At 50.3% G+C, this 69,969-nt stretch overlaps 3 protein-coding genes across 3 annotated transcripts; all 3 read right to left on the reverse strand.

The window, feature by feature from the left end:
- Window positions 1-11,690: 11,690 nt before the first annotated feature.
- On the reverse strand, window positions 11,691-13,052 carry LOC116270955 (nitric oxide synthase, inducible-like). Its single transcript, XM_031656954.1, has 3 exons — window positions 13,010-13,052; window positions 12,540-12,571; window positions 11,691-12,296 (listed from the first exon to the last, which is right to left on the reverse strand). Exons 1-3 carry the CDS (start codon window positions 13,050-13,052, stop codon window positions 11,853-11,855), a joined length of 519 nt encoding a protein of 172 aa, XP_031512814.1. The 3' UTR covers window positions 11,691-11,852.
- An 897-nt stretch (window positions 13,053-13,949) lies between these two features.
- Window positions 13,950-34,587, reverse strand: LOC101019718 (nitric oxide synthase, inducible). Its single transcript, XM_031657426.1, has 14 exons — window positions 34,372-34,587; window positions 29,331-29,493; window positions 28,457-28,548; window positions 27,478-27,619; window positions 27,210-27,349; window positions 25,332-25,506; window positions 25,140-25,241; window positions 20,726-20,920; window positions 19,670-19,752; window positions 18,823-18,967; window positions 17,433-17,537; window positions 16,069-16,118; window positions 15,503-15,677; window positions 13,950-14,337 (listed from the first exon to the last, which is right to left on the reverse strand). The coding sequence occupies exons 1-14, from the start codon at window positions 34,554-34,556 to the stop codon at window positions 14,158-14,160; spliced, it is 1,932 nt and encodes a 643-aa protein (XP_031513286.1). The 5' UTR covers window positions 34,557-34,587; the 3' UTR covers window positions 13,950-14,157.
- Window positions 34,588-35,326: 739 nt separating this feature from the next.
- Window positions 35,327-40,343, reverse strand: LOC116270956. The gene is made up of 4 exons (XM_031656955.1): window positions 40,237-40,343; window positions 37,539-37,597; window positions 36,277-36,536; window positions 35,327-35,631 (listed from the first exon to the last, which is right to left on the reverse strand). Exons 1-4 carry the CDS (start codon window positions 40,341-40,343, stop codon window positions 35,353-35,355), a joined length of 705 nt encoding a protein of 234 aa, XP_031512815.1. The 3' UTR covers window positions 35,327-35,352.
- Between the last annotated feature and the right edge of the window lie 29,626 nt (window positions 40,344-69,969).

Below are 69,969 nucleotides of genomic sequence, written 5' to 3' on the forward strand. Positions count from 1 at the left end.
CTTTCTTTTTGGATCCTCTTCATTTTGGCTCTTCTGGAGGCTCATGGAGGGCCGGGGGCCAGAGCATTGAGCCTCTCCCATTGGGAGTGGGAGGCAGAGGCCGGAGCCCCTTGACGTCTGCCGAGCCTGGCGAGGTGGGGAGGTTGGATGTGGTTGGCCAGGCGTGATGAAACAACCTGAGTTGCCAGCCTGTGGGCAGCCACGGAAGACCGTGTCCCATTCCTTCTCCCACCTGCAAAGGGAGGCTGGGCTGAGAGGCGTTTCCCTGAGGAGGAAAGATGGGCGGGCACAAGCGTCCCCATCTCTGTCTTCTACTCCAGGGTTCTAACCTTTGCCCTCCCTCATCCCCTTCCAGAGAAGAAACAGCTGGGACCCCACCCTCTGGCCAAGTCTGTGGGAGCCGTGGGCTGATTACGCCCCCTGGAGGTGCCTGTAGCGCCCTCTGGTGGGAGCTGGTGGTCTTCACATGGGAGAGCCTGGGTGAGACCTGGTTTCTTTCCTCCAGACCCCAGACAGTCATCACACGGTGCAGGCGCCCCTGGACAGATGTTCTCTGTAAGTCTACAAGTTCTGGCCAGTTCCACAGCTGCTGGTGTCCTCATACACCAGAACTAAACTCCTAGAGCCTAGAGTCAGGAAGAAAGCGGTTTAGCAAGGAGGATGGGGACATCTGGGGCTGAGTCCTTAGCTCAGGTGACATGTGGCTAAGCTGTTCTTGGGACAGCAGAGATTCTGGAAGAAGCAGGATTTATCCAGTGGTGGAAGAGGCAGGTTCCCTAGAGACCGGGAGGGAAACTGGTCCACCTGTCACCAAGTGGGGAGTGCAGTGGCCCCAGCACCCAGATGTGAGGTTCCTGGCCCTGCATCCTGCGTCCCCGGGATGTCACTCCTGATCACAGGCTTAAGCTGTTCTCCTGATGATGCAAATCAGGCCGGAGGCTTAGAATTAGTGGGGCTGCCTGTGGAGGGGTTGAGGGGCAGGTGACCGTGGTGGGGTCCGGGAACACGGCAGGAAGTTCCAGGAAGGCTAACGTGAAAAGGGAGGTGGACGGGAGAGTCCAAGGGCCAAAGCCTCACGAGATCAGCCTCACAGTGGAGGCCCCTCTGGAATGCGTGGGTGCGCGTGGGTGAGTGCTCGTGCACACATGTGCTCTCCCATTGAATTTCCTGGTTTCTTTTCAACAGACTCCCGCCCTCCCACCTGTGATGTACCCCCACCCCGCCTATGTAAGTGGTTTCTCAGGGAGGGTGGAGGTTCTGTTTGTGGTGGGCAGGCTGGGGGTGAAGAGCCACTGTGGGGGTATCCACTGGCCTTGAAAAATGAAAAGCAGTCCTTTGGTAAGCTGAAGGGCTTCAAAGCATCCCAGTGAATTAGAAGACTCTAGAGAGGAGCTTTCAACCTTAAAACTGCCATGTCAATGTGAGCACATTGCATAGCCCTCCCTTTTCACCCCACGAGTCTTGTTGTGTTTGGCCAAAGTTCCTTTCTTTTTTTTTTTTTTTTTTTTTTGAGACGGAGTCTCGCTCTGTCGCCCAGGCTGGTATGCAGAGGTGCGATCTCGGCTCACTGCAAGCTCCGCCTCCCGGGTTCACGCCATTCTCCTGCCTCAGCCTCCCAAGCAGCTGGGACTACAGGCGCCCGCCACCACGCCCAGCTAATTCTTTGTATTTTTCAGTAGAGACGGGGTTTCACTGTGTTAGCCAGGATGGTCTCAATCTCCTGACTTCGTGATCTGCCCACCTCGGCCTCCCAGAGTGCTGGGATTACAGGCATGAGCCACCGCGCCTGGCCCAAAGTTCCTTTCGTGACACTAATCTAAGCCCATTAATTTGAGGAGCACTGGAAAGTTTTCCTTTGACTTTTGTGGAACGAAGTAAAGCTATCGCGGGCTTCCTCTCAGCTGACAGCCCAGATTCATGGGAACTGGTACAGTCTTCCCCTTTTGCATGGTGGGCTGCCCTGGCTGCCACTGGCTGACCCATGCCTCTCCTTCTGAAAGCTGATGCCTTTTGTCACCACCATTCTGGGAGGGCTGTACCCATCCAAGTCCGTCATCCTGTCGGGCACTGTCCTGCCCAGTGCTCAGAGGTAAGCCAAGGGCTCCAGTGACCTCTGGGAAGAGAGAGCCCTTCAAGGTCATTCCAGTCATTCCCTTGGCTTCAGGCAGGCTGTGGATGACAGGGAGGAAATGGGGCCCAGAACTCAGTGGACAAAGGTCCAGATGGGCCGCCCACCCCAGGTTTCACATCAACCTGTGCTCTGGGAGCCACAGCGCCTTCCACCTGAATCCCTGTTTTGATGAGAACGCTGTGGTCTGCAACACCCAGATCAACAGCTCTTGGGGGTCTAACAAGAGGGGCACAGCTGGGGAGAGAGGAGGAGTGGGCAGTGAAGACGAAGCCCCACGCTCATTCCCCTCCCATCCCCCACGCAGCTCCACCCCAGTCCCAAGCCACCAGCTGTCCACTCCTGGTGGGAGGTGACCGCCTCAGCCCCTCCCCTCTGACCTTTAACCTCACTGTCACCTTGCACTCTGTACCAACCCTTCACCCCCTCCAGGAAAGCTAGTCTGATGGCATCCCACTGGCCTCCACCAACTGACCAGAGTGCTGTCTTCAGGGGACTGGCTCCTTTCCCAGTGTCTTTGAAATAGAGAAATGAAAATGCTTGTTTGCACATTCATGTGGGTTGACTGTGGCTTCCTTAACTCATTTGGAGACATTTTGGAGTCTGTGGAATTGGGCGGGGTTGCTGCTGGGAGGAGTGGGACGGGAGAGCATGGATTCCCTTTGGGCAGGGGGTCCTGACCTCACACCTCCTCCCAGAGGGTCCCTCCCAAATCCCAAGAGGGTGTTGGAGAAAGCAGGCTGGGGCTGTAGCCTTTTGGGCAGGAGTCTTGGACACAGGAAGGTTGCAATGGGCGACCCCAGGAAACAGCCCCATGCTTCCGAGATGGGAGAGGGGCTGGGGCAGACCTGGTGTCCCAGTGGGAGGAGGTGGCTTGGGGAAGGGGTGTCAGGAGAAGCCAACCCGAAGCACCGTCTGGGTGTGTGTTCCATTGTGGGTCTCCCTGGCATTAGGGGTTAGGGCTTGCATGGGACAAGTGGCTCTGTGCCCATGTGTGGGGTTCGGCCAGCCACTGGAAGCCCAGCTCCGCATCCAGCTGATGCCAACACATCCTGCTTGGCCCAGCAAGAATCCATTTCCTCAGGCCCCATAGATCAGCACAAGCTCCATCTGCTGCTGTCACACCTGGCAGCCATTTCAGAGGAGCCATGGCCTGCCTGGGGTGTTCCTCTGTGGAGGATCTGTCCAGGCTGTGACACCCACCAGCTCCCCACTCTGAGGGGAGCTTTCCCTACAAAACACGCACACACACATAGAGTGTGATTAAAATAAAATGCAATTCATATAAACATCTCCATCAAGGAATCATACAGGGAAGGCCCAAGTGGCCATAGGGAGCAGACTGGGGTGTTAGTTTTTTAAATACCGAGGCATAAATAACTGTACACAAGGCAGTTAAATACACAGTGGCGCAACAGCACCTCCTGGTGGTCACATGAAGTGGTGCACTCAGCAACGGGTTCCATCTTTCACCCACTTGCCAGGTCTGGCATTGAAGCGTTCGTCTCCAAGGGACCAGGGAGGCCCCAGCTTGAGAGAGGAGGCTCCGATCAATCCAGGGTGCTACTTGGTAGGAGGTCAAGTAAAGGGCTTGATGGGGAACGAAGTGAGGAAATAAGACTTGAGGCTGGGGGATATCACTTTTCTCCATCTCCCCAGGCCCTGTGACCTCAGAGCTGCCTCCACGGTTAAGTTCTGTGTCAGCAGCTTTAACCCCTCCCGTGGGCCGTCAGAGGGCTGACATCGCCAGGCTCCTGGGCTGCACTGCCGCCCGTCGCTAATAGCCTGCGTGGAAATACAGTAAAGATGTCTTCATGATGGCGCTTCTGGCTCTTTGGGGTGGAAACCAGGGCCGTGTGAAGTCAGGCTGGGATGAGCTGGGGCTGCCGGCCCCTGTCGTGGACCTTCATGAGCCATCTGTCTTCCCAACTGTCATACTTAGATTGTGCTGGAATCTGGTTTAGAGCTAACATGCGCACCGCCGGGGCAGGCCTCTAGCTTTCATCTCAAAGCTTGCCAGCATTCCCATGTCCTGCCCAGTGCTCACCACCCTCCACCCAAGACGCTCCAGGAAGTGGGCGGGCTAAATACGTTTGGGAAACGCTATGTCCTTCACTTTGCTCCCAGCCTTGAAGGGTCCCGGCAGCACAGCAACACGTTGAAACCCCAAGAAGCCTTGTAGTAAAACTAGCGTGCTTGCCTTGGCTTAACTAAGCCTGTCCCAGGCTATTCCAACCTTGGAACCTTTTGATGCAAATATCTACTGACTATTCAACCCACATTTTAGGGGAAAATGCTGTATCACCTCACTGTCCTTCCAACACGCCAACAACTCACCCCCAGGCCTTTGTACCTGCTGCCCCCTCAGAACAGCCCAGTGTTTCCTTCCGGTATCCGCGGGGCTCCTCCCCACTATCTCAGGTTTTATTCTCGAACCGCCGCCTTCCAGCTCTGCCTTCCCTGGCCACCCTACTTACAATTACACTCCCCAGCGTTTCCTGGGCTGTTTCCTGCTGTTTTTCTCCAAAGCACTACACCTCTTTCTTTTGGGTTTGTCAGCCCTAGTAGGGTATGAGGAATTTTTTGCCTGGATTCATTTACTGGTCTATCCCACAGCACATAGTAGATGTAAATAAATGTTCAGTTGAACATATATGAATGTCTTAGGGAGAGTATGGAAGTGACAGTCACAGGGTTTGGAACCACAGAGAGGCAGACTGAACTCTAGGCTTTCATATTCACTGCTGTGGACCCTATAGGCCCCCTTCCCTCTGTAAAACAGGGTGCCTCCCTTGTAAAAAATCCTTGGCAGGACTGAATGAAATGTCACATGAGAATCCTTGGCAAGCACTTGGCCCCGTGGAAACCCTTGATAAATCACTATTATCTTCATCAGTGAAATGCAAGCCCTTGCTGCGAGGATGAGGGGTGAGCAGGCAGCCGACACAGGTGTGAATAAAGTGTAGAGGTTCACCGCGAGGCTGACGGGGAGCAGCCTTGCTCTCCCCTGTGTTCCTGGCGCTTTGGCCACACAGATACTTTCTGAAAGGGGTTTGGGGAGGCCAAGGGAGACTCTCCTGCCCCCATTCCACAGACGGCAAAATGGAACCCATTCACCCGACTTCCCAAAGCTTCACGACCAGTCGGGATATTGCAGCGGGGCCTTCCTGACAGCCCACCCAGCTCAGATCAGCCCTGCTAAGATTCTCTTGGGGGTCCAGAACTTTTCTGGGCCTGGCTTTACCTGGTGCCAGCCACCCCTAGTGCGGCTCCAATGGCCTGGGCATGGCTGGCATCCCTCAGCCCACACACCCATTACTATACCTTGAGCTGAAAGAAATAGTCCTCGACCTGCCACTCCTCATTCAAGTTCAGCTTGGCAGCCACCAGCACAAGCACAGGGTGTGGGCCACATCCCAGGCCATGCATACATCCCCCACAAACATAGGGTGGCCGGCTCCTGCATTAGACACCTGGAGCACCTAAGCTGGCCAGCTGCTGCCATGAGGATGTCCTGAACATAGACCTGAAACCAGGAAGTGGTGATTCCCAGTCCCCAGCTGCTGGGGACAAGGCTTTACTGAACAGGCCTGCTGGCCTCAGGGAGGCAGGGAGGGAGCACTAAGGGCTGTGGGTAGGTCCCCTCCAGCCAGGACCTTGCGGGGCCAGGCTCAGGATGAAGGAGCACAGATGCCCCGGGGGCTGGGCTGGGAGTAGAAAGAGATAAATGCTGGACACAGTCCTGCCCTCGAGGGGCTGACCATCCAGTGGGGCTCCCCAGACTGTCTCTGGATTTGCCATGCTTCAAAGAGGCATCAGCCAAAGGCAGTCCCCACTTGGGGCTCTGCCTACACCCCAGAAAAAGGAGCCTCTCAATGCAGACTGTCCATCAGGTCCTGCAGGATAGGGATCCTGGGCTCCCAGCTAGAGGTCCAGGAGTCAGTGGGACACTCTCTGCTCCAGCTCCGCACAGGATGCACTGGCTGGCACTGGGCACAGAGCACTGGACCCAAAAGGTGCCCTGGTGGGACAAGTGTGTGAGGCCGAGAGTCTATTCTGACATCCCAGGCTCGGGGGAGCAGCAGCGGCCTGGGGGCAGCAGGAGACCCCTCTGAGGGCTGTGATGGAAGCGTTGGCCGCCCTCCAGCCTTTGCTGGGCTTGGCGTGTGGCAGCCTGCACCACCTCTCCCTGGGCAGTGCAGCGTGTCCCAGGGGACCTGCTGAGGGACCTTCAGCAGGCTGAGCTGTGGGCAACAGCGTGCCCTGGGTTAGTCTGAACCTCTCCAGGACTGTCACTTCTTCTGTATGAGGCATTAACACTCTTCACAGCGCCAGCCCTGATGATTTGGCCAGACTACCCACTTCAGAGCTCAGGAGCTGAAGGCTCAGGGGAGGAGCGAGGGGCCTGTGAGGGACAGGGCTCACCGCAGGGCCTGTGTGTGTAATGCTTCACCCTTAGCCCGAGGCTGCATTACCTTGGGCTTGCCAGGTGAGGCGAGAATAGGCCGTGTGCATGCAGCACCCCTTCTGGGCCATCTCAGCATGCCTCCTGGTAGATGTGGTCCTCCATCTGGGCAGCGGCACCCAAACACCAAAGGTCATGCGGCCTCCCGCGCCTGCAGGAGTCCCGAACTGTTGTTATATCGGCCACCAGGGCGCCACGGCGCCAAGTCCAACTGGAATTCTCATTTCACTCCCACTGGCTATTCAGCATTATCCCACTTTACAGATGAGAGCTGAGGGCCCAAGGCATTCAGATCACTCATCCATAATCCTGAACTGAAAGTGCGGATGCAAAATTCCCTCAGCCCATCGGAGGGTCAAAAGCAGGGACTTTCCGTTACCTCCACTCCCAGGAGGAGCCCCGGCTACGATGTGGGAGACGGAAGAGCAGCCATTCAACCCACAGGGAGTCCCACACACGGGGAAGGCAGAATTTGGGAGGCCTTCCACTCCAGAAAGGTCCAGGAGCCGTTTGGCCAGGGCTGCAGTTCTGCTTCTAGGCGAGGCTGCCCCCCTCGTGCCCCTCCACCTGGGAAGCCTCCAGCCTTACCCTTGTGCTGGGAGTCATGGAGCCATGCTGCCAGAAACTGCGGAAGGGGCGATGCCTGTGCCAGGTCGACGAGGGATGCAAGGATGGGAGGGTCTCGAGGAGGTGGAAGCAGCTGGCGCTGAAAGGGACAGGAGGCGGGGCCAGCCCTCCCAGACACCCCAGGCCCACACACACACTGGGTGCCTGGGGAGCTGGGCTGCAATGAGAAGCTGATCGTGAGGGGTGGAAGGACAAGCAGCTGCTATTTGATTTCCCACGTCCTGCAGGCTGCTTCACCTCTGTAGCCACCAGCACCTCCCAGGTCGCCTGAGGCCAAGCTCACTGGACTCTGGGCCCCTCCCAGCACTGCTGTCATACGTTGTCCTGCTTGCTAGAGACAGCCACCAGTCTTGACCCCAGTGGGGAGGGCTCGAGGCAGCACCTAAACCCCAGATCCCTCCTTTCCTCCACGGAACCCCCAGGGGGTCAGCGGTCCCACGGGAACAGAGGCGGAAGTGGTGCTTACTTTAAGTATAAAAGCAGGGCACTGGGTCTTGGGGCTCAGGCTGTTGAGCCATGTGCTGCAGAGCGCCGTGGTGCAGGGACCCTGGCCATCTGCAACAATAACACAAAGTGACCAACGTCCCCCACTGCCCCCATGCATAAGCCGTGCCAGCTGCTCCCGCACACCCACGGCCTCCTTGGGCCAGCCCCTCAGGCTCTCGGGACTCCAATGAGCAGCTGTTTGGCCCTCCTGGTTCAGCCACCCTCTGAGGCGCCAGAGCTGAGGAAGGTTGAGGACTTAGAGGGGCTGTAAAGCTGCTCGCTTCGCGCCCGAGTCCCGAGGAGAGAAAAGTGACTTGGACAAGGTCACTCAGGTCGTGGCGGAATCAGGTGGACGGCTCCAGGTTCCCTGACTCCTACTCCAGTGCCTTCAAAGACTTTCTCCAGAGACACCCGCGCGGCTCACCTCTGAGCTCCACTGACTTGGCTGCTTGCTGGAAGTGACCCCTGCAGGGGTGGCCACTGCTGATAAATGAGCATGGCCCTTGCTGGCAGCAACCCTGGGTGAGGGTGGATGAGCTCTAGCATTTCCACTGCTCTGGGCCTCAGCGTTCCTCCTCAGTGGCCCTCCTGGGCTTGTAAAACAGGAGGTCTCTCTGGAGTTCTGTTCCCCCTTACAGTGGCACAGCACTTGAAGGAGGCCTCCCACCAACTACAGAGGTCCCCCTGGTTTTCCTCGGGATTGAATCTTGCTCTCTGGGACATGTCGGCCTCTCCTCTCCTGGTCTGGGTGGGTGTTCTCTAGCAGGGCAGAGTCTCTGCCAAGGTTTTATAAACTGTGTTTTTGCTTCCTAAGAGACAGAGGGCTCCAGAGGTGTGGAGGCGGCTCCCAGCTTTGCCAACCCAGGCAACTCTCAGTTACAGAGGGCAGGTGGTGGAGCTGAGACCACCTGGATGAGATGCTGGCCTCCCCGTCAATGGCAGCATCACCAACCCTTCGCTGCCCTCAGTGACCCTGACCTTTCCTTCTTGGCTTCTGCAGAATGAAAATCATGTAATTATTTCTATGCCTATCTCACTGCTGCCTCTAAGATGCTCCTGAGGCAGGGCTGATGTCTCTTTATTTCCCCACCCACCCCAGTGCCAGGCATGGGGAGGTGTGAAATAAACCATCACTAAATGAGCTCAGTGAGCGAATGAACAATCAATGCAGACTCTCCCCTGCGTTCAGGATATACAATCAGGAAGACTAAGAACCACTGGATTCTCACCAAGGGTTGGGTGCTCTCCACGTCTGATCTCATTAAATTGTCTCCAGAGTAGTGGGACAGTGGAGTGGTGGAGGACTTGGACTCAGCAGTTGGACTACCCAGGTCCGAATCTCAGCTCTCCACTTACTAACAGTGTGACTTTCTGTGCCACCTGTAAAATGCACACAGTACCTACTCCACATAGTAACTGATCATATACACAGAAGGCTTGGTTTTGTGCCTGGTTCCTAGAGATGGCTCCCACCTCCCTAGCCACATTGCTCAACTCTGGGCTGTGGGTGTTCCCTCCCTCCTTGAACTGATGAGGAGCTGAATCCGAGTTGATGAACAGATGCCCAATAAGAAATGGAAAGGGCCTGCTCCAGAGCCCTGGGCTCACCTTGGGTGTGGTACGTGACCACGGCCACAGTCAGGTGGATCTCCGTGGGCGTGTGATCCCGGGAGGAGCTGATGGAGTGAACCTGGGCTTCAGGTACAGGGCTGGGAGAGCAGAAGCCAGCAGACACCACTTGAGGGATGGGAACTCCTCCAGCACCTCCAGGAACGTGGGGCTATTGGTGAACTTCCACTTGCTGTACTCCTGAGGGCTGAACGCCAAGGGTGATGTGAGTGACTCGGGGCGCCCGCCCCATTTTGGGGGAAAGGCTGTCACAACCCAGTATTCATTCATTCACTCAACAAACAAGTCCATGTGCCAGGCTGTCCAGGTGCTGAGACTGCAAGCTTGAGAAAGAAATAGTTCCTGTCCTGGAGGAACTCAGTCCAGTACATTTATCTAACTTGTGTTACCTCTACTCTCAGCAACTCATGGGCAGGGGTCAAATCTTTATTGTAATTTATTTGGGGCAAGGCTTTGGAACCAATCAGACCTGGGTTCAAATCTTGACTGGGTGTCCTCACTATGGAATCTCATCCCAATTACTTACCTTTTGTGAAACAAGGATAGCATTGCCTACCTGGTGGGGATGTTATGGGAATTAAACCAGAAAACATGTACCAAGCTAGTTCATTGCAGCCACAAAATAATGGTGGTGGGGGTAGTTGGAATCAAGATAATTAGCTATAATGATGATGATAATAATGACAACCGTTGCCTTTGCGAGACTTGGAACCGAACAGTTGCAGGTGATTAATACATTCTCTCGTGGCTATTATTCAAGCTCTCCGTCTGTCACTCTGCCCATAATGCCCATTTATCCATTCATCCACCATCCTGCAATACATCTTAAGTGACAACTTTATTCCAGTTTTGGGGAAAGCAAAGACAGATGACGATGGCTCCCTTTCTAGCTAATATTCAAGGCAGTGCACTCTGGTTGTATCCTGCAGACACTTGGAAAAACTCAGTTCACTCAACACAACTGTGTCCCAGACATGGGCCAGCGGATGATGCCTGGCTTCCCACCAGCCTTTGACAGGTCTCACTTTGGGAACCTGGGTGGATCCCTCTTGGAAGTTAAGGACCAGCTCTGGGCTTTGGCTCCCCACATGCTGGGACCCCCCCACATACCCCCACTGCCCACCAGCCCTGATCTTCACCTGGCACAGGGCCTCCAGCCTCTGTCTCTCAGTCGCTTCTGTGGCCACCTGGGCCAGCTTTTGGAGCAGCAGCTGGGTTGGGGGGGTGGTGATATCCAGGAAGTAGGTGAGGGCCTGGCTGAGCGAGCAGGGGGGCAGCCTCTTGTCACTGACCCAGTAGCTGCCTGGACGGGGAAGGAAGGTGTCAGGATGGAAAAGAGGCCCCATTCGGGATTCTCAGTAGGTAGCAAGGCCCCCAGGCAGACACCCCCTGTCTCCAGCTGCAGGGGAAAGGAGGCTCTGAAATCTTGGTTCCAAGAGCAAAAGGCAGGAAGGAGGTGGCACATGGAGAAAGGATTCCAGGAAAGGCTGAACACCAGCCCCCCAAGGGGCACTAAGTTGGCGTGGTCCTGATGAACTAACCATGTCCTTCTCTGGCCCAGACCTGAAGTTTAGCAAGACACCCATTGGCGATCTACAGACTCACAGTGACTAAATCCACCAAAGACTAATGGATACCTCACAGGCCAGTTGTTCACTCAGAGAAAAGCCCATGACTGCAGAGCCCTGGGTGCTGTACCAAGAGGTGCTGGGTGAGCAGAAGATGAGCCCAAAGGGAAGTCCCAGGGGGTAGCATGCAGGGCAATCACAGCACAGACCCTGGGGCCAGCAGACACGGGTTCAAACCCTGGCTCCCCACTTCCTAGGTGACTGAAGCCTCTGGGCCTTGGGTTCCCTCCGTGTGAAACAGATCTGATACCAAAACCTATCTTGCTGGGTTGGCATGAGCACTGAATCAAACTGTGCACATAGTAGCTGGTGCTGTGCCTGGTACACAGATGCTTTCTAAATATTAGGTAAAAATATGAGCAGGACATTATCTCCTCTGAAACAGAGGCATAATGAACCACATCCATCACCCTACAGTCACAAGGACGTCTGTCTCGTTGTCCCCATGTCTCAGGTTCTCTCACTTTCTCCTGGACAGTGGGGAGCACCACCAGGCTCTGCCTCTCTGGTCCCACTTTCTTTTTTAATTTTTTGAGATGGAGTCTCTGTCACCCAGGCTGGAGTACAGTGGCAAGATCTCTGATCACTGCAACCTCCACCTCCTGGCTTCAAGCAATTCTTGTGCCTCAGCCTCCTGAGTGACTGGGATTACAGGCATGAAGCACCATTTCTGGTTATTTTTGCACTTTTAGTAGAGACAGGGTTTCATCATGTTGGCCAGGCTTGTCTCAGACTCCTGACCTCAAGTGATCCACCCGCCACGGCCTCCCAAAGTGCTGGGATTACAGGCGTGAGCCACCATGCCCGGCTTATCCCACTTTCTCACTTTGGCCACTGCATTGCGGGGATGTTGTTATCACTGGGGAAACTAAGGCCAGGGAGCGATGCTTTATGGGCTAGGACTGTTTTCATAACTGCTTTCACATGAGCTTTGGCGGCCCACCCTCTCAGCAGGAAGGGCAGGGATGGCTGTCATCGGCAGGCCCAGGCCCAGCCCCTCAGCCAGGTGGGGTGGCCGGAGGATGCCAGGCAGCACTGGCTCTCTGGCCTGGGGCTCACCGCTCTCGTCCAGGGCCTCCAGGCGCACTGTCTGGTGGGGCGCGGGGCCGTCCACCACTCGCTCCAGGATGCCTTGGACCAGGGCGGGCTGGTTGCCTGGACAAACCCCGAGGTGCTCCCCCGGCAAGTAGTTCAGGCCTTGGCCGTCCTCACAGGAGAGTTCCACCAGGATGGTGGCACGGCTGGGGAAGGAAAATGAAGCCTCAGGTGATGTTGGAGGATTTCCTCCAGGGCTCCTGATGGGCGGGCCAGTTTCACCAGGAAATGTGCCCTCCTTTCATTTTCCTGGCTGGTTCCACAAGCCTGAGCCACCACCCTGAGCTTGGGATGAGGGATCCCCACAGGCAGGGGTGCTCGAGAGGGCCCCGGGAGCTTCCCTTTGGGGAGGAGGGAGCCCACCCCTTCCCAGCAGCCCTCTGAGTCCCCCGAGGGCTTGGCCACAGCCTCTGCCTAGAGAAAGCATCCCCTTGAGACACGTGGACATCAGAAGAAATCTTTCCTTGCTGCCAGGACAAACCCTGTTCTTATTAGGAACCAAGGCCAGTTTTCCTAATGCACGCGGGGAGGACTGCACAGATCAATGAAACCTGCAGGATAATCCACAAGGCCTGTTTCCCAGGAGCTGGGAAATGTCCTTCCCTGCCAACACTTTTTCCCTAAGTTCTTCTTCTGTAATGAGTCAAACAGTTTAAGTCTGTTCCTGCACTCTCCTTTTAGTGAAAGAGAGTCTACCGAGGGAAGTGAGAAGCATGGAGCAGATGCTTAGTGTCCGCTTTTCTGGAAAAGTGGGCCGGGTTGCCAACTAAGAGTAGATGTAAAAGCACAGGTGGCCGCTGGGTTACCAGGTGGGCTGGTCCCTACTGACAGTGTGGGTTGCTAGAATGCCAGCAGATGCCTCCCTCTCCCTTCAAAGACTGATTTTTTCTGGCCTTTCATTCCTTAGAATAAAGTCGACAGAGCATCACCCGAGTAGCCTGCACTTCTTACCTGATGTCAGACTCTGTAGATTCTGCTGAGATTTGAGCCTCATGGTGTTCACGCCTGGAAGCGCACGCTGCTCAGGGCTGTGAAGAACACAGAGATGGTGAAATGGCAAAGTGGCTCTTAAAGCATAGGTGGTAGGGAAGCTCCCAGGTGTCTGAGTCAGTGACACCTGACACTCAATTTGGGCATGCTGAGGTGGCTGCTGAGGGTTTCCTTTTTCTTCCTTTATTCCACAAATAAAGATCCTTGGTTCAGGCCGGGTGGCTCATGTCTGTAATCCCAGCACTTTGGAGTCCGGGAGGTGGGTATCTACCGGGAGGTCAGGAGTCTGAGACTAGACTGGGCCAACAGCTACTGAAACCAGGCATGGTGGTAGTTCCCTGTAGTCCCAGCCACCTCAGGGAGGCTGAGGCACGAGAATCACTTCTGAACCCGGAGGCGGAGGCTGTGGCCAGCGGGAATCGCGCCACTGAACTCCGCCCTGGACGACAGACTGAGACTCCGTCCCCAACGCCCCCCGGAAAAAGTCCTTGATCTGATAAGCAGGGCAGCTTCTAGGTATTGCTTCTAGGTGTTGGGAAATTCAATTTAGGAACCTAAAACAAAAGTCCCAGGACATCTCCATGGCTTGGGACCCACAGGAGAGCATCACTGACATTGGGGATATCTGAAACGCAGAAACCTGCAGGACTATCTTAGTCAGGCACAGCACCCCGGGTGCAGAGCAGAGAGTTCACCACTACAGCCTGAATCGCTCTTCATGACGCCTCTTCTTCATGACCCTTGGCTGCCTTTATGCTGGAAGGCGGGGCTCAGACTCCCAACACGGGCTACAGGCTAGCAACGTGCTTCACCTCCCTGAACTGCAATTCTCCCATCTGTGCCTTCTCCCAGGGGAGGAGGTCCAGGCCTCACTTAGCCCATGTGGGCCAGGAGCCCCGCACAGTGCCCGGCACACAGTAGGCCCTCAGCAGATGCTGTCCCCTTCTCTCTCCACCACCCTCCTGGGGCTCCCTCCTGAAACAGCCTCCCTCAGCGCCTTGAGTCTTGCACCCTAACAGGCTCTTGCATGCAGTGAGAGGGAGGCGCCCAGGCCAACTGTCTCTGTTCAGAAGGAGACCCGGGGGTCTCCTTGACCGTGGGCTCAGGGCTCAGACCCCAACACAAACAAGCCCTGTGTGTGCAGAGAAGCAGGTACCTTTGCTGAGGTCCAAAGGCTGTGAGTCCTGCACGAGCCTGTAGTGGTGTGGGTCCCAGGTCACACTGGAGGTGTAGAGCTTGGGGATCTGAATGTGCTGTTTGCCTCGGACATCAAACGTCTCACAGGCTGCCTGGAAGAAGGTGGAGCAGACTGGGGTTAACGGTCAGCAGCAGCAGCATCCGCACCACCGGGGCTACCACTTTTTAGGCCCTTACCATGGACCAAACACTGAGCCGTGGGCTTCATGTAAGTTCTAAGCACACTTACCTGATAGGGTGACAGCAAGGACTCAAAGAGGTGCCTGGGCTTGGCACATAGTAGCTATTGCTACTATTATAAATATTGCTTTGTTTTTGTTTTGAGACAGGGTCTCACTGTGTCACCCAGGCTGGAGTACAGTGGTGCCATCATAGTTCACTGAAGCCCCAACCTCTCTGGGCTCAAGCAATCCTCCCACCTCAGCCTTCCGAGTAGCTGACACTACAGTTGTGCACAAGCAAGCCCAGTCAATTTTCTGTATTTTCAGTAGACACTGGTTTTGCCATGTTGCCCAGGCTGGTTTCAAATTCTGGGACTCAAGCGATCTGCCCACCTCAGCCTCCTAAAGTGCTTGAATTACAGGCATGTGCCACTGTGCCCAGCCATTATGAATGCCAATATTGACATGATCTTGTATCCTCATGCCCACACTGGGAGAGGTCTGATTGTCCCCATGTTCCTGGTGTGGAACCACATGGACGAGGCCCGGGCTTTGGAACCAAGCCTGCCCCGACGCACCCTGTTGCTCCTAAGCACCACTGCTGAGTGATGCACTGCATGAGTGACGAGTTACCTAAATTGCTGAGTGATGCACTGCATGAGTGACGAGTTACCTAAATTACTGGAGCCAACCATTGCAATAAAGAGCTGTGGAGATACTGAGTGGATCCAAAGTGGATCCGCCACTGTGTGGTGCCTGTGCCCAGGCTCTCTATGGCTGAACAGACACAGTAGTTAAGAGGCGATCTAGGTAGTCAGTGGGGGAAAGATGTTAAACTAGAAGCTCCCTAAGGGCAGGGGGGGATCTGTGCCTCCTCTTCCAGAGTGGTGTGCACAGGTTGGAGCTCTTCTGGGGGGCTGAGGGAGAGCAGCAGTGACCTGCGCCCTCAGGCCCGTGGCCCTGGCCCATGTCTGGGACCACATCTACAGGACCACGGGCAGAGGTCATGGCACCTGGGATGTTCAGCACAGATGTCCTAGGCATGAATGCTCCCTGTCATGTCCCTGCTGTGGAGCAGCTCTGGCTGGGAACCGACCTTGAAGGTTTGCACGGCCCTGCTGAGGAAGGCATCCTCCTGCCCACTGAGCTCATCCTCTTCCCACGTCAGGGTGAGCTGAGAGGCCCCCAGGTGGGACAGCTTCTGGTTGAAGTCATGAGCAAAGGCGCAGAACCGAGGGTACATGCTGGAGCCAAGGCCAAACACGGCATACCTGCCCGAGAACACACACAGATACTCATGTCCCATGCAAGCAGCACTTGGCACCCAGCACCCAGCACCAACAGCCTGGAGGGCCAGCCCCAGACTCTTCCCCTCTAGCTGGAGTATGGAGCTGGATCCCCTTCGGGTCCCCCTGACCCCAGAGCCTTGTCACCAACTCCCATGACCACCCCATGCTTGGCCTACAGACCTGTGAGAGGGACTTGGTTTCTGTGGTTTGACCCGTGACACATTCCGAGGGCAAACCTCTGAGCCAGGGTCCCTCTGTGCCTGGTCAGCTCTGAGAAGACCCCGTGTCTACACCCAGTTCCTTCCCCTGAGCCAGATTTTGGGTCCTCAGGGCAGGGTTAGAAGGTATAGGAGGAGGAGGGAAAAAGTTTTACCTGAATTTGTTGGTGAGCTCTTTCAGCATGAAGAGCGATTTCTTCAGTTTCTAGAAAGAGAGGGAACGACAGAGTTCTCAGGCCAGGATGAATAAAAACACTGTTTTTTCCTTTCTTCTGGAAACCCAAGCCACAGCTGGCAGGAGAAGGTCTACAGCCTACAGTGGAAGTTGGTTTACGTGGTGGGCCACCTGGCCAAGGGACTGGCTGTCAGGTGACAAGTTTAGCCTGTCTCTCTCACTCCAGCTAAACTGTAGCAACTCCCCCGTGTGGGCCCTGCCCCTTGGTGGGAGACTCCAGAATAGCCTGGCCTCCTCCTCCCATCCAGCCCTGGCAGAGGGGCCTGCCTTATAGCAGGGCATCTCCAGAGGGCCTCCTAATGGGCCGACTTCTCTGGTTTGGAAACCCGGGTGGGTATGATTAGCACTGGTCCTATAGTCTCTGAAATCAGGCGGGCTCTCCAGGAACCTGACGATCCCCAGGAGGTGTGACTCCAGCAGAACTAGCTGCCAAACCCCATGGTGAGTATTTACTCCCTTTTCATAATTTATTTTTAGTTCTTCCCTTCAATTACATTTTCATTCTTCTGAGCACTGAGAGACAGTCTCCCAAATTGGTGCCATAGACCTTTTAATACCTCTCTCATTGCCTATCACTTTTTAAAACAAAGCATAGCTGGAGCATGTTGGCCCCATAATCCCAGCACTTTGGGAGGTTGAGGTGGGCAGATCACCTGAGGTCGGGAGTTCAAGACCAGCCTGACCTACATGGAGAAACCCCATCTCTACTAAAAAAAAAGCATACAAAATTAGCCGGGCGTGGGTGGTGCGTGCCTGTAATCCCAGCTACCAGGAGGCTGAGGCAGAGAATCACGAACTAGGGAGGCAGGAGGTCGCGGGAGGAGCCGAGATCGCTGGCCCACTGCACTCCACCCTTGGGTACCAAGAGCAAAACTCCATTCCTAAAAACCAAAAAAAAAAAAACAAACAAACAAACACAAAAAGAAAGAGTAGGATTTGGTTAGGAATAGTATCTAGCTAAAATTCATTAACTTCATTTTGTTTTCATTGAATTTATGTTTTGCTATTTTCCTTTTGTGAGAGTGATACAAGTTTCCTTTAAATATGAATTTTTAAATACGAACAGGTAGGCCATTCACAGAAATATATTAAATATATCATAGGAAAGGGGGCCCTCCCATATGGCAATAATTATGACGGAGGCCGGCAAATGACCTGATCCAGAGTGGCCTGAGCAGTGACACCCAAACGCCCTATATAGGACATGCTGCATCCCCTAGACCCTTTCCTGGGTCCTCCTGTGTGCGATCACCCCCTAGACCATCCAGACCTCAGGCCACCCACCTCTCCATTGCCGGGGCAGTCTCCATTGCCAAACGTACTGGTCACCACCAACAGCAGCCGCTCCTCCTCCAGGCAGCTCAGACTGTACTTATCCATGCAGACAACCTGGATGGACATCAACTCTCAGCTCCCAATAGGGCCCTCCCTACCCTGCCTAGACACCCTGGGCTTCCTCCCACACTGTCCCCAGTCTGCGGCTCCTGTGCTCATCTGTGCTCATCTGTCTCTCCCAGGGCCTGGCACAAGCGTGGCACAGAGGAGGTGAATAAACCGATTTGAACGCATCATCCGTGATTCTCCTTCCCAGCTCAAGCCCTGCGGCTAACCCATCGGCAAGCCCTGGAAGCTCTGTCTCCAAAACACTGCCTATCCTATGTCTAAACGCCTCTCACCATGTCCACTGCTACTTGCAATTCTGTGTGTGTGGAAACATTTCCACAAAATTGGAATGAGCAGGTCACAGCTGCGCCTGGAGGGAATGGCCGGGGAAATGTGCCCTCGCCTTGCTGTTCTATCCAGGCCCACCCAACTGAGGATGGGGGACCTGCCGCCACCCTCCTGGCAGTTCCGGACTCCTGGGAGCTGGCAGGTGAGGCTTAGACCCAAGAGGTGTTTTCAGCGACCTGGCTGACCTGGTCATCAGTCAGTTCCCTCTTGGCTTAGGCCTCTACGTGGTACAGATCACAGCTCATGCCATCGTGGCATTACACTGGCCTGTGCCCTGTCCTCAGGGTCACATCCATCTCCCAGAAGCCGTGCGACCCTGGAAAACCCATCAACCTGTCTAACCATCAGGTTCCTCCTCTGTGCATTAACAATGACATTGACACCTGCTTTGCAGGGCGCTGGGAGGGTAGAGTGAGTTGTATACTGGAGAGCTCTCCGAGGGCAAGGCCTGGCCCTGAGTCACTCACTGTGAGATCCTCAAAGCCCGGAGCTGGCCTAGTATGGGGCCACCAATCCCTAAGAGTAGGATTTTATCTGTCAGTGCTGAAGGCAGGGGATAGAGCTTAGACAGACCCTCTGTGGCCTTTTCTTGTTTATCTGCAGCTTACTCATCTCCCCCCTTTCACATGTAGCACTGCATCCTGCAGAGCAGGTGTTCAGTGAGCCTGAATAAAGTTCAGCTAGAATAACTGATGTATATTGAGGCCTGGATTCACTGTGAAAGTGTTCCTCAAAATGTGTTCTCCAGAACACCATGAAAAACTCATCTGCTGTGTAAGTTTGGAAATCCCTGCGCACGTCTTTCCTTCTCTTGCAGATTTATCATGCACATTAGCACATCCAAGGTTCTGAGACATCCAGGAGTGGGGAAACCGTTTTAACTTTTCCTAGACTCCCCTGCACACAAGCAGAAAAAACAACAGCCATCCCACTGAGCCGGTACCTTGGGGTTGAAGGCACAGCTGAACAAGGCCCCCAGGTCCCAGGCCAGCGCCTCTGATTTTCCTGTCTCTGTCGCAAAGAGGATAGTGACTCTGACTCGGGACGCCATCGTCTTGCGCATCAGCATACAGGCAAAGAGCACGGCTCTGTGGGGACAGATAGACAGGCAGGTGCTATGTGCTAAGTCAGCCTTCCAGAAGAAAATGGGGGACCAGGGGAATGGGACAGGACAGCGTTTAATGTGGGGCAGGTTAAGGGAAAAGCAAGCTACGCTTCTCACCAGCCATGCACCATGACAACTCACCCTTTTCCTCCCCTCACCCACTACTACAGGCCCCTTTGGGAAAATGGAGGAGAGAGAAGGTTGGAACAATGGTAGCAGGGGACCCTTGGAATTGGCGACTGGACCTCTGGGAGCCAAATTCCACGAAGAATATACATTCCCAGGCCAGGCACAGTGGCTCACATCTGTAATCCCAGCACTTTGGGAGGCTGAGACAGGAAGATCACTTGAGCCCAGGAGTTCGAGACCAACCTGGGCAACATTGTGAGACCCCATCTCTACAAAAAATAGACAAAATTAGTCAGGCGTGGGTTTGTACCTGTGGTCCCAGCTACTTGGGAGGCTCAGGTGGGAGGATCACTTGAGCTCGGGAAGCAGGGGCTGCAGTGAGCTGTGATGGCACCACTACACCTCAGCCTGGGTGACAGAGTGAGACCCTGTCTCAAAAACAAAAGCAAAAAGAATATCCATTCCCTGTGTTCCTTGCCCTTCAAGGACTGGAGGCGGAGGCTGACTAGAAGGAAGAGACACAGTTCACACATCACTACTGGTCACTGCCACTCACTTGACCAAGACTTTCAACGGAATCTCTCTTCTCTTGGGTCTGCGCTTCTCGTCCTGCCAGACATGGGTTTTCCAGGCCTCTACCTTCAGAAAAGAAAGGAGATGTGAGGGCAAGGCGGGGTCCTGACTTGGCTCGGCTTGCGGATGCTGGAGTGGTAGAGGACCCTTCGCACCCGTCATGAGCCTGGGAGAGAAGGCTGTCCTGCACCTCACCCCCGTCACTGAACCCCTGCAAGGGAGGGCTGTGGCTGCCTCTCCCCCAGCTGCCTCTCCACTGCCCAGCATGGAGCCTGCACATTGAGGGGGGCAGCTCACTCTTATTCTCATCAGTGTCCTCCTGGAAGGAACAAGCTGCGCTCCCTTTTTCTTTTAGCATCTTATCACCAGGCAGACGACATAATGTACAGTCCCAACTGAGACACCTTTGAGAGCAACAGGAGCTGCTAGTACAACAGGCAAGAATCTAGGACATGCAGTCACCCTGCGTGTGAGGTCATGTAGATGCAGGAAGCTCTTCTTAAATCCTTTTTGGCACAAAATGAACTCGTCTCAATAGCTCATGGTTACTGAATGCATTCTGCGCTGGGCACTGGGCTGAGCTGTTCCATACACCAGCTTTGCAATCCATACAACCCCCTGTCGTGGAGTGAAGCCCATCCCTTTTAGAGATGAGAAGATCAGGGCTCAGAACGGTGAAAGGACCCACCCAAGACCCTATTGCTAGGAAGTGGCAGAATCAATAGTGTCTGACTCAGGAGCCAATCCCTTCAGCACTCTACTGGGTGACTGTTGCCGGACCCTCCCGTGGAGGCAGGTGTAATGACAGACCCCCCACCGAGCCACAGGCCACTAGGGGTGCAGTGGAAGGCGCTTCCTTCCGTGCCACTCTCCGTGGAAATGCACAAAGGCTGCTCAGCATCCCTGAGTGAAGCCTGGAAAGCTTTAACAACATATCCCTGCCTCCTCTTGTGCCCTGCATGTGTAACCATGAGGTGCACATACACACACACCGCCATACCTGAGCCCCCAGGACGGAGAGGAGAGGAAGGCCCCTCACCTGATAGTAGTAGAAAGGGGACAGGACGTAGTTCAGCATCTCCTGGTGAAACACGGGAGTGATGCTCCCAGACATGGGAGGGACCAGCCAAATCCAGTCTGCCGGGCAGCCCCCACGGGACCGGTATTCATTTTGCATGTACTTCATGAAGGATTCTGCAGCTGAGTGGTGGTCCATGATGGTCACGTTTTGCTTCTGTATCAGAAGGCAAGAAGGGGAGTGGCGATAAGGGTGGGGGAATCGGGAGAGGGGCTGGTTGGCTGCAGGGCTCCCAGTGGGTGCCTGGGAAGGCCTGGCAATCTGTAACACGGGAGAGCAACTCCTCCTGGCCCTCTCCCCGCCTGCTGAAAATAAACACCCAAATGGTAGGTGCTTGTGGAGCCTCTGAAGGAGCCCAAGGAAGCACATTAGCCAGGGTCAGCCCATAGGTGCCATGTCCCTTTGGGGGTAATATCCAGCCTCTCATGCCCACAGGTCTCCCCAGACTCCCAGCAGATGGCTCTATCTGGATCTGCATAATTCAAACCACAGCGCCTTTTGGCAGGTAAAGGAAATACCATCCCGGCCATTTATGGGTGGAGAGTTCTAAGAGTCACTTCCCTGGGGTTGTAGCCTCCTCAGCCAAGAAGGAGCCAGACCCCTCCGTGGGGAGGTCTGAAGCATTGGGAGAACTGTAGTATATGGGAGACGAATCACTCACAGTCTGAAATTACGGGCTGTGGGGTCTGACCCCATGGAATGGTCCAGCGAGACAGCCACTGGCCTCTATGTCTGTGGCAACCCATTCGGTCAAGAGACATTTGTTTAACATAGTGGTTCAAACTCTGGCTTCTTATTTGAGCTATTAATTCTTTAATCTCCCTAAGCCTCAGTTTGCTCATCTGTAAAATGGGAATGATAAGAATTCCCATAATGGCCAGGTGCAGTGGCTCATGCCTGTAATCCTAGTACTTTGGGAGGCCAAGGTGGGAGGATCACTTGAGCCCAGGAGTTTGAAATCAGCCTGGGAAACATGGTGAGGCCCCATCTCTATAAAAATTTTAAAATTAGTAGGCCAGGTGTGGTGGCTCATGCCTGTAATCCCAGCACTTTGGGGGGCCAAGGCAGGCAGATCACCTGATGTCGGGAGTTTGAGACCAGTCTGACCAACATGGTGAAACCCCGTCTCCACTAAAAAATATAAAAATTAGCCAGGCATGGTGGCAGCATACACCCGTAATCCCAGCTACTCAGGAGGCTAAGGGAGGAGAATCGCTTGAACCTGGGAGGCGGAGGTTGCAGTGAGCCAAGATCGCACCATTACACTCCAGCCTGGGTGACAGAGCAAGACTCCGTCTTAAAAAAAAAAAAAAAAAAGGATGAAAAATTTAAAAATGAGCCAGGTGTGGTGGCACATGCCAGTGTTCTCAGATATGTGGGAGGCTAATGTGGTAGGAGCATTGCTTGAGCCCAGGAGGTCGAGGCTGTAGTGAGCCATGATCACGCCATTGCACTCCAGCCTGGGTGACAGAGCAAGACCTTGTCTCCAAAAAAAAGTTCCTACATCATGAGGTTGTTGAAAGGATGCAATAAGCTGAAATAAGCAAAGCATAGTAGGTGCTTAATAAATGTTAGCTGCTCTTATAATTTCCATCTGCCAGGCACTGCATAAGGCATCGGCGTTATAGAAGGGAAAGACACAACCCCTTCTATGCATTATGGTCTAGTCTAACTGGGTGGGAAGCAGAGGAAAATCAGGCATTTTCACATGGCCTGACAGAAACTCTGATGGAGGCAGGCAAAGGTGCTGGGGAAGGGCAGAGGAGAGGACACAATGCCAAACAGAGGCCCAGCGCGAGTTAGGGCATTTCGGGAGCGGCTCCTGAGAGGAGGGCAGTCTTGTGAGAGGTGTGCAAGTGAGTTGAGTGGAGCACTGCATGAGTCAAGGTAGGGAGGCATGAGGGGACCCAGCTGGTGTCAGGCCTGGGAAGTCCAGCCATGCCTTGTAAATTATATAGACATATATAAGTTCTATATGTATACATATAAGTCCGGCCACCACTCTTGTGGACGTGGGCTCTCATTCATTTATTCTTCCAAGACACAGCAACTCCTGGGTGCCAGATCAGTTCTAAGCTCGGTGGTAGCTACGGGATGGGCGCAGTGGCTCACACCTGTAATCCCACCACTTGGAGGCAGAGATAGGTGGATCACTTGAGGTCAGGAGTTTGAGACCAGCCTGGCCAACATGGTGAAACCCTGTCTCTACTAAAATTACAAAAATTAGCGGGGCGTGGTGACACAATCCTGTAATTCCAGCTACTCGGGAGGCTGAGGCAGGAGAATTGCTTGAACCCAGGAGGTGGAGGTTGCAGTGAGCTGAGATCACACCATGCACTCCAGCCTAGGCAACGGAGGGAGAGCTCATCTCAAAAAAAAAAAAAAAAATCTCAGTGGTAGCCATGATCGTGATGACAACATAATAAATAGTAAGAAAATCATTGCTTACCAAGTGTTCCCTATGGGCCAGGCAGTGCAGCTAAACATTTTGTATGCATTTTTACTTAACTCCTACAATCCTCAGGTGAGGGAGGCACTATTATCCCCATTTTACAGAGAGGAAACAAGGGCCCATCTTTTGAAGTTTACCCTGAAGAAGGGTGGTGAGGAAGTCCTGGAGACACTCAGGCAGTGGAAGGACACAGTCAGCCACGGTCAGGAGACAGCAGAGGCTCACGGACTTTCTGGGACGTATCCACATCCTGCCAGCATCAGGGCTGGTGCTGGGAGTCCCCAGGAGTCAGGATGTGCGGTGCGAGGCCAGCCCTTCCCGAGACACCGAGGGGCTCTTCCTGTTCCATCTTCCCCTCCCCCATCAAGCACAGGCCTGATCTGCCTATGGGGTGACCCAGTCATGGGGAACAGTGTGTGCTCATCTGTACTCTGTTCACCACTCACATCCTTGGCCCAGTCTAGTGCCCAGCACCAGGCAAACCCTGAGTAAAACATTGCCGAATGAATGAATGACTGCCCAGTGGTGGGGTCTCCAGGGCATCTGTCAGCTTTATGGCAATGGCTGTGGCTTCTAAAGTAGTATCTTCCTACATCTCAGGCCTCCTTCCCACAGGGAAGAGAAGTGTTTCCATGGGTAAGAACAGCAGATGGGCCAGAGGGCTTAGCCCTACACAGGAGCCCAGTGGCTGTGTGTGGGCTTAAGAGGAGGTGGAGGCTGTCACCCTCACACAGCAAGCAAGAGCAGCCACAGCTCATAGGTCCCCTCCCAGCGTCACTCATTCATGCACACATCAGACCAGGACTGAAGACCCAGTTTGTGCCAGGCGAGAATGTGGATGTGGCCCTCATCATTCATTCTTCCAAGACACATTATTTTAGCATCTACCATGTGCCAGACACTCTTCTAGGCTAGAGGTGCAGCAGCAAACAGAGAGACAAGGTCCCTGCCCCATGGCGCTTACATTCTAGTGGGGAAAACCAAACAATAAAGAAAGCCGGCCCGGTGCAGTGGCTTATGCCTACAATCCCAGAGCTTTGGAAGGCTGAGGCAGGCAGATCACTTGAGGCCAGGAGTGCAGAACCAACCTGGGCAACATGGAAAAACACCATCTCTACTAAAAATACAAAAATTAGGCAAGCGTGGTATGCACCTGTAGTCCCAGCTACTTGGCAGGCTAAGGTGGGAGGATCACTTGAACCTGGGAGGTCGAGGCTGCAGTGATCATGCCACTGCATTCCAGCCTGGGTGACCAAGTGAGATGATGTCCCAAAAAAAAAAAAAAGGAAAAGTAAAAAAAGTCGACATCCTATATAATGCCAGGAACTGTATGAGGAAGTATTTTGAAGAAAAATAAAATGGTTAAAGGACTAACACAGAGAGACAGGTTGGCAGTGGGGCGAGGGTATCATTTTACATGGCATAGTCAGGGAGGCCTTTCTTTTTTTTTTTTGAGTGGAGTCTCGCTCTGTCACCCAGCCAGGCTGAAGCAGCTGGGGCATGAGGAATCGCAATGAGATCTCTCCATAGTTTTGCTGTAGAAAGGAGCAGAAAGGTGAGGCAGTGGCTGGAGGGAGCCTGAGGTTTGGCAGGAGTTGCGTGTTAGCTATTCATTTATTTTTTGACATGGGGCTAGCAGAGCCTGTCTGTACACTGCTGGGAATGACTCAGCAGAGAGAAACACTGATGATACAGAGAGAGAAGAGGAAATTTTCAGCAGTGAAGTCCTAGAGCGATTGAGAGAGCACAGAATTCAGTGCTCAAGTGCAGGGATTGAACAGTCTTGGGAGATGAAGAGCTGCCTGTTGCTGGACCTCTAGAGTGAGCAAGGGGGCTGACTTATAAAGTAAGCATCACATAAGTCACTGGATCTGATGAGCTTCTAACCAAAAAGTCTTCAGACTCACAAAACTCCAGACATACCTGGAAACTATGGAGCACAGCAATGTTGATCTCAACGACAGCCTGGTCTTTCCAGAGCGAGGCCAGCTTGTGCGTTTCCAAGCCCATTCTCCTGCCCACTTCCTACAGAGGCAGAGTGATAGCGGGGAGTCAGTCCCTGGAGCCACCCCCAGGCCCACACCTCCAGCTGGCCAGCTGGGCTGCTTGTGTTACCTCCAGGATGTTGTAGCGTTGGACGTCACAGAAGTCCCGGACTCCGATCTCTGTGCCCATGTACCAGCCATTGAAGGGGCACCCTGGGAACTCCAGGCCGCCCACCTCGAGCAGCATGTTGGCCACTGCAGGCAGGGCGTACCACTTTAGCTCCAGTTCCCGAAACCACTCATATCTGGCAAAAAGGCAGACACAATTTAACTGGGGCCTTCCTTTTTTTTTTTTTTTTTTTTTTTGAGACTTGGTCTTGCTCCGTTGCTCATGCTGGAGTGCAGTGGCACAATCATAGCTCACTGCAGCCTTTAACTCCTGGGCTCAGACGATCCTCCTGCCTCAGCCTCCCAAGTAGCTAGGACTGCAGGCATGTGCCACCTTGCTCAGCTAATTTTTTTCTTTTTTTTTTTTTTTTTGTAGAGTCTCACTATGTTGCCTAGGCTGGTCTTGAACTACTGGCCTCAAGCAATCTTCCTGCCTCAGCCTCCCAAAGTGCTGGAATTACAGGTATGAACCACCATGAACCACCATGAACCACCATATCTGGTGCTGGGGGCTTCACTTTTGCACCTTTGCCCTCCCATTGACCCCCCCACCTTCCCACCAAGAAAAAAGCTTCAGAAAGAGTCAAACAAGAAAACTCCTTTCCAAGAGTTGATTCTGAGTTAATCCCAGCCAGAGAGACGTATTGGACACACAGGGTGCCATTTATTAAATTATGCATTCATGCACTCATTCATTCATGCAAACCCATATTAAGCATCAAGTATGTGCCAGGCTCTGTGCTAAATGCTAAGAATGCAACACAATAGAGCAATTAAGGACACCAGTGTCAGAAAGCCGGGGTTCAAGTTCTGCCTCACCACTGACTAGCAGTGTGACCTTGGGATGTTTTTAGCCTCTCTGAGCCTCAACATCCTCATTACAGAATAGAAATCACAGCATCAAATTCATGGGATTATTATAAAGCTAGTAATATCATTCACTTGTATATTCATTTATTCCACAAATAGTTATAACTGAGCACCTACTATGTGCCAGGCACTCTGCTAGCTGTTGGGTATGCATTGTGAACAGAAAAGAAAAGATCTCCACTCTCAAGGAGCTTATAGTCTAATGTCTAGACTCTCGATTATAAATGGGTAAACAAATACATAAGGAATAAAAACAAGATGATGTGTTAGACTGAGGGTAAGGGGGCCCTCCTCTAGCTTGAGTGGTCAGAGAGCCTTCTCACAGGAGATGGCATTATAGGAAATGCCTTTTGACAAGAAGAAATGAGCCTAGAAAAATTCTGAGGAAAGGGCATGTCAGGCAAAGGGAACAGGGAGTACAAAGGCTGTGAGTTGGGACTGAATTCAGTTCATTCAATGGCCAGGAAGAAGAGCCCAGCCCAATGTCTGCTAGAGAGTAAATCTCAATACGCAGAGGTATTTTTGCAATTATGAGAACTGCCTAGAGCAGGGGCTGGGCCAGTGGGACTCTTGAAGTCACTGGAGCCCTATATGCCCCCGACAGGAGAGGGACAGCTAAGAGCGTTGTCAGGAGGGCAGAAGAAGCCTGGGCTGCTCCTTTCCAGAATCTCAACGCATTCCTCTCCTGCAGTCACTGCTTCCCAAGCTCCTGGGGCCGCGTGCATCTAAGCCTCTGCTTCCCCTCAGCATCAACAAATCATCCTGTCTGAGGCCCGAGGTGCCAGTGCAGACTGGCTGCAGAACGCAACAATGACAAAAGAGTCCTTGAAAGCCAGCCCCCTGAGTGTCACCTGCTGCTGGCTGGGCTTTAGGGGAGGTATTTGGAGGGGCCTGAGGGCTGGAGCCTCACTTAGGAAAGAAGAGCTGTGTGTTGACTCACCCCTGCCCCCAGCACCCTCAGCCCACTTACTTGGGATGTTCCATGGCCACCTCAAGCACAAGGTCAGGTGGGATTTCGAAGAGCTCAGGGTCACGGCCGTCAGCCTGTAGGACCAGGGGGACCACATCGAAGCGGCCATACTTGGGCTTCCAGCCCAGGTCGATGCACAGCTGGGGAACAAGACAGGCCCGTGAGTCTGCAAGCCCGGACTGCATGTCTCCTCTGGGCTCCACTCTGTCACTCGCTCACCATGGGGCTCCCTGCCCCCAGGGCCAGGGGCTGAGGCTGGGCTGGGTACCTGAGTGAATTCCACGTTGGCAGGATCCCCTCTGATGCTGCCATCTGGCATCTGGTAGCCCGCGTAGCGGATGAGCTGAGCATTCCACACCCGGAAGTCGTGCTTACCGTCGCTCCGCTGGGGGAACACGGTGATGGCCGACCTTCCCGGGACAGGAACAGTGCTGTTTACCACCTGGCCCTGATGGGGGCCCAGCCATCCTGCACTGGCCCTACCTCCCCCTCCACCCTACCTGCTCTGCAGCCCCTGATCCCGAGCTGACTGAGCCAGCCTCCTGACATGCCCCCTCCTCCTGCCCTCCCTCAAGACCCAGGGCCCACCCCCTCAAGGGGGCCTTCCCATCCATCAGGCAGGGTTAGCTGATTTGCCAGTCTTTCCTTCGCTGCCCTATGTCTCCCTCTTTGCAGTGGAGTTAGCTGGATGCCTGTCTAGTGCAGGTCGTAGGCTCATGGCAGCTGGAGCAGCGTCTTAGGGTTCTAGTCACTCTGCCTCCTACCCCCCATACCCCACCTTCCTCCTGCTCCCCCAGCCTAGTCCTGTGTTGGGTTGCATTAGGTAGGCACTGAGTGCTTGCTGAACAAAAAGATGAATGAATGACTGAATGAGCTGTTCAGTCCTATTAGCTGTGATCTCATTGGTTGGGAGAGGAAGGTAACCTCTTAACATCCCAACCCCTCTAAAAAATGGGAGCCCCAACCCTGAATAGTGAAGCAGTTACTACTTAAAGATTCTCCATCCCCTCCAAATGGCTCCACGTCAGAAGGAAACCAAAGGCATGGGCTGCCGATGGGAGCTGAGCTCACAGGGGCTGGGCTCGCTACTGGAGGTCCCCGAAGAAGCCTGAGTCTTTCTCTTTTTCCTTTCTCTCTGGTTTCTCTTGGAGCTGGAGATGCCTCCCCTAGACCCAAGTGCTGCATCTTTTGGCTGAGATTCTCAGGCAAGGCAAGCCCCTCTGCAGCCCTGGGAAACGTGCACCGACCTGATGTTGCCATTGTTGGTGGAGTAACGCACGTGTCTGCAGATGTGTTCAAACATTTCCCGGGCGGTGGAACAGTTGCGGGCATCGAAGACCTACAACAGCCCATCCAGACCATGCCCATCAAAGACTGGGCAGACAGAGGCTTTGAGGCTGATCAGAAGTCACTGGGAGCAGCCGAAACACTCAACACTCAAACACTCAACACCACGCAGAAGAGTGCAGCCTCCCATCTGCACCACCACTCCCATCTCATAGCTGCCCTCTGGGGGAACACAGGCAACTCCACTCAGATGATCCCAGCAAAGCCAGAATTCCAAGAAAACCTGACTTGAAAGCACATGAATCGGGATTCCTACAGCCCCAGGCTAGGTCCTTTCCCACACCAGCACATATTACACAGCCAGAGTTGGTTTCACTGGCAGTTCTAATCGATTTCTCTGTCCAAGAGCTTTCAATATTATCCTGCAACAAATGATTCCCCAACAAAAAGATGGCCTAGGAGGCTAGGCTACATAAAATGTTCTCTTGGAGCCAAGAATTCAAGCATTCGAGGAAAACAACACATCTTGCAGCACCACGGCCTCAAGAGTAATAAAAACAAGGTCGTGGTTTACTCTAATGATGGCATTTAGTCTCCTGAATTTAACACAATAGAGAACGGGCAGCTAGAAACTCTGGTGCTGAAACACGATTCAAGGCTTCTAGAGAGGGACTCTAGGTGCCCCATCTCAACATTTGGGAATGTAAGAGAGGGTCCAGGGCCGTGGCTTCAGTCCCAGGAGGCCTAGGCACAGCTCTGTGTGGCTGTTCCAAGCCATCTGCTCAGGGCCTGGCCGCCTCCAGCTCTCTCCTGCTCAGGTCTAAGGAAGTTCACCTGCAGGTTGGACCACTGGATCCTCCCAATGCAGCGTGGGGCATTGCGCCAGGCCTGCTTGGTGGCGAAGATGAGCTCATCTCCCGTCAGTTGGTAGGTTCCTGTTGTTTCTATCTCCTTTGTTACCGCTTCCACCCTGGCCAGATGTTCCTCTATTTTTGCCCTGGGGGACAGGAAGACAGAAGGAAGATCAACAATGAGATGGCCTTACATGGGGATTGATTCAATCCACAGAAGCAGGAACTGAAATAGGACACCAGAAGGGCAAGACGCCTCTCACCAGAGACAGCTCCCTCCAGGACTGGCTTTGGGGACCCCACACTTAGCCTAGAAGCACCCCATACTTAATGCTCGGCTGTCCCCATCTTGAAATTCTTAATCATTTTAAAATAAAGAGCCCACATTTTCATTTTTACACTGAGTCCTATAAATACTACTCAGCCAGTCCTGAGTCCATGGGAATGCTGCTTATTTTCAGGTGCTTTTTCTTTAATCATATTCATCTCAGTAAGGGGTGCAATCCTTCTCAGACACTTGCAAGCCTGGGAGGAGTGTCCCATCCAGCCATAGCAATGTCCTGCCTCTCCATTAGTTAGGAGAGTGCCCTCCTGCCTTGACATGGCTGAGAGAAGATGAGCCAGTCCCTCCGTGGCAGCTCCCGTGTACTGGGTACCCACATGAGCCAGGCACTGGGTGAAGCAACTCACAGGCAGGGTCTCACTGAGTCTGGGAGGGAGATATTTTCGCATCTATTTTATAGCCAAGGATCTCAAGGCTCTAGGAGGTTAAGTACCACGCCCAGAAACAGAAGTACAGAAAAGAGCAAAGTCAGGACTCAGACCCAGGTCACCCTGATGCCAAGCCCAGATTCTTAACTGTTGGCAATGTGACCCTCCACCTTCCACCCTAGCGGGGACGGTAAGCCCAAAGATGTTGAGGGCCTGCCCACCCTTTCTCAGGAGCCTGGTCAAGCCAGGACTGGGACCTGGCTATTGGAGCTCAGTCTGCAGGGTCCCAGGGCCTGGCCAGAAAAGAGCTGCCCACGTCATAGTCTCTCTAAACCATGCTGTTCCTCAGCCTCAGAATTGCTCATTCAGTCACTCCATATGCAATTCTAAACTTGCTTCTCTCCTCCCCTCCCAGACTTCAAAAATATCCCAAAGGGAGGGAGGGACTCAGTCAGAAAGGCTTTGAAACACACACACACACCACCAACAACAACAACCTTGAGATTTCCAATCAGCCCCAAAGCCTTTGAAACAGTATCAAAACTATTTAAAGAATGAACTCCTGATTAAGGAGAGTGGGTAACTCCGAACAAAATGGCCTTTCTGTGGATGAAGAGTGTCCCGACAACTTTTCCTTGATTAGAGAAAAAAGGCACGAAGACAAAACACTTGATGATATTTATCCCCAAGGACACCTCTGCCATAAGAAGCTGCTGGGTGAGGTGGGAACCACCCCACTGCTGGGAGACCTCCCTCCCCAAACAAAGCTTCCAGCAATATTCCCCACTCTGCATCCGAGCATGAAAACAGTAATGATCACCATAACACCCACGCCGCCAACACACATGGTGGTCAGCACGTGCATATGCAAGAGAAGATTATTTTTTACATTCACATCCAATTCCTTCAGAGTTTTAGATGTGACGGCCGTTTTCATATAATCATGTTTCTTTTTTTTTTTTTTTTTTTGAGACGGAGTCTCGCGCTGTGTCACCCAGGCTGGAGTGCAGTGGCCCGATCTCGGCTCACTGCAAGCTCCGCCTCCCAGGTTCAGGCCATTCTCCTGCCTCAGCCTCCCAGTAGCTGGGACTACAGGCGCCCGCCACCACGCCCGGCTAGTTTTTTGTATTTTTAGTAGAGACGGGGTTTCACCATGTTAGCCAGGATGGTCTCGATCTCCTGACCTCGTGATCCGCCCGCCTCGGCCTCCCAAAGTGCTGGGATTACAGGCTTGAGCCACCGCGCCCGGCCATATAATCATGTTTCTAAGGCATTACAGATGCTATGATGTCTATGAGCTCTGAAAAAAAGGAGCGGCTTTCATCATCAGTGAACACATTTAAATGTAACATGCAGCAAGTCACAATCTCTAAATATGCTATGATTCTTCAGATACAAAAGGCCACTGAACCCGCTCAGCTGGTCATGTCTTAGACTGCCAGGGTCTTTGTGAGCAGAGGCTGCCATTCCCCATCCACACCCCCAGGATCTCTTGGTCAGGGAAGCAGGGGTTCAAGGTATGTACTTGTGACTTGGAGAAATACAGTTTTCCTCTGTGAGAAGCAAATGGGTTCCAACACCACCAAGCATGGCCCTGTAGCCCTACTGGGCTTCTGAACACCCGCCCAATTGCCTTCCACACAACAGCAAGGCCTCCCAGGTCCAGAATAGAGTTGGGAACCTGCAAGGCCACATGACTAGGTACTAGAGCACTGACAGGAAAAGCAAGGGCTCGGGCACCAGCTGCCTGGGTTCAAGTCCCCACGCTGGGGCTTCGGAGGATGTGACTTTGAGCAAGGTACATCTCTTCTGTGGACTTCAGTTGCCTTGTCTGTAAGATGAGGATAATAATAATACCAATCTCATAGTGTTGTGGTGCACACGTGCTTTGTGCTAAATAAATAAATAAATAAGTACCGTGGCCCAATGAAACCTATCCAGGAAAATCCCTGGACCCCGAAAGGCTCATTAATTAACAACTGAGCTGAAAGGCCAAGGATCTTGTGAAGTTTGCAGTCACAAAGCAGGCAGCCCCTAACAGGCCGCTCAATCCAGGCTGCACATTAGAATCACCTGGGGAGCTTTTGAAGCACACACACGTCTGCCTCGTTCCCACCTCCCAAGATTCCGCTGCCCTTGACTCAAGGGACCCTGCCATCAGAATTTTGCAGGCTTTCCAGGTGAGTCTACTGTGCAGCCAGGGTTGAAGACCACTGACCCTGGAAGATGTGGGCCTTTTCTGAAGACTCACGGTCCCTCCCAGCTCAGACATTCTAGGATTGTAGAAAACTGGAGGTGGGCCACGTGCAGCGGCACACATTTGTAATCCCGGCACTTCTGGAGGCCGAGGCAGGAGGATCGCTTGAGCTCAGGAGTTCAAGACCAGCCTGGGCAACATAGTGAGACCCTGTCTTTACTAAAAATTTAAAAAATTAGCTGGGCATAGTGGTGTACACCTGTGGTCCCAGCTCCTCAGGAAGCTGTGGTGGGAGGATCATTTGATCCCAGAGATTGAGGCTGCAGTGAGCAGAGATTGTGCCACTGAGTTCCAGTCTGGGAGACAGAGCAAGACCCAGGCTCAAAAAAAAAAAAAAAAAAAAAAAAAAAGAAGACGAAGAAAAGAAAAGAAAAGTGGAGGTGGTACCACCAGAAGCCACTCTTTCCACCAGGGAGTCCCAGGTACACGTCTGTGGCTTACTTCATGTGGTGCAGTGCTGTGTGAGGCTCTGCCCTAATAGCTACACTCCCCTCCCAGCCTAGAAAACAATCCATTTCTGGGCCAGGCTCAGTGGCTCATGCCTGTAATCCCAGCACTTTGGGAGGGTGAGGTGGGTGGATCACAAGGTTGGGAGATTGAGACCAGCCTGGCCAACAAGATGAAACCCCGTCTCAACTAAAAATACAAAAAAAGAAAATTAGCCAGGTGTAGTGGCACATGCCTGTAGTCCCAGCTACTCAGGAGGCTGAGGCAGGAGAATCGCCTAAACCCAGGAGGCAGAGGTGGCAGTGAGCCGAGATCGCGCCACTGCACTCCAGCCTGGGCAACAAGATCAAAACTCCATCTCAAAAAACAAAAACAAAAACAAACAAACAAAAAGAAAACAATCCATTTCCTTCAGACATTCATTCTTACAATCTCTTCGTGCATTTTTGTTTTAAAAGTTTTAAAGGGGCCTAAATTACATAGCCACATATTTTATTTGGACAACACAGTGTTCTAAAAACATAATAATGGCTAATATTTATGTCGTGCTTACTATGGGCCAGGCATTGTTCCCAGCTCTTTATATTCTTTAACTCCTTTCATCTTTATAAACTCCCATAGACTACCCTCCTCCTGCAAGGTGGGTACTATTATTATCACCATTTTCGGTAAGAAAATCAAGGCATAGATAGACAAAGTAACTTGCCCAGGGTTACTCAGCTTGTAAGGGGCACAGCTAGGATTTGAAACTGGGAAGGCCACAGTGCTTTACAACCTCTCTTTGGATGATTAAAATTGTATATGTTGGCAATAAAATTGGCAAATGACAATTAAAAATCTTTGTATTCCAGTGTCTGACACAAGGCTGGGGCATACTCAGTGCCTGATGTGTGTCTGTCAACCAAATGACCAATTGGCCATAGAAATAAGGGATGTCTAGCATGGTCTTCAGGGAAGCCTCACTGGGTAGAAAAAAAAAAAAAAAAGAGAACTCCAGAAATGTAGAACCCCACCAGAGTCAGGGCAAAGAGCAATGGCCTGCTCTCTCCTAGTCAGGTGGCCTGGCTTCTAGCTGGAATGAGGTGACTTCAAGTATGTCACCAGCTTCCATGTTCACACCTGTAGGAGGCCTGACTAGGTGGCCTCAGAGATCCTTTCTGTCTCAAACATTTCACAGTTAAAGGGTCCATATTAATTCATAATCAAGGTCTCTGTAAGCCAGGACACTGTTCTGAACTTACTGAATCCTCACAAAAATCACACGAGCCACCCTTCTATTATTATCTCCATTTTATATTAGGTTGGTGCAAAAGTAGTTGCAGTTTTTGCCATTAATATGATGAGGATGTTGAGACACAATGTGGGAGCCAGGGTTCAAATTCAGTCACTTTTAACCGGTATCGCTATGTACAACTTTATCCTACAATTATGAGAACCTGCTCCAGGGTCTTCTCCCCTAGAAAACCATTTTCGCTCTGCAAAACCATAGTGATTTAACACCACAAATCTGGAAAAGAAAGCTATCTAGCTAGGGTCAGAGGCGATGGGTGGAGACAGGAGAGCAGAAGGAAGGGCAGGAGGCAACGACCCTGCAGCGGGCAAGCCTTACTCTTTGAAGGAGCCGTAATATTGGTTGACAAATTCGATAGCTTGAGGTAGAAGCTCATCTGGAGGGGTAGGCTTGTCCCTGGGTCCTCTGGTCAAACTTTTGGGAGTCATAATGGACCCCAAGCAAGATTTGGACCTGCAAGTCAAAATCTGGAAAGAGAGAGGCAGGTGGTGAGGGTGGGCCATTTGGCCTCTTGCCACCCTCCTCTGGGGCCAGCTCTCCTGGCCACCTGGCTCCTCTCTGGCTGCTCTGGCTCCCTGCACCTCCTCTCCACCCCTGTGGCACCTCCTCCTTGGGGTCCACCTGGCTTTCTCCCACCTAGATCTCCTCTCTTCCACTGGCTGAACCCCAGTGGGTGTGAGTCAGGTTTGTCCCCCTACTCCGGACTCAGTCTCTGGCCCTGCTCCCCAGCCAGCTCCAGATCCAGAGCAAAGTCAATCCAATATGGCTCCTATGGGAACACGATATTGGTATTTGGCCAAAACAAACTGAAATGAGACATAGGATGGCACACGCGTGCGCGCACACACACACACACACACGAATGAAGTACACCCGAATGTTAACTGTGGTGGTTTGGGGGCATGTGGGAAATCATTTTACTTTCATGGTCTTGAAATTGTCCATTCTTCCCCACTTTACAACCACAGAATGTATCCTGAAGTTAGAACAAAAACTTAGATGACCAAAAGAAGCCTGAAAAGACGTTTAGTCCCACCACTCACAGGATACTTGAACCCCTCTGCAATCTATCAAATTGCACTTAAATCCTTCCAGTGACAGGGAGCTCACTACCTCCTGATGTAATACAGTCCAGCTCTGAGCAGTTCTGTTAGAAAATTCTCCCTGACATTATCCTGAAATCTGTCTAAGAAAGATATGAATTTGTTTCTGCAATCATTTATTTGACCTTCTGGATTATCCATTATCTACTGGGGTGGTTAACAGGGAGTTGGCATCATTAAGTAAATGCACAGATGCCTACTGTAATCTGTGAAGAATGTCTCTGTTTCCAGACCCCTTTGCCCAAGCAGATGATTGTTTGGTTTGCCCAGGGGGACACCTGTTTGATCCACAAAGCCTTGGCAGCTTCACCAGCTTGGGCCAAAGTGGTTCTCCCTGAAGCCCCAGACGTACCCCTTTGGCCTTGTGGTGAAGTGTGTCCTGGAAAGTCATCCCGCTGCCCCAGTTTTTGATCCTCACGTGCCGTGGGGAGGACAATGGGGTTGCATCCGGCTTGACCAGAGATTCTGGAGACTTCTGCGAGGGGCAAAAAGCCAGGGTTTTCTCTCAGGTCTCTCCCAGACCCCAGCCCCTGCCTTGTCTTGGAGTGGGGAAGGATCTATTGGTGGCCACACAGGGCAGGGTGTCCCTCCCCTGAGCCACCTGGGCCAGTGCCTGCAAAGAGCTCCAGGTGCCTGGGCCACTGGCCAGGGTCCTCTCCTCACCCAGGGCCCTGCCAAATGCTTCCTCAGAGGAACTGCCGTAGGAGGGACTAAGTTAGAGGTGAGGAGGATGACTGTCAGAGCCAATACCACCGAGAACAGAAAGGCACCACTGCCTTCCTTCCCTGGGAGCATGGAAGGACATATAAGCCACCCTCTCTCCCACTCCTACCCATTTCTCTGCCCACCTCTCTAGAATGGTATGGAACCCAAGGGATAGAAGCTAGCTGTCAGTGCACCTCAGGGGCCACCACTCCCGACCACTGGGTGTTGTCCCACTCTCCCAAAGCCCTTCCTCATTCCCACCTGTTCCCCCCAACACCCCAGGTCTGGGACTCTCCACTCTCCACCCAAACCCTGGCTTTCTGCCCTTTCCAGCCCAGCCTCTAACAGGCTGCTCTGTCTGCATCTGCCTGGACCAGAGAGGAAGGGGCTTCCCACACCCATGTGACTCACTGACCTTTCCTGTCCCCACGAGGGGCTGCGGGGACTCATTCTGCTGCTTGCTGAGGCTGTGATACTGAAGGTCATCCTGTGTCACTAGACTGTGAAAGGAAACAGCTAGTATGAGATGGGGTATCTGAGGGTGGAGGGGGCTCTTGGAGTTCCCTCTGCCAGTACCCTCATTTGACAAATAGGGAAACTGAGTCCGGAGGGTGGGAGTGAATTGTTCATGGTCAGTCTGACCAACTGCCCCCCATCCCCACCTTCTCTCTTCCTCTTATCTTCTTCCTCCTGCAGAGCCAAAAGGGCATGAGCAGAGCTGAGCCAAAGCTACTGGCCCAAACAGCAGCCCATAGAGGATCTGGAAAATGCTCCTTCACCCTCTGGACTGTACAAACGTGGCACAGGGGCTGGGCGGGCAGAGAATGGCTCCAACAACTCTGCCTCCCAGACCAGCAGCATTGCCCAGCAGCCACTTGGATTGACTGATTGACTGATTGATTTCTATTTCTATTTCTATTTTTTGACTGTCATCCAGGCTGGAGTGCAGCGGCATGATCTCAGCTCTCTGCAACCTCCACCTCTCAGGTTCAAGTGAACCTCCCACCTCAGCTTCTTGGGTAGCTGGGACTACAGGCGCACACCACCACACCCGGCTAATTTCTGTATTTTTGGTAGAGGTGGGGTTTCACCATGCTGCCCAGGCTGGCCTCAAACTCCTGGCCTCAAGTGATCTTCCTGCCTTAGCCTCCCAAAGTGCTGGGATTATAGGTGGGAGCCACCGCGCCCAGCCCCAGTCACTTATTTTTCATGACTTAAGCTTTTTTAATTTAAAACACTTGATTTATCTTCGTATTCTACATTTCTATTATGGAAAATGTTAAGCATACAAAATTAGAGAGAAGAGTCCAATAACCTTCCCTGGGCCCTTTACCCAGATTCAACCCAATTCAACAGTGATCAATCCACTGCCAGTCTCATTTCAACTATACCTTCCCTGCCTCATCATTATTTTAAAGCAAATCTAAGATGTCAAGTCACCTTCACCGAGGTAAAAACAAGCATTGTAAAACTTAGCATTAAATTACAGATTACTTAAAAATTAAATTAAACATTACTTAAAGTAACTTTTTAAATTAAAGATTACTTTAAAATTCAGTATTCTGAAACTGGTCAGAAACCATTTGTTCTCGTTTGGGATTTCAGGTTCATTCAGGCAAACTGAATAGTCACCACTCACACATGCCTCCCCTAGGGAGAATCATCCCACCAGGGCACCTTGGTTTGAAAGCGTATTGTATTCCATGTTCTTGGCAGTATTTTCCAGTGTGTGCATGCTTGTGCATCAGAGGGAGAGGGGGTTAGAGACTATTATGAGGGTCTCTCATTTTCTACTTGATACATATCTATGATGTTGAAATGGGATAAATGGCCATGTATTGCTTTTATTATAGGAAAAAAATGACTATATGTTACCATTATATAATTAATTATGTACATTACATAGTAGCAGTAAGTGATTCATAACTATGAAGAGATACTGTCTTAAAAGAGGATGTAAGTACGCATCAGAAAGCAACTTATATCTGAATCAAGGGATTCCACAACCCTGTAAAGGGCCTTCCACGTGACCAACCATTGTCACATGGCAAAGATGCTTTGCTTGGCCAAACTTTACTCAGACTTCTGAATCTTCTGCTGGGCCCATCCATGCATTTCCTTGTAAAAATGCAGTTTTAGCAAAAGAATCCCTGCGAAGTCAGTTTAACAAGAACCCTCCATCCTCCATAGCTTGTCACCCTCCCCATCTGATCAGGGTCCTCGTCCTCCATCCTCCCCCAGGCGATGTCTGATCACCTTAGCCTGTCCTACGCAAGAATCCTGTTAGGTTGGTGAGGCAGAATTCCCCCTATGCCTGAAGTTTTTCTTGGTAATTTTCCATCCACAGACCCTGCCCTGATCTTTGGCTATAAATTCCCACTGGCTCCTGCTGTATTTGGATCTGGGCCCAATCTCTCTCCTCCACTGCCAGACCCCACTGCAGCAGGTCCCTGTACCTATCAAGATGGTCCTAAATAAAGTCTTCCATACTGTTCTTTAACAAGTGTCATTGAATAAGTTTTTCTTTAACACACCCCTCTGGTCTAGACTGGTGTGGCCTGCCAATATATATATATATATATATATATATGATAATCTGGATATTCAGAACAGATAAGCCATGGCTGAGCAGTCATCACGGGGCTGCTTCAACAGGAAGATGTATGAGGGATGGGGTCCCCAGGGAGGCAACTGCCCCCCTTGCTCTTCTGCCATTCCCCCTCACCCCAGCACCCACCCTGCACCCATTCTTGCTTCCTCTCACTTATTTCTGGAAGTAGAGTTGGACAATTTCAGAAGCTTCAGACCAGAAATATCTACAGTACTGTTTAGATTGAGAAGCAATGCCTTTGTACATTTAACATAATCATTTTACCCCATATTTCAAAAAGCATCATTTTTAAAAGTTGCCTAAAAATCCACTTTACAGATGGGCCACGATTAGCCTGGTCCCATCGTCCATGGCTGGATGTTAGACTGTGTCTAGTTTTGCCCTCATATGAATAATGCCTTGAACTGTATAAGTGGTCTGATGCTGGCTGTGTGTGTGTGTGTGTGTGTGTGTGTGTGCGCGCGCGCGCGTACAAGCACAGAAAAACACCTCAGGAAAATGTTAGTAAATGTTAACAGTGACTAGCATTAACTGATAAGATCCTGGGCAATTTAACTTTTCTTATACTTTTCCACCTCTTCCAACTTTTTACAGTGATCACGAATTCCTTTCATAATTGGACAATTCTTTAAATTTGAAAAGTGAATAAACAAAGCTTTGCCCGGTTCCCTCCCACACCATTTCTTCTGTCTGGCTGCTGGGAGACAGGGTGACACGGTGACCAGATGCCAGGTGAGCACCTTCAGGATCTGGACACTTCTTTCCAAATTATCGCATGGTTGATTCCGACCCCACAGACGCTCATGCAATTTGACTAAACCCACAGCAGTGTGGGGTCCTGAGGACCCTCAGGGACCTGCATTCAAAGAGAGTACTGGCAGCGGGCGCGGTGACTGACGTCTGTCATCTCAGCACTTTGGGAGGCGGAGGTGGGTGGATCACTGGAGCCCAGGAGTTCAAGAGCTGCCTGGGCAACATGGTGAAACCCTATCTCTACAAAAAAAAAAAAAAAAAAGTTGCCAGGCGTGGTGATGCGCGCCTGTAGTCCCAGTTACTCAGGAGGCTGAGGTGGGAGGATCACCTGAGCATGGAGGTGGAGGCTACGGTGAGCCAAGATGACACCACTGTCGCCTGGGTGACAGAGCGAGACCCTATCAATAAAAGGGGTCTGGGGCGTGGGGAGTGCTGGCAGTGTGGTGGCTTGCTTAGACCCAGAACTTTCCACAAGCCCTTGACCAGCCGAGCCGGTCACAGCTGCAGACTGTGGCTTGCCTGGGCTGACCTGGGGGCCAGATTCCCCTGCGGTTCCGGCGCCTCCCTGCCTGTTTACCTCACCTTACACCAAGGGTGATGGTGGGGACAGATGGGGAGGGTGGGGGGGATGACGCCCTGGGAAATTGATCTCATTTGTGAATCAAGAACCTCCTTGCTCTCTTAACCGTATTTGATCCAAAGAGTGTAGCAACTTTCAACCTCAGTGCTGAAAACTTTCAAAAGCTCCCAAGTGCTGGAACATGCGCAGCGCAACTCAACCCGCATAGACGCCTCTCATAGAGCATGGGGGGCTTCTCTGGGCAGTCTGGGCTCCTGAATTATTGCGACCTCTCACGCGTTCTAAACCAGGAAAACGCTTTTAGTAAACCCTCAGGAATCCCACAGGGCGCACATCCCTGCCCTCCGATTTCTCCCAGAGATGCTTGGGGCCGCGCCCGGGTTTGGAGCCCACCGCTTCCCTCCCAGGGCGGACCTCAGGCCGCGGGGTACCTGGCTCCGCGCAGGCAGCAGGCAGGCTTCGGCCGGAGGATCCTGCAGAGCAGCCGGCACAGCCGGGGCCCAGCAGCCTCGCACGCCGCGCCCAACCCCTCGCGCATGGTCCCGGCTTCTTAGGCGCAGATCCGCAGGCTCCCTGCGCCTCCCAGGGCCCGCGCTTTATCGCTCGGAGCCCGCAGCCCCCGCCCCGGGGGCGGGGCGAGCCGCACAGAGGCCGGGGCTCTTCACCTACTCTATGTCCTGGGCCGAGCCGCCTCTCCTTCCCTGCCTTCCCCCGCGATCCCGGGACCCAAGCACCCAGGGAGCCGCAGCAGGCGTCCGCCGCGGAGTTTGGATGGCACTGGACTGTGTCTGGGTTAAGAGGCCCGGGTGGTGTTGGGCCTCGTGTTTGTTTATTCCCCATAAAATCACAATAAAGCTTATCATAATTACTCCCATTGCGCGATGCTTTCTAGTTTACAGAGCAAATTTTCTTTCTGTCATTTCGTTCAATCCCGTGGAGACGACAGCTCTACGTTGTCATCTCCACTTTATTGAGGCATTAGCTGGGGCCAGAGAGGTTAAGGATCTTGTCCAGGGCCACACAGCAGCCCCAGGGCCACAGCCCAGCCTAAGCTCACACCACCTCACAAGGCTGTCCCAGGAAGTATTGTATCACTTGTTATATACAGCATGTTCTGTGCGATTCCAGAAAAGAAACCAAAGAAAGCACTGGGTTGGGGGTGACTTCTAGTAGGAATATTGCAGGAGGGATCGTAAACCGCCTTGGGTGCCTTGCAGGCCCCTTGTCCTTGCTACCTGGACTGCGCAGAGCCTCCTGACTTTGCTCCACCTGTAAGTTGCTCCTTATCTCAAGCAAGATAACAGGTAGGGTCCAGACCAGATGGGGCAGCAGCCCTGGACCTCAACATGCAGGGGGCCCTCCTGGCAGTATGCAAGCACATTAAATCCAAAACCCCAGTTAAAGCAGAATGAAAGAGGGCACATATTTATTTCTAGCCGACTGCAGCCCAGCTAGCAACACGTAGCTTGACTTAGTTCTGAATTCCATGTGTCTTCACCTAGATGCTCCCACATTTGCCTCTGTCTCTAAAATATACACACATACACACACACACACATACCATGCTCACCTCCTAATTGTTTACAAAGGTATAGAATCATCAGTCACTTAGAATAGGCTCTTGGTTTCATGACACCTGAACAGATTAGAAAATTACTTTTTAAAATCAAAATACATTCATTGGCTCTCATCGCTTTCAGGATGAAATCCCCTTTGCACAGCTGCTTCCTCTTCCAGTACCATCACCCCTCCCTCAAGTGGATGTTGCACTCTGAGTGTATGTACCTCCTTCCCCCAACTCCTCCCCACCCTACAGCCAGCCCAGGCGCCTCTGCGGTCTCCCCAGCAGAGGCCTCTAGCATGGTGCCAGTATACCCACAACTACGACCTCCTGTCTACTCTCTATCCCACCTACTCCTGACACAATTTCTCCAACTCTTTAACATCGTATTCTTCATGTACATCTCCCAAACCAGCGAGGAAGACATCCGTTTCCCCATTTCCTTCCTGACAGCAGGAACTGGGTCTTTTTTCTCTGTCTCTTGAACAGTCCAGCACACAGTAGGCCCTCCAGGAGAGCACAGATAGTGTAGATGTTATGAGTTTGGACTTGATTCAAACTTTAGCTCAACCATTTTCCAGGAACTGACCTCCAGTAAGTCACTCAATCTTGTAAAACAAGGATAATAATTCCTGTCTCATTATTGACATAGTAATAAGGACCTTATAACTGTTATCTATTGTTTTTAGCAGTGGTGTATGCAAGTAATAAGTGGCTCAAACAATTCACTGATGAGCAGAAGGGTTTCATTGGTATCTTAACTCCCAGCACAGAGCCAGGGGAGTGGGCATCCCATGTACTCGTCAATGGAGTGGGACATGCCCAGGACACAAAGGTGGCAGCCCCATGCAGGGGTCCCTCTGGACTGCCTGGATCTGAATCCTGGTTCTGTCATTTGCTAATTATGAGATCTTGAAAATTACTTCAACTTTCTGGGCTTCAGGGTTCTCATATTTAACATGGGATAACTAAAATTCCTTCCTTGTGGATCGTTGGGAGAGTTGAATGAATTGATGTGTGCTATTTTTTTCTTCATCCCCTCCTCTATCCAACTGGATCCTTTCCACCAGCCCACCCCAGCATGAAGAGGAGGGGGGAAAAGATGGTCAAGTGAGCTGGTTTGCCACAGTTCCGCTGCAGCTCAGGGCCCTCTCTGCAGTCTGAACTCACATTTCCTGAATTGTCCAAAGACACAAGTCAATCCACAAGTCAGTCCCCAAAGACACAGGGATAACTGGCAATGCTATCAGAGGGTGTGGGGATGAAGGTTAAAGGCTGCAGCCAACACCATAAGGGTTTTGGTAAGAGAGAGATTCAGGGTGATCCGGAAAGATAGCGGATAGATCACTAGGGTCCAGAGTTCGAGAGCAGCCTGGGCAACATAGCAAGATTCTCAGTTTTAAGAGAGAGAGACAGTGGGAGAGAGAGAGAGAGAGAGAAAAGAAAAGAAAAAATAAGCCCAGGTGCGGTGACTCACACCTGTAATAGCACTTTGGGAGGCCAAGGCAGGAGAATCGCTTGAGGTCAGGAGTTCGAGACCAGCCTGGCCAATATGGTGAAACCCCGTCTCTACTAAAAATACAAAAATTAAGGGGGCATGGTAGCACATGCCTATAGTCCCAGCTACTTGGGAGGCTGAGGTGGGAGAATCGCTTGAAACTGGGAGGTGGAGGTTGCAGTGCAGTGAGCTGAGATGGAGCCACTGCACTGAGGTCTGGGCAACAGAGTGAGACTCTGTCTAAAAACAATAATAAATTAAAAAATAAAAATAGAAAAGAGAAAAATAGGGGATGAGTTGTGTCTGGATGAACTGAGGGAGGAACGTGCTATGCACAGGCACTGGGGAGCTGAGGAAGGCTGGGTTGGGCAGGTGGGATGGGCTCTCCATTTGGGTAGGGTGTGCGCTCAGAACTCTGTGGAAGCTTTAACGTGGTGACAGGCAATGGGGAGCCACTGCAGGCTCTAGAATAGGGGCATGACTTGCTAGAAGTCCAGTTGGCAGGAGAGAGCTCAGAGCCAGTGTGGGGAGCTGGAGTCAGGGAGGCCAGCTGGCAGGGGCAGCAATGATGAGATGAAGAGAAAGAAGGGGTGAAGCTGCTGTCCCTCTACAGCCCTTAGAATCTGAAGTGCCAGCAGGACATCTAGAGGCCATCCAACCCTGTGTTCTCACCTCTTGGTCTCTTAGCCACCTCAGCTGCCACAGCCCAGACTGCCTGGTTTCAAAGTCGTCTCCTCCAATTCACCCGCCACACCACACCTAGACTGTCCTGCTCAAGAACCTACATTGGCTCCCTACTGCCAGGGAGAGCGAGTCCAAATCTCCTACCCTGCATTCAAGCCCTTGTGCTCTGGCCTGGCCTTGCCTATCCCAGCCCCCAACCCACTCCTGGCCAAGCACAGTCAGGCTCATTTCTGCCTCTGAGTCTCTGTTCACCTCTCCCCTCTTCCCGAATGCCCTTGCTACTTCTCTGCAGCTGTCTACATTCTACCCATACTTCAAAGGCCACAGAGTCCACCTGACTTCTGTGAAGCCCCTAGAGGGAAGTCCATCACCTGCTAGCTGCCAACACCACCACTAATGATGGCAACGCCAACAGTGCCATTTGCTGAGCATTTACTCTGGGCCAGGCACTGTGCTAAGTTGCTTACATGGGAAAGCTTATTTACTCCTTACTCCAACTCCAGGAAATCAGCATTGCTACCCGCTTCTTACAGAGGAGGAAATTGAGGCTCAGAGGCCAGGAGACTTGCCAAAGGTTACAGGGCTACTGAGTGGCAAAGCCACTTGCTCATCCCCAAGCCCATCCTCTTAGTCATTGGCGTTTTTTGCCACCTCTGACAGATACACTGAAGGCCGTCATGCTGCACACATCCAGGGGGCGCCCTGCCCTTTGTAGTCCATGGGAAAGGCTCCTCTGGGGCGGTGGGGTTGTGTGACTGTGTGGTGGCCCTGCGTCGATGGGGGCTTTGTTTTGAGTTGCACTATTGCGTTATTGCAGATTGCCTTGTCTTTCCACTTGAGCGAGCCTCAAGCCTGTCCCTTGACTTGTTCAATGACTGACTCATTCTCTTGGTTCTGCCCTGGGAGGAGGGAATGGGCCTGGGGAGAAGGGACATGAAGAATCTAACTCTGGGCTCAAATTCCAACTCTGTAAACTCTGTAATCACCGGTCATTCAAGCTCGGCAAAGTCATAATCCTCTCAGAGTTTCTATTTCCTTGTCTGTGAAATGAGTCAATCAAACGAACTTCACAGAGCCGCCACAGAGATCAGTTGAGATGCAAAGTCTGTAAAGCGGCCTGTGTAGCTCTGGCAAGGGCAGGTACTCAGTAGATGGTAATGAACCCTGATGTGGACAGAGCGCCTGTTCTGTGTGGACACAGTGCTGAGTGCTGTAGATCTCATTTCATCCTCAGCACACCATGAGGAGGGCCCCCTTGAGTTTCTCACTCCGCAGGTGAGCACTAAGGTTCAGAGAGGTGAACTTACCCTGAGTCACGCAGACGGCTAGAGGCAGCACCGGGCAACTAGTGCGGCCAGCACAGGGCTTGGAACTAGTTTGTCTAACATCCTGATGCCCTTCACCAGGATGATATTCAAAGCATCTAGCGAACAGTAAATTAGAATGGATGCAGGCCAGGATGCTGACCCTCCACCCCGACCCCTCCGCCCTGGTGCCCACCACTAGGCTCTACTGCCTCCCGTTCTCAGGTCAAGCTCCTTCCCATATTCTTCCCCCAGAGATTCCAAGCTCCTTCGGGGCCAGCCCCTTGCCATGTCCCCTCTTCCTCCACATACTGTCAGGCACAGTGAGGTGCCCAATAATCAGGGGCTGCGTTGAATTCCAACAGGGATTTTCAAGAAGCAACAAGGAGACCTCAGGTGAGAGGGGAGGAGCAGAGCGAGGAATTCTGAGTCATGGGTGCTGACAGGGCATAGGTGCCCAAGGAAACAAGCGGGAGGTGCCCCTGGGGGAAAACTCACCTGGAGGTGGCACAGGCGGCTTTCTCCATGTTGTTGTTGATGTCTTTTCCCCCAGTCATTGTATACTGGTGGAATTTGGTCTTGAACAGAAATTTCCAAGGACAGGCCATCTCTATGGCTTTGCAAAGCAGGTCACTTATGTCACTGATCTGGATTTGAGCTCAGATGTTCTTCACTGTGGGGCTGAAGAAGGGAAGCAGAGGTGAGGGGAGGTTGAAGAAGATTTTATAGAACAGGGCTTCTCAATGGGATTGGCTCACTGAAGAATCGATACGAACGCCAGCATGAGCCCCTTCATCAATGCTTTGCAACCTCTGTCTCTATTTCGGGGTTGGAATGGGGAGTCTTCTGACACAGACTTCAATTCTGTAAAGCCACTTAATAACCTAAAGGGAAAACAATGAACCACCCCCCCATCCCCATCTCCACTTAACAAGGACAAACTATATGCACCATGAGCCTCCTTAGCGGGACCTGCTGGCCCAGCGGACCCAGCCAGGCTTCATCACTGGCCACAGACAGGGTGAGGAAGAGCTGAAACAGGGGTGCCTTTGTCTGACCCTGAAAGACACTTTCCAGCAGCTCTTATTATCAACCGTAGTTTTAGGTCTGTTACTGGGGAAAGCGCTCAAGTTGTAGCTGCCTTTCTTTTAAAGATTTTGCAATTGTTGTTCTAACTCAGCATTATTTCTTGCTCCTCTTTTATTATGTGGGGAGGAAATATTTGTGAAAAATGCACTCATCCCTCGAAATCTGAGATCATCTCCTTTGAAACAGACAAGAGGAAGATCAAAGAGGCAGAAACTCTGTCTTTAGAAGACAGTATAGTGGATATGGTCCATGTAAGAATTTTTAGGCCAAGCGCAGTGGCTCACACCTGTCATCCCAGCACTTCTGAAGACTGAGGCAGGAGGATCGCTCGAGCCCAAGAGTTCGAGTTCAGCCTCGGCAACACAGGGAGACCTTGTCTACAAAAAATTTAAAAATTAGCCAGGCAGGCATGGTGTCTTGTGCCTGTAGTCCCAGCTACTCGGGAGGCTGAGGCAGAAGGACCACTTGAGCCTGGGCAGTCAAGGCTGTCTCAAAAAAAAAAAAAAAAAGAAAGGGAAGGGAAGAGGAAAGGGAAGAGAAGAGAAGAAAGGAAGGAAAGAGGGAAAGAAAGAAGGAAAGAAAGAAAAGAACTTATAGCCCCACAGTCCTGGGTTCAAATCCTGGAATTCCAGCTCTACCAGTTATGTGTCCTGGATCAAGTTATTTAACTGAAACTCATTTCTTCATCCATAAAATGGTTTAATATATTCATCTTACCAGGATTTGTGGGGAGGTTACATGTTATAAGGACTGAATAAGATAATCTATGTTAAAAAACATTCTTAGCAGACACAAACTCTCATTCTTAACTTTTCAGAAAGTTTTTCCTTGTCATGTAGCAACCACAGCTAATATTTGCAGAAAAGAAATCTGACCAAGATGCCATGTTCAAATGACCGAACCTCATGTTGGCATTTCTTTACCTAGACTTTCCAATACCTTCTCTCTGTAGGCAGAAAATTCCCACAATTTTCTGAGCCTTCTCATACAGGAAGAAACAAAACCCTCTCAAAACAGCCACTTCCCCAGAAATGAAGGCCACTCACCTTGCACCTGGCTGCACTGCCTCCCCGGGGTAAGGTCAGTCAAACCGAGAAGAGACCTGTGCCTTGAGAACTTCAGGACTGTCTAGAACTGCCCAGTCCCCTCACCAAAGGTGGCCAAGAGATTTTAAAGCAGCAACGATGTTGAGTTATCTGGGGCCAGAGCCTCAGTTTTCGACTCACTGCGAAGTTATGAACACACTGGCAGCCAAGAAGTATTTATACTCACCCCATGCCATCCAGAAGGTTGTTTTTGCATAAAGGTTTCTTTTTTTTTTTTTTTTTTGGTTTGCAAAGGGAGTGCCCCCAGCTGGCGTAGAGTGAGCTAATTTATGACTGTGACTGCCAAGGACTGTGGGTGACCTGATCTTGCTGTTACATCACTCTGTGTGGTGTCTCTTCACCCATCCCACCTCTTTCTGGTCCCAAGTCCAAGGTGGCAGTTCATCAGTAGGGTGGTTGCTAAGATAGAGGCACCGCGGAGCCAGGCTTTATTTGGCCAAGCCACATGGCCTCACTTTCAGCATCTGGGAGATTTTTTTCCTCAGCAGGGAGCTCTCCGGTTAATCCCTGTCCATCCTCTCACTTTTCCAGCTTGTGACGTGAGTCCAGGAAGCTGGGGGAATATTGACAGTATGGAACACGTTGGAAAATGCCCAGGATCCAGAAGGCCAGTGATATTAGATGATGCCATTATTCCAGACAGGCCCCTAGACCTGATACTGAGACATTTGGAAGGAAGGAAGATGCTATTATTTCAGAGGCCTCTCTGAGAAGTTAGATGCACTAACACCTCATCCTTTTTTTTTTTGAGGCCGAGGTCTCTCTGGCCCAGGCTGGAGTGCTGGCCGGATCTCAGCTCACTGCAAGCACCTCCCAGCCTCCCGGGTTCCCACGCCATTCTCCACACTCAGCCTCCCAGTAGCTGGGACTACAGAGGCGCCATACCACCTCGCCCGGCTAGTTTTTTGTATTTTTTAGAGGCGGGGTTTCACCGTGCCCAGCCAGGATGGTCTCGATCTCCTGACCGTGATCCGCCCGTCTCGGCCTCTAAAGTGCTGGGATTACAGGCATGAGCCACCCAGCCGGCCTTTTTTTTTTTGATCACGGGTCTGGCTCTGTCACCCGGGGCTGGGTGCAGTGGCCCGGGATCTCAGCTCACACCAAGCTCAGCCTTCCCGAGTTCACGCCATTCTCCTGCCTCAGGCTCCTGAGGTAGTTGGGACTACAGTAGCCCGCCACCACGCCTGACTAGTTTTTTGTATCTTTTAGTAGAGACGGGGTTTCACCATGTTAGCCAGGATGGTCTCGATCTCCTGACCTCGTGATCCGCCCGTCTCGGCCTCCCAAAGTGCTGGGATTACAGGCTTGAGCCACCGCGCCCAGCCCTAACACCTCATCCTTTAGCACTAGGTAAGCTTTGGCAGAATGGCAAGTAGGATTATTTTCTACAGGGGGAAAAATTCCTTTTCTTCTAATGGAAACGATCACTTCTTATATGAAAAAGTGATAATTTCTTGTAATTTCATTTCATATTTATTTATTTATTTATTTATTTATTTATTTATTTGTTTGTTTGTTTATTTTTGAGATGGGGTCTCACTCTGTCACCAAGACTGGAGCGCAGTGGCACGATCTCTGCTCATTGCAACTTCTGCCTCCCAGGCTCAAGCGATCCTCCCACCTCAGCCTCCCAAGTAGCTGGGACCACAGGCGCGCACCTCCATGCCCAGCTAATATTTCTGTGTTTTGGTAGAGACTGGGTTTCACCATGTTGCCCATGCTGGTCTCGAACTCCTGAGCTCAAGCGATCCGCCCACTTCAGCCTCCCAAAGTGCTAGGATTACAAGGGTGAACCACCACGCCCAGCCTATAATTTCATTCCTTATAATACCTCAAATACAGTATTCCTATACCTATGCATTTTTCCATCATAAAAGTAAAATAACAACTACCTTAGGAAGAAGTTGAGAAGCAAAGGGAAAAAAGTCACCCTTGATCTCACCATCCCAACACATTGTTGCCAGTGTACACTCATTGCCTTCCTGTCTTTCCCAAGTTAAATTCAGCATCATATATTAACTTTGTCAAAGATAAACTAAGAGCCGCAAAAAAGACATCGATATCAGAGCTCAAGGATCTTTGCTGAGTGAATGAGTGGATGAATGAATGAAAAATAGGAATAAACTGGAATGAGTTTTAACATATCAAAGCCACCTTTCTTTCAGGCTTCAGCCGTTCAATCCAGGTAAACAGCACTCAGGGAAAGCATCAGAATCCTGGCCTTAGGGAGTGCAAGGCGTAGAAAAATAAATGGAGGCTGGGCGCCGTGGCTCACGCCTGTAATCCCAGCACTTTGGGAGGCCGAGGCAGGCGAATCATGAGGTCAGAAGATCGAGACCATCCTGGCTAACACGGCGAAACCCCGTCTCTAATAAAAAAAAATACAAAAAATTAGCCGGACACGGTGGCAGGCGCCTGTAGTCCCAGCTACTCAGGAGGTTGAGGTAGGAGAATGGCGTGAACCCAGGAGGTGGAGCTTGCAGTGAGCCGAGATTATGCCACCACACTGCAGCCTGGGCAACAGAGCGAGACTCTGTCTCAAAAAAAAAAAAAAGAAAAGAAAAATAAATGGATAATTATAGTACAGAGTGATACCTGTAGTGATGGAGGGATGATATGGTGCTGATGTAGCTGGTTCTGCCTTGTTCAAGGAAAGTTTACAAGGGAGAGGACACCAGGGCAGGGTTTTAAGGGATGATTAGGAGTTTGCTGCATTCTATTCCCTGTAGCTGCTTTCACATATTCTGGCTATACATGCAGCAAATGCATGTGTTAACCCATTTAATGCCCCCACCCAAGAGCCTCTGAGGGGAATACTACTACTTGCTATTCATGGAATTCTCAAGAATCCCATCTACTTGGCCTCAAAGCACTTCGTTGATTTTCCTTCAGAAAATGCAGTTATTCAGTTATTCGATCTGTCAAACATGTCACCTCGGGCTCCCCTCTAACGCAGCGTCTGCTTGATGTGGCATTCTTGACCTCTGGCAGGGTTTCAGTCAGCAGTTACTGTCTAAACTGAGCTTCAGGCTTGAGGACACATTTGGAATTAGCCAGCTGGGAAGGAAATATAATTTCTCCTCAATCCTCCAAAGTTCTTTGTTGGGAAAGACACTGTAACAAAAGACAGATTAATAATAGAGAAAAACAAGCAAGTTTGTTAATGTCTGTGATGCACACCACACAGGAGAAGCCTCAGTGAAAGTAACTCAATGCTGCGGCTTAGAACTCTGGCTTCCGGAGCATCTGCCACGAAGAGCAATGCATTTTAGAAAGTGACAAGATGGCTGGGCGCGGTGGTTCATGCCTGGAATCCCAGCACTTTGGGAGGCTGAGGTGGGCAGATTGCTTGAGGCCAGGAGTTCGAGACCAGCCTGGGCAACATAGTGAGATCCAATCTCTACAGAAAAATTGAAGATAAATTAGCTGGGTATGGTGGCATGTCCAGCTACTGTAGTCCTAGCTACTCAGGAGGATCAGGTAGGAGGATCGCTTGAGCCCAGGAGTTCGAGGCTGCAGAGAGCTATGATCGCGCCACTGCACCCCAGCCTGTCTCAAAAAAAAAAAAAAAAAAAAAAAGGAAAGGAGGAAAGGAAAGAGGGAAAGAAAGAAAGAAGAGAAAAGTGACAAGACAAAGGAACGCAGTTGTAGGCTTCCAGGGGTGGGAAGTAGCGAGAAAGTAAACATGTGGGAGTGAGGTAAGGAGTAGGATAGCAAGGTTTGTTCGTATTTGTAGATGGTTCTGGTGCCATCTCTGAGCTGATAAAAGTTATCTTCTCATCTTGATGCTAGGAAAGCATCTTTCTCCAAGGAATGTTTATGGCTTGCTGCAGGCAGGACAGGGCAGTTCAGATAGCCCTCTCGCTAGCTGCTCTTTCTCAAATGCCTTCAGCTGGAAATAATCAGGATGCCACATCGGCATATTTGGGGGTGGCATGATCTGGTTTCCTCTAGTCTGAAAGGTCCCAGGTTCGAGGGACAGCTTCACTGTTGAACTGTCATGTGACCTTGGAAAAGCCACTTCTTTCTGGGCCTGACTTCTCTTGTGACAAATGGTGATAAAAATAAAAGCAAGTAAACAAGACACAAGAAAATGCTTTGAGCCATTAAGCAAAAAGGCAGTCAAGCAAGAATGTATTATCCTTGCTGGGGGTCAGAGAGTAACAACTGTTTTAAATTCCTGCTTTTAAATTCCCAGTCTTCTCTCTCCCTTTGTAACATTAAATTCATGTACGTATTTTTAATTTTTAATTAGAATAAATTTCACATAACATAAAATTACCGACTATTTTAAAGTGTAAAATTCAATGCTTTTTAGAATATTCACAATGTTGTATAACCATGACCACTATCCCAATCCTCTCTTAACCAGCAAATAGGAAGAGGAGGGGAGTAAAAATAGTGATAATGATTGTGATGATACAGAGAGGTTAGGAGACTCACCAAGGTCACACAGCAGACAGCCTTCAAGCCGGGACAAACAGTGAGCTTCTGGTACCCTCCCCAGAGCACCTGTCTCCAGGATCCAGGGCTGGCCCCCTACTGGAGGTTGGCAAGTCTCCTGCGACTTCCAGGACCTGCACGGCTGCCTTCCTCTTGGCCCTGCCCACCCAGCAGGCCACATTCCTGGGCCTCTTCTGATGATGGATGCGGCAGGTGAATTCTGCTGGGGAGAAATCAAAGAGCACCTTGAAGAGCAGGCGGGGGACAGGTGGGCCCCCCAGAGGGTGGCGATAGAGGTTCTGAGGCTGCTGTGGAGAAATGCCTTCCTCCCTGCCTTCCCGGGCTGTCCCGGGCACCATGCTGACAGCAACCGGCATGGGAATGTCTTGGGCTCATTATCCTGGAACTGATTTTCCATTGAATCCATTTGATCTGTTTCTATGACAGGCTGTGAAGATGGTTCAGATTCAGTTAGCCCTTGGAAGTTAGCAACTTTGAAGCCCTTTCTACAAAAACAATGATCAGAGCTCACGTTTACTGAGCAAGGCACTTAAACATACCGACCTTTTAATCCACACAACAGTCCTGTGGGATGGGAATGATCACTAGCCCCATTTTATAGATGGGGAAATTGCGTTTCAGCGAAGCCAAATGACTTGTCCAAGACCACGCAGTCAGGTGGTGGCAGGGCTACAACCCTGGAGTCCCAACTTGCACTTGCTCTGGCGCTTGCCCCATAAATATAGCCAGGCCCTGGGCTTTGCATTTATTATCTCAGTTAATCCTCCAACAACGTGGTGTGGCAAGTACTATTATAATACTATCCCCAATTCCCCAATAAGGAAACCGAGACACAGAAAGTTTGAGCAACCAGCTCAATGTCACTCAGTCTGTAAGTGGCAAAGCTGAGGACTGACCCAGGTCTGAGAACTTGACTGGACCCCACTTGTATGCCCACTGTGTGTGTGCCCATTGTGCTACAGGTGAGTACACCCAGGAGCAAGGAGAGGTGACAATGAGGGAGTGGGAAACTGAGGCCAAGGTAGGAGCTGAGGATTACCTGGGGTTGAATGTTCTCCTCTCCATGTCAGTGTCCGGTGCCAGCTCTGTGCCAGGCCACGGAAGGAGGAGACGGAGTTCCTACTGTGTGCCCCACCTCACAGAAAGTGATAAAAATTTTATTTTAGAAATATATTTAAGGTTTAAAAACAGCCAGTTTAAGGTAAAATGTTTAAGCAAATAACAGTATGGGTGCATGCAGATGTGACACAAATGATAAAGGTGGGACGTGAAGGAAACGCGGGGGGTGGCTCTTTCTCTCCATTTGTGTGTATGCATGTCACACATCCTGTGGGGCCTTCACTCCACTGGGCTGTCAAAGGAAGGCATTGAGAAGAGGCACTCCTGGGACCCTCCCAGTTCTGAGGCCCTAACAAGCTCGAGTCCCCAGACCCTGAGCCCCATGTCATTTGTCAAGTGACCACTGGAGGGCGTGAGTCACACAAATTCCAGCAGCTCCGAAGCTGAGGTCTTCCCAGGTTTCCACCACCTTGTGTGACTTGGAGATGACGGAAGTGAAGGGATTTTTACTGGAAATGCCCCGTGGTCACTCCAGGGTGGACAGGCTGAGGGTGGACCAGGGAGGTGGGCAAGCTTTGCTGAGTCCCTGGAGTGTGACTCACGTTGGCTTGTGTAGGCCTGGCACTTTGCTGGTGTTCCAGCCAGGAATTTCTTTTAAAAGTCTCATTTCTTGTCAAGCCTCCCCAGAACATCCTCCCTTCCCTGCCCTCCCATGTTGCTTCCTGGGTGCCGGTCCTTCTAGGTTGAGAAATAACAAACAGAGTGGCACCTGGGGTGGTCGCAGGGTGTGATGGTTCAAGGGGCAAGATTCAGGGGCAAGTAGTGTATCTGGGAAGTACAGGGGACATCAGGAGGGGAATGAGAAAGTGAGACAGAAAAAGGAAGGCAGCTGATAAAGGTGCTATAGGCCAGCTTTCACAATTTGCAACTAGGCTAAGCCCCACCAGGAAACTTGAAAAATGGTGCGGAACACAGGGCTTCGAATGATCCCACCCGAGGGGCCAGGGGCTCGGCTACTGGCCCAGCAGTTCCAGAGCATCACTCACTGAGGCTGTTCCCAGGGAGGTTAAACTCGCAAGGCCTGCTGTGAGCAGAACAGCCTTCCTTGGTTCTGGAAAAGCCCTCTGGAATTCACAAAGTGCACTGGAATGAGATGAGGACAGACGTCGCTGCTACAGGGGGGTTAGAATTAGGCCAAATGGAGGAAGAGAGGTGTTTGATCACCTTCTCCCCAGGTACAGCCTCTGAGGGTGCTGGATGCTGATCCAAGAAGTTCTAAATGCCAAGAACTTCAGCTAAGCCCACCCTCTTGTATCCTTCCCTAAGAAGCACTGCATCTTTGGTTAGGTCACATGAGCCCTCCCGGCCTCCTTTTCCTCACTTAAGGGTCTCTGAGGCTTTTCCAGCTGTCATATCTGGGCTTTCTGAGTCTCCCCACCTCATATATATCTGGTCTTTGATGCTTCTAGAAAAGTGACCTTCCCCACCAGAGTGCCCCTGAAAGGCAGAATGCAGCAACGACTGGCAGCTTCTGTAGAGCCTGGCCACTGTGTGTACAGAGATGTCCGGAGCATCGTTCTCTATGAGAGTCAGGAACGACCCAGGTGATCAGCATAAAGAAAGACACACCAGGCCGGCTTTATAGTGAACCATTACGTGGCCCGGTGTGGTAGCCCATGCCTGTAATCCTAGCATTTTGGGAGGGCAAGATGGGAGGATCACTTGAGCCCAGGAGTTTCAGACCAGCCTTGCCAACACGGCAAAACCCTGTCTGCGCAAAAAATAAAAAAATTAGCCAGGCGTGGTGGTGAACAACTGCAGTCCCAGCTACTCAAGAGGCTGAGGTGGGAGGATAGCTTGAGACCAGGAGGTCGAGGCTGCAGTGAGCTGTGATTGTGCCACTGCACTCCAGCCTGGGCAACAAAGTGAGACCCTGTCTCAAAAAAAAAAAAAAAAAAGAAAGGATTTATTTAGCTGGGCATGGTGACAAGCACCTGTAGACCTAGCTACTGACTGAGGTGGGAGGATCACTTGAGCTGAGGAATTAGTGAGCTATGATTGCACCATTGCACTCTCCAGCCTAGGCAACAGTGAGACTCTGGTCTCCTGAAAAAAAAAAAAAGGAATCTTTATGGTAAGAAATAATGTTCATGGTGTCAGTAGCAAAATAATAACCCCCACCATGTAAAATAGAGACAGAAAAAAAATGTGGGGAAAAAAATACTAAAATATTAAAAAGTGGTAGAATTATGGGCAATAGTTATCTTTTCTTTACCCTTCTCTGTATTTGCTATCTGGGCATATGTTAGTTTTATAATATAAAAAGTGGATCCTTACTTTTTGAGCTACTATCTCAGACATGCGACTGTGTCAGCAATTCACCTTTCCCAAAGGAAAGGAGCTTCTAGTGTCCATTTTCATTACAGAAGGCACAGAGAGGGCAGCCACCCCTGCCGCTGGCTATTCTGCAGGAGTTACACTGGTTTTCTGAGCATCGTCCATGAGTTTTCCAAGCTGCGCCCTGGGAATCCAGTGGTGAGTGACGGCAGACAAGCTGGCTCTCTCTCTCCCTCCCTCCTCTGCCGCTAGTAGAGATGGCAAGATGAGTCCCAGAGCCTGTTGGAGGCAGTGCATTTGGGGGACAGAGGCTGCCTCCTTAAAGACAGAGTAGAAACCAGGGGGACAGGCCAAGTGCATCAAAATGCTTGGACACTTGGCCAAAGCCAAGCGGCTCACTCTTGAAACAGAGGTGGGGTCTGGCTCTTTGTGGGTGAAGGAAGGATGGGAGGAAGGGAGGAAGGGTAATTCCTCCAGCAATTTGAGTGGGAGGCTGTGGGGGCCAAGCTATTAATAACAGCAGAGGCCACTGTCAGGCAGACTCAGGGACAAGTCTCAGGCCTGCCACCTAAATTCATCTGTGGGCCTTGGAGTGGTTACTCTTGGTTTCAGTTTGCTTATCTGTAAAGTGTGGATGATCACAGAGTCCCCACCTCCTCGAGCCTTGGGGAGGAGTAGTGAGATGATTGTACACAGCGCCTGCCCTGCAGTTCAGCTTGAGCACGCTCCTATCTTGCCAGAGCCAGAGCGTAGCTGTAGCTTTAGCAGAGCAGCAGCAGGGAGCTAGATAGCTCTGCCTACTGCTATTCTCCCAGCACCTGGTACATGCCGGAGCTCAAGAAACAAATGCCCAACTGACTGCCAGGGCCTTTTTATGTGTTATCTCATGCATTCCACACCACCACGCTGTGAGGTGAGCTGTGTCAACCCTATTTTACAGATGACAAAAGTGAGGCTTAGGGAGATTAAATAATTTTTCCCAAGATTATACAGCTAAAGCTGCAGAACTATGATTCAGGTCCATTTGATTCCAAACGCATCTGGGAGGAGCATCTTAGGGGCGCCGCCGGGCTGAGGCTAAAGGTAGCCCTCTCTCACCCAAGACCAAGCTCCTATGGATGACGACTGTTTAAAGGGCAAACACAGCTCCAGGGGAAGAGGCGGGAAAATCAGGGAAATGATCTGTGATGCTGTCAGGGCCCTGGAGGAAGGACTGAGCAATGCGGGAGTTCCCCAGGGGCTCCTGGGAGGGCCCAAGAGGCCAGGTGGGGACAGGGTTGGGCAGGAAAGCCTGGAAGAGTGCTCTCAGAGGAGGTGACAGTCCCCAACAGGAAGAAAGGCTGTCCTTCTGCTGAGCTTACAAGGGAAGCTCCCATACTGGAAGAAAGAACCTTGAACTTCTGCTTCCAACACCTATGTCTAGCCTGTCTCATCCTGACCTGCATTTCAGAGCTCCCCGTGACTCCAGGAGCTCTCCAACAAGCCATGCCTTAGCACACACTGTTCCCTGTAGCTGGAATGTCCCCGACAGCTCCCTGGCCTACCCTTGCCCTAACTCGAATCCCCTTCAGACTCTGCTTCACTTCGTGGCATTGTTGCCTCTAGGGGCTCCCCTGACCCTCCACCCTCAAGCCTCTTGGGGTGCCCCAAATCCCTTGGGCTCCCCTTTCCTCAACACTGATCCCACTATTTTAATTCTGAGCTCACTGGTGTGTCTCTTTTAGTAGACACAAGCTTCCCAAGGCCAAGATCATGTCTCACACATCTCTGCAGCACCAGCAGCATGCCTGGCCCAGAGTAGGTGCTCAGAGGACTTTGTTTTGTTGAGATAAAAGCCATGTGCCATAAAATTCCCCCTTTTAAAGAGTATAATTCAGTGGTTTTTAGTATATTCACAAAGTTATGCAACCATCATCACTATCTAATTCCAGAACGTTTTCATCACCCCAAATAGAAACCTCGTACCCTTTAACAGTCACTCCCCACTTCTTCCTTACCCCCAACTCTTAGAAACCACTAAATCTACTTTTTTTCACTATAGATTTGCTTATTTTGGATGTTTTATATAAATGGAATCATACAATATTTGGCCTTTTGTGTCTAGCTTATTTCACTTAGCATAATGTTTTCAGGGTTCATTCACATGACATGTTCAAGTTCTTTGTTCTTTTTTATGGCTTAGTAATATTCCACTGTATGGATATACCACATTTTATGTATCCATTCATCAGTTGATGGTCATTTGGGTTGTTTCTATTTTTTGGTCACTGTGAATATTGCTGTTCAAATATAAACATTTGAGTACAGGTTTTTGTGTGAACATGTACTTTCAATTCTCTTGGAGTAGAATTGTTGGGTCATAGGGAAACTTTATGTTCAACTCTTTTGGGGAACTGCCAGACTATTTTCTGAAGTGGCCGCTGCACCATTTTACATCACTACCATCATAGGAAAAGGGTTCCAATCAGTCTACATCCTTGACAACACTGATAATGAGCTTTCTTTTTTTGGTTATATAGCTTCTAGTGGATGTGATGTAGCCAATGGACCATTGATGAATTAGTGAGTGACAAGCTGATGGATGGATGGATGGGTGGATGGATGGATGGATGGATGGATGGATGGATGGATGGATGGATGGATGAATGGATGGACATATGGGAGTAGATACTTGACCCTGAGTTCTGAGCTCTGATTTTGGTGGGAGAGCCTGCTTCCCTGAGGACCTGCATCAAGTAGAGACATAGCAACCTGCAGCCTGCCCCTGACCATCGTGGTTCCAGATGCCCAATCTGCCTTCATCCTTGGTGGCTTTTAAGCACACAGGTGACCTGGATTCTCCTAAGCCTGTGGAAGGCCTTGGAGGGGGCCCCATTCTGGGTGACACAAGTTCTGTTACTCATCAGTTTCAATTTCTTCTTCTGTGAAATGGAAAGAGAAAGAGAAAAGGCACACAAGTTTCTGCAGAGGGTGTGGCACATAGCAGGTCCGCAATAAATGGGAGCTTTCTTTTTCCAGTCTGTTTCTCATCCAATGTGTATATAAATGCCGCTCCACTAATTATCTACTGGAAAAGAGCTTGAGAAGTGGGGCAGTGGAAAGGGTGGGGGACAGGGAAAGCCAGGTAAGAGATTTACATATGGCAGGAAGCTGCAGCAAGTCATCGAGGGAGTGGGAGTCACAGAGCAACCCTGGGAGGATCGTCACAGGCTTCGGAAGGGGATCTCCTCCCAGTCATTTGCATCCCCAAGCACGACTCTTACTGTAAGGAAGACCTGAGCTTCCTAGTTAGGCCTTTGGATGGGCGTGGAGAGAGGGCAGCATCTAACTAGTGCTGATCTAAGATCATCTCGGGTCCCCAGGCAAACCCCACAGAAGGGTGAACCAGATTCCAAGGCCAGTGAATTTTATCCATTGTGCCAACCTTCATAGACAGGGAATGGCTGCTCAGAGATTCGCAGTGAGATGGACGTTAAAGTTCTATATTTTTAAGACTCAGTAGGAAAAAGTAGCCACCCGCATCTGCCCTGGGCAGATGACCAATGACCCGTATTTACTGCCCCTGTTCTAGACCAGTATAAGATTAGCTGTCTGTTGGGTAGTTCCCATGTAAATAGTTTCTTACTTGGGGCAGTTGAAAGGTTAGGAGGGAAAGAAGAGGGGATTAAAATAAATTGCTAGAACAGGGGACTGGTAGCGGCAGCGGTGCACTCGAGGCTCCAGGCTGCAGTGAGCACTGAGCACTTAGTTTATGGAGTGCTCAGCTGAGGTTGTCACTAACCGCTTACGAGAGGCCAGTGGCGCCGTGAGCCAGGCCCACTTCAGGAAGATTCTTGGCTTATCTGTGGGACTCAGCTTCCTCATATGTAACATGGGGACAATGGGGATATATGGCACAGGGCTGCTGTTTATCTTGCCAGATGATCTCGTGCACGTGGATGAAGAAGGGAATGTGGGAAATACATGCTCCCAGTCTTACCAGAAGGGAAAACTGAAGCCTACAGTGGGGGTTGGAAGAGGTGGAGAAAATGCAAGAAACACAGACAGCTTTGTGATTGCAAATTTGTTCCAGGTCCTGGTTGCAATTAATTCTATATTAATTGTTTTGTCTTTAGTACTTAACTCCTATCTGGAAGAACTCCTCATTAGTCCATCTGCCCTGGCATGGCCCACTTCTGAGTGGCTTTTCTCCCTGCTGTGTATCATGTGACCCCTCCAGTTGCCTGGACAAATGTGAGTATGTCACCAGGGAGCAGCCAGTGGCCTCAGAGGTACCCTGGTGGACCCTCAGGCCCTGCAGGTTTGAACTGGAGACAGAGGAACAGCGGTTGATAGCAGAGTTGATATCCAAAAGCCTCCCAGAGAGATGATGGACAGAGCTGCAGGCAGAAGAAGCCTGCAGTGGGGAGTGCAGCGCAGGTTGCTGCAGGAGGAGCAGGGACCGAGGGGCTGAGCTCCAGACCAGGACGCCACAGCCAGGCAGGGTGGAGAGAACCCAGGCCCTGGAGAGAACTGCCTTCAGAGTCCCAAATTCTCCCCAGGCTGCATGATCCCTGCCATGTGGTCCAGCTTCCTTATTGCCCAGTTTTACCATAACCTCTTGCTCTCTGGAAGAACCTGTGTGAGGAACTTACATTTTTGCAGCTACGTGACAGAGTCTGGTACATGTACTATTGGTTAATTGAGGAAGTCTGCTATTTTATGGTACAAATGAGAGCAAGCAGTTTGCAGGCCTTGAGGAAGGAGAGGCATATGGACTATGATAAGGGATGACCCTGGAAAGCACCCCAATACTGCATTGGCTGGGGTTCTGAGGAAGCTAATAACTTTGCCAAATTTCGTTGGAAAGGCTATCAGCCTTTTTACAGCCCTATAATGACTTTATCAAATCACTGCTTTTATGATCTCTTGGTGAACTTGTCAATCGAAAGAGGTTGAATGGCTCGCATGAGGTTACATGGCAGTTACCGTCTAACTCAGAGACTCCTTCAGGAAGACCCTCAGCTCCCCTACTACCTTCCACATACCCAAGCTGCTGTCTGTCTGAATATGCTTTTCCCCATGTAATTCAGAGTGTCAGGAGGATGGGGGAGGATTCCCAGGACAAGTGGCACTAAACAGGGTTTGGTTTGTTTTTGTTTTAAGACAGGGTCTCGCTCTGTCACCCAGGCTGGAGTACAGTGGTGTGGTCACAGCTCACTGCAGCCTCAACCTCCTGGGCTCAAGTGATCCTCCTGCCTCAGCCTCCTGAGTAGCTAGGACTACAGGTGCATGTCACCACCCCTGGCTAACTTTTTTTTTTTTTTTGGTAGAGATGGGATCTAGATTTGTTGCCCAGGATGATCTCAAACTTCTGGGCTCAAGAGATTCGCCTACCTCAACATCCCAAAGTGCTGGGATTACAAGTGTGAGCCACTACGCCTGGCCTGAGCATCTTTTCACATGCTTGTAAAAAGCATGTAAAATGTCTTTATCTTCCTTGGTGAAGGGTCTACTCAAACCTTTGCTCAATCTTTAAATTTGTTTTTGTTTTTGTTTTTGTTTTGAGAAGGAGTCTCGTTCTGTCACCTAGGCCGGATTGCAGTGGCACAATCTTGGCTCACTGCAATCTCTGCCTCCCAGATTCAAGCGATTCTCCTGCCTCCGCCTCCTGAGTAGCTAGGACAACAGGCGTCTGCCACCGTGCCCGGCTAATTTTTGTATTTTTAGTAGAGACAGGGTTTCGCCATGTTGACCAGGCTGGTCTCGAACTCCTGACCTCAAGTGATCCACCTGCCTTGGGCTCCCAAAGTGCTAGGATTCTACCGTGCCTGGCCCCAGTCTTTAAATGTGTTATTTGTTTTCTTACTGTTGAGTTTTGCAGATTCTTTCTGTAGTCTGGGTCCAAATCTTTTGTTGGATATGGGGTTTGCAAGTATTTCCTCCCAGTCTTTTCAGTTTCTTAAAGTGTATCTTGCAAAGCAAAATTGTTAAATTTCAATGAACTACAACTTGTCGATGTTGTTTTGTGTGGATCACCAAGCAAGGCTTTGTAAAACGTATTCATTGAGCTAACAAGGAAAGAAAGGGAGTTCTAGGCAAAGCAAATAGGACATGCAAAGGCATGGAGACCTGAAAAAGTGGGCTGGAGTTGGGGAATTCTGAGTACAGTTGACCCTTAAACAATGTGGGGGTTTAGGGGAACTGACCCCTGCACAGTCTAAAATCTGTGTATAACATTTTATTCCCCAAAAACTTTACTAATAGTCTACTGTTGACCAGAAACCTTACCGATAACATAAATAGTTGATTAACACGTATTTTTATATGTATTATATACTGTATTCTTACAATAAAATAAGCTAGAGAAAAAAAGTTATTAAGACAATCATAAGTGGCCGGGCAGGGTGGCTCATACCAATACCTTAGGAAGTTGAGGCAAGAGGGTCACTTAAGGCCAGAAGTTTGAGACTAGCCTGGGCAACAAAACGAGACCCCGTCTTTATAAAAAAAATTTTTTTAAATTAACAGGGCACATTGGTGCATGCAGAGTAGCTAGTCCCAGCTACTTGGGAGACTGAGGTGGGAGGATCACTTGAGCCCAGGAGTTCAAGATTACAGTGAGCTATGATTGCACCACTGTACTCCAGCCTGGGCAACCCAGCAAGACCCTGTCTCAAAAAAAGAAAATCCTATAGAAGGGAAAATATATTTACCATTCATTAAGTGGAAGTGGATCACAATAAAGGTCTTCATCCTTGTCATCTTCAGGTTGAGTAGGTTGAGGAAGAGGAGTGGTTGGTTTTGCCGTCTCCTCTCAGGGATGGCAGAGGCAGAAGAAAATCCACTTATAAGTGAGCCCATGAGTTCAAACCCCTGTTGTTCAAGAGTCAACTGCAGCTCAATATTGCTGAACTACAATATTGTACACTTAATATTGATACACTACAAAATAGGTATACTCCTCAGTACCAATTTTCTGTATTAGTCGATATGCATTGTTTTATAAAGGAGTATGTGAGACTGGGTAATTTACAAAGAAAAGAGGTTTATTTGGCTCACATTTTGCAGGCTATACACAAAGCATAATGTTGCCATCTGCTTCTGGTGAGGGCCTCAGGAAGCTTACAATCATGGCAGAAGGCAAAGGGGAGCCGGCATATCACATGGTGAGAGGGAGCAGGAGAGAGGGCTGTCGGGGGGCAGTCCCCAACTCTTTTTAAAACCCAGATCTTGCATAAACTCAAGAGTGAGAACTCACTCATTAACATGAGGATAACCTCAAGCCATTCATGAGGCTTCTGCCCCTATGACCCAAATACCTCCCCACCAGGGCCCACCTCCAACATTGGGGATCACATTTCAGCATGAGATTTGGAGGGAACACTATGATTATAGTGTGTGCATCCATGTGTGTATCTGTGCATGCGTGTGACTGGGAGGGGAAGGGAAATGACTGAATCATAGAAGGAACCAGATCATAGGCTCTTGGGGGCTGTGCCAAGGAGTATGGGCCCCTCATCCTAAAGGTAAGAGAGCTACCAAGGAGTACGGCAATTGCTTTCTTTTATTTTTGTTAACTTTTTTATTATAAGAATATATATGGCTGGGCACAGTGGCTCATGCCTGTAATCCCAGCACTTTGGGAGGCTGAGGAGGGTGGATCACTTGAGTCCAGAATTTCAAGACCAGCTCAAGCAACATGGTGAAACCCCGTCTCTATAGGGCAAAACGCTGGTTAAAAAATTAGCCAGGTGTGGTGGTGTATGGCTGTAGTGCCAGCTACTCCGGAGGCTGAGGTGGGAGGATCACCTGAGCCTGGGAAGTTGAGGCTGTGGTGAGCCAAAATCACACCGCTACACTCCAGCCCAGTTGACAGGAGTGAAACTCTTTTCCCAAAAAAATAATAAAAGAAGTATATATAATTTATTGTAGAAAAATATAGATCCACAAAAAATATGATTAAAACTCTATATAATTCTACTACCCAGAGGGTAGTTACACTATTACCATTTTGGCTGGTTTTTCTTTTTTTTTTTTTTTTTTAGACGGAGGTTCGGCTTGTCCCCCAGGCTGGAGTGCAGTGGCCCGATCTCGGCTCACTACAAGCTCCGCCCCCCGGGTTCCCGCCATTCTCCGGCCTCAGCCTCCCAAGTAGCTGGGACTACAGGCGCCCGCCACCTCACCTGGCTAGTTTTTGTATTTTTTAGTAGAGACGGGGTTTCACCGTGTTAGCCAGGATGGTCTCGATCTCCTGACCTCGTGATCCGCCCGTCTCGGCCTCCCAAAGTGCTGGGATTACAGGCTTGAGCCACCGCGCCCGGCCTTGGCTGGTTTTTCTATTCACACACACACACACACACACACACACACACACACGTAATTTTTCTATAAAAATGAGGATCACTCCATATACACTGTTCTGTAATGTGGTATTGTTTTTGCTTAATAAATAATATATGTGGCTGGTTTTCCATGCCATTATTCTTTTACTGTATCATTTTTTGTTAAACTTATTTCCTTTATTATAATTTAATGTAATTTTTCATGCATTCAAATTAAAGCATTACATTACAAATGTAATCTTATGAATTACCATGGACTCCCATATGGCTACAGGATGAGAAAAACCTACTCCCATCATCTCTGTAGGCTAGCATATATTTAGTTCTTATTATGCGCTAGATACTGTTCTTTATGTGCAGTAACTCCTACAGCCGTCAAAACAGTTCTCTGAGATAGTGATATTATTATCGTCATGTTACTATGGGGAAAGGCACAGAGAGGTTCATCAGCTTACCCAAGGTCACACAGGTGATGAATGGAAGAAGTAGGGCTGGAAATGTTGGAGATGGACTTGATGATGAAGGCATATGGAAGATGAGGGAGCAGAGGTGATAGCAGTGACTCCTGGGTTTCTGGCTGTTGAGACTGGGGGGCAGGGATGCCCCTGACTGAGATAGGAAAGGCAGGCCGAGGAACTAATTTAAGAGAAGGATAAAATCAGGAAGTCTATTTTGGAGGCATTAATGTTAAAGGACCTGTGAGACATGAAAATGGAAATGAACAAATGACTATAGAACAAACAAGTGCATGAATGAATTGATGAATGACAAATCCCCAGTGATATGGTTTGGATCTGTGTCCTTGCCCAAATCTCATGTCAAATTGTCACCCTCAGTGTTGGAGGTTGGCCTGGTGGGAAGTGATTGGATCATGGGGGTGGATTTCCCTGTTGGTCTGTTTTCGTAATAGTGAGTGAGTTCTCATGAGATCCAGCTGTTTTAAAAGTGTGCAGCACCTCCCCCTTTTGCCTTCTGCCATGAGTAAAAGCTTCCTGAGGCCTCCCCAGAAGCAGGTGCCAGCATCATGGTTCCTGTACAGCCTGCAGAACTGTGAGCCAATTAAACCTCTTTTCTTTATAAATTACCTAGTCTCTGGTATTTCTTTCTTTCTTTCTTTTTTTTTTTTTTTTTTGAGACAAGGTCTTGCTCTGTTGCCCAGGCTGGAGTGCAGTAGCACAATCTCGGCTCACTGCAACCTCCGCCTCCCGGGTTCAAGCGATTCTCCTGCCTCAGCCTCCTGAGTAGCTGGGACTACAGCTGCCTGCCATAACACCTGGCTAATTTTTGTATTTTCAGTAAAGTCTGGGTTTCGCTATGTTAGTCAGGCTGGTTTTGAACTCCTCGCCTCAGCTAATCCACTCGCCTTGGCCTCCCAAAGTGTTGGGATTACAGACCTGAGCCACCGCACCTGGCCTAGTCTCAGGTATTTCTTTACAGCAATGTGAGCATGGACTCATCAGGCAAGATTATTCTCAGCACAGCAACAGACAGATCTGGCCCGTCATGTTAGGAAACCATAAGCTGAAGTGTAATGATGGGAAGGTTCACAGCTGCTTACAGCAGGCCAGGGCGGAGAGGACGCATAGACACACAGGATAGGGGCAGGTTTTTTTCAGTGATGTTTATCAAGTACCCGGGATCCAGCAGCTGCTCCATCTGGGAGTGGCTGCTGCTTTCTCTCCTGGGAAGATTCCTTCCGATCTTGGCAGTAGGATTTGGGGTGAAGGCCGTGTGCAGAACTGGGTCCTGCCACCCCAACACCCTGCTGAGAACAAGGCGCATTCCTTAGCACTCAGAGTAGGAGGGAGGCGGAGGGATGGGGAGGCTTCAATCCCCTTTCTCGGGAGACAAAGGGCTCTTCATGATTTAATTAAAATGCCCATCAAAACCTCAGAAGCTAGGGGTTAGTTGAGATGAAATAAAAATAGTTGGAGTGAACACATTACAATTTCATTTCATTTCAGGGATATCTATGAGGTTCTAATATTAGAGAGAGACTTCATCCATCACTAAATTCCCATCTGGCCTGCCACGTTGGGGGCATTTCTGAAGATGTCCAAATTCTGTTTGGAGAGGCCTGGAGAGTCCTCTGTCCTTTGTTTCTCTGTTCGAGGAGAACCACAGAGTGTGACAGTGTCTGGTGTGTGGCAGACACTCAATCAATATGTGCAGAAGGAAGGAGGGAGTTCCTTCTCTACTCCTTTAAGCTTCAGATTTAGAATTTACCTAATCTTGGGGTGAGACAAAGCTCGAGACCTCCACAGAGGTTTCCTCTGCATGGTCAACTTTTCCTCCAGATAACACATGACTCACTTCCCTGCACTTCCAGTCTTTGCTCACGCATCACCTCCTCACTAAGGCCAGCCTTGCCACCCCTACTTAAAATGACAGTCCTCCTTCCCCCAACCCTCCTGACCCCCGCAACCTTGCTGTGCGCATCTCCCCCAGAGCTCAACCTCACACCTTACATCATTTACTTATTATTTGTTCATTGTTTCTCCTCACTAGAATGAAGGCCCCACAAAAGCAGGGATTTTTGTCTGTTTTGCTCATGGATGTATAAGGGCTGTGCATAGTGCTTGCCTCAATAAATATCTGTTGGACAAATGCATTGATTAATAAGGCAGAGGAGAAAATTTTTGTTAATTGCAATTACTATGGCTTTCCAAAGAGAGCAGACCCTAAGGATAATCCTGGGATGATGGAGCCCACAGATCTGAAGGTACCTTATCCCCAGGCGCAACTGCCCCACAGACTCCGGGTGCTCAGGAATAAACCCCAAGTCAGGGAATGAAGTACTCCTCCAGCATCAACCTGAGGGCCAAGGCCCTGCCTCCACACCCACTCCCTGACTCGGTGCCCACCAGCCAAGTCCAAACCCACACAAGTTGTTCCCACTCTGGAAATGGTGTGGGAAAAAACCAACATCCAGTGCCAGATATCAGTGTGATGTACACAAAAGCTGCTTTTTTGCCTTTTGCAGATGCAGAGTGGCTGCCCAGGCTCACGTAGCCAGAAAGCAGGCCCTGGGGAGCGGTCCAGGAAAGCGCTGGACAGTAGTCATCTGTCTGGAAAATATTAGCCCACAGTCTGATGTCTTCAAAACCTGAGCCAGGTCACCCCTTCTCTTTCACTGACAGAAATAAACAGTTCTTGGTCTTGAAATACACAGGACTTTCCCCAGTTACTGCTGCTGCTAGCACTGGCTTACTTAGTCTTTCATGGTTTAGAGTCTGTTTTCCTCCGGAAGCAAAAATTTGGCTTGAGTGATATGAAGAGTAATGAAAACATTTTAAAATGCAAAGCTGGGTTCTTTTTCCCGAGGGTAACTTTTTGGAAATCTCTGGTTTTTCCAGCAACAGCTGAAAACTTGAGGCCTAGTGGATACTCTGTGTTATAAAGTCAGAGAACTCCACAGATGGAAAGAATCAACCTCCTTTCCCTGGATACCCTTCATTTTAGAGCTGATGACGCCAGAGGACTGCAGCCCAGAGCATCTAGACGCACTCCCCTTCATTTCTTCCTCCTGATGCATAGTCTAGAGACTGTGAAAACACTACAGGTGTTCAGATTCCGTTTAAAGACTAGAGCGCGACATTAAATGCAGCCTTCCTATCACAATGTACAGGGGAAAGATGGTCTTTTCACTAAATGGTACTGGAACAATTGGATTTTTATATGAACTAGAGTGAACATTGACTCCTACCTCAAAATCAAACAGAAAAAGGAATTAAGATGGATCATAGACCTAGATGTGAAAAGTAAAGCAATAAAGCTTCTAGAGGAAAACAGGAGAATATCTTCATGACCTTTGGGTAGGCAAAGATTTCTTAAACAGAACACAAAAAGCACTAACCATAAAGAAGAGATTGCTAAATTGGACCTCATTAAAATTAAAAACCATCCTTCATTGAAAGATTGTTAAGAAAGTGGCCACGTGTGGGTGCTCACACCTTTAATCCTAGCACTCTGGGAGGCTGAGGCAAGAGGATTGCTTGAGCCCGGGAGTTTGAGACCAGCCTGGGCAACACTGTGAGACAACATCTCTACAAAAACAAACAAACAAACAAACAAACAATAAAACCAGTAATAATAATCAAGCATGGTGGTGGATGCCTGTAGTCCCAGCTACTTGGGAGGCTGAGATGGGAGGATCACTTGAGCCCAGGAGGCTGAGGTTGCAGTGAGCTGAGCCAGGATCATGCCACTGCACTTCAGCCTTGGCAACAGAGCAAGACCCTGTCTCCTGTCTTTAAAAAAAAAAAAAAAAAAGTGACAAGGCAAGCTGCAGACTGAAGGAAGATACTTGCCATACTTACATCTAACAAAGCATTTGTGTCCAAAATATATATCAAACTTCTATAAATCAACAAGAAAAAAAAATAATTCAATGTTTAGAAATACTAGAAAATTCTTACTTCACAAAGGAGAATATCCAAGTAGCCAACAAGCATTTGAAAAGGTGCTCAATATCATTCATCTTCAGGAAAATGCAGATTAAAATCTGCAATGAGATACCACCATGCACCTACCCAAATGGCTATCGCTAAAGAATTTGAGTGCATCAAGTGTTCTTGAGAATGTGAAGCAACTTTACTAGTGGAGTGTGCTTTGGTACCACTACTTTGGAAAACCGCTTGGCAGTATCTACTAAGACAATAGCACAAAATAAGTGCATATGTTCACCAGACACAGTGCAACACTAATCACTGTATCCCAGGCTGGAAATAACTCAGATACCCATAACAGGAGAATGAGTAACTGAATACATAGTGCCATATTAATAATTATTTCTAATTCTCATCATAACTCATTCTTCCATGTCATATATTCATGATTATTTATAACAAAATATTATACAACAGAGGTTGGTGAACTGTGACCCACAGGCCAACCTGTAGCCTACTTTTTGTTTGTGTGTTGCTTATTGCTGCATTTGAGCTATGATGGCAGGGTTGAAGAGTTGTGACAGAGACTATGGCTTTCATAACCAAAGGTATTTATTACCTGGTTCTTTGCAGAAATAGTTTGCTGACCTCTGGTATACAGCAATGAAAAAGACAGACTCTCTATTACACACAAAACCATGGATGGATCTCACAGACATAATGTGAGGTAAAGGAAGCCAAATATGGTTGGGCATGGTGGCTCATGCCTGTCATCCCAGCATTTTGGGAGGCCAAGGCAGGAGAATCACTTGAACACAGGAGGTGTAGGTTGCAGTGAGCTGAGATCGTGCCACTGCACTTCAGCCTGGGAGACAGAGTGAGACTCCGCCTCAAAAAATAGGAAGCCAGCCGGTCTGACTAAAATTTACTAGGCAGGAATTTCCTCATCCTAATAGGCCTGGGAGCGCTATGGGAGACTGGGGCTTATTTCATCCCTTATCTGCAACTGTATAAGACAGACATTCCTAAAGCGGCCATTTTAGAGACCTCCCCCTAGGAATGCATTCTCTTTCTCAGGGCTGTTCCTTGCTGAGAACAATAATTCAGCAATATTTCTCCTATTCGCTTATGTAAGAAGAGAATTATGGCTCTGTTCCACCTGGCTCTCAGGCAGTCAGACCTAATGGTTATCTCCCTTGTTCCCTGAACATCGCTGTTATCCTGTTCTTTTTTCAAGGTGCCCAGATTTAATATTGTTTAAACACACATGCTTTACGGACAATTTGTGCAGTTAATGCAATCATCACAGGTTCCTGAGGCAACATACATCCTCAACCTACAAAGATGATGGGATTAAGAGATTAAAGTAAAGACAGGCATAGGAAATCACGAGACTATTGATTGGGGAAGTGGAAAATGTCCATGAAATGTTCACAATTTATGTTCAGAGATTGCAGTAAAGACAGGCATAAGAAATTATAAAAGTATTAATTTGGGAAACTAATAAATGTCCATGAAATCTTCACAATTTATGTTCTTCTGCCATGGCTTCAGTCAGTCCCTCCATTCAGGGTCCCTGACTTCCCGCAACATCTGTTTCTTATTAACATGCTATGAGGTTGGCATTTGCAGGGTGTGTTGAAGGGCTGAGTCCACCTTTACAGGTGAAAAAAGAGGCTCTCCAGAGAGGTTCTGTTCTGTCACATGTGGATTTGATTACTGCAGAGGAAAATGAGTATCATCCTCCTCCCAGCACTTGAGCTCAGTCATTCCCATCAAACCTTCTGGTTGGTTTTTTGTTTTGTTTTGTTTTTTGGTTTTTGGTTTTTTTGAGATGGAGTCTTACTTTGTTGCCCAGGCTGGAGTGCAACGACTCAATCTTGGCTCACTGCAACCTCCGCCTCCTGAGTTCAAGCCATTCTCCTGCCTCAGCCTCCTGAATAGCTGGGATTACAGGCATGCCACCACGCCTGGCTAATTTTTGTATTTTTAGTACAGATGGAGTTTCACCATATTGGCTAGGCTGGTCTTGAAATCCTGACCTCATGATCCACCCACCTTGGCCTCCCAAAGTGCCAGGATTACAGGTGTGAGCCACTGCACCTGACAACCCTCTGCCTTTCTTCATTTGGTTCAGGTTTAAAGTTTCCTCAGCCCACATTCAGGTACATATATGTGTAGGTATGTATGTAGATTCCTGAGCAGGCCCCTATGGGCAAGACCAACCAAGCCAGATGATGTGTTGTGAACCAAAGAGTGGGCGTGAGATAAATTACATTAAAGAAATTGATGACATCTTTTGTAGCTTACAGACAAAAAGCAGGTCTTTAGGAACTGATATGCTATAACC

The sequence above is a fragment of the Papio anubis genome, chromosome 17 (genome assembly GCF_008728515.1).
Source record: "Papio anubis isolate 15944 chromosome 17, Panubis1.0, whole genome shotgun sequence".
NCBI classification, from domain to species: Eukaryota; Metazoa; Chordata; class Mammalia; order Primates; family Cercopithecidae; genus Papio; species Papio anubis.

Excerpts from the sequence above, each read along its gene's own strand:
- LOC116270955 (XM_031656954.1), bottom strand. The coding sequence starts at position 13,052 with ATGAGGCTCAAATCTCAGCAGAATCTACAGAGTCTGACATCAG. Across the intron at positions 12,572-13,009 it reads TCTACAGAGTCTGACATCAG|GAAAACTGGCCTTGGTTCCT; the intron begins GTAAGAAGTGCA and ends CGCGTGCATTAG. Across the intron at positions 12,297-12,539 it reads TGGTTCCTAATAAGAACAGG|GAGGGCACATTTCCTGGTGA; the intron begins GTTTGTCCTGGC and ends GGAAAATGAAAG.
- LOC101019718 (XM_031657426.1), bottom strand. The coding sequence starts at position 34,556 with ATGGCCCACCCTCACCACCTGCCTCTCTCTTTCCAGATTTTGACTTGC. Across the intron at positions 29,494-34,371 it reads TATTACGGCTCCTTCAAAGA|GGCAAAAATAGAGGAACATC; the intron begins GTAAGGCTTGCC and ends CCTGTCCCCCAG. Across the intron at positions 17,538-18,822 it reads GCTGTGCCTTCAACCCCAAG|GTTGTCTGCATGGATAAGTA; the intron begins GTACCGGCTCAG and ends ATGTCCATCCAG.
- LOC116270956 (XM_031656955.1), bottom strand. The coding sequence starts at position 40,343 with ATGCGCGAGGGGTTGGGCGCGGCGTGCGAGGCTGCTGGGCCCCGGCTG. Across the intron at positions 37,598-40,236 it reads TGCTGCCTGCGCGGAGCCAG|CATGCACACACTGGAAAATA; the intron begins GTACCCCGCGGC and ends CTGATGCACAAG. Across the intron at positions 36,537-37,538 it reads CAATACGCTTTCAAACCAAG|AGGAAGAGAGAAGGTGGGGA; the intron begins GTGCCCTGGTGG and ends GAAGAAGATAAG.